Source organism: Cyprinodon tularosa, unplaced genomic scaffold (genome assembly GCF_016077235.1).
Source record: "Cyprinodon tularosa strain WSP-4 unplaced genomic scaffold, ASM1607723v1 ctg287, whole genome shotgun sequence".
Taxonomy (NCBI): Eukaryota; Metazoa; Chordata; class Actinopteri; order Cyprinodontiformes; family Cyprinodontidae; genus Cyprinodon; species Cyprinodon tularosa.
The window spans coordinates 1,184,731-1,248,835 of NW_024038993.1; the positions used below are offsets into that span (position 1 = coordinate 1,184,731).

The following is a 64,105-nucleotide window of genomic DNA, read 5'->3' on the forward strand; positions in this document are numbered from 1 at the left end:
TATATACCCATGTTAAATCCTAAATAGGAGACTTCAGCACTGATATATACTGTATATATGTGGATGCACTGTATATGCTGTATATATCCCCATGCACCTTTTCCGTGTTTTGGCACCTTCTACTTTTTGACAATTGAGCTGATGTTGCGAGTAAATTTCTCCACTCTAAGATCAATAAAGTCAATCAATCGAAAAACAACTGTGCCACGCAGGCTTCAGAATCTCACTTTTACCACAGTTGCTTTAAAGAAGCAATGAGAATGGACAAAAATCAAACTATCTTTTAAACTTTCTCATTGTGCTTAATATTTTCAGGAAAAAAATAGTTTGATTTATTTAGGAAAAAAACCTAAATAACAAAATGGGGAAAAAGAGAACACCTTCCATATGTACTGCTTATCTGAGTTTGGGTTTCATTGTTGCATGAAAGCAGCTCTAGGCAACAGCATTGCTTTGAGAGTCTGGTATTCCCCCTTGAAAACAACAACTTAGTCATCCCAATGGTTACAAAACTAGGTTCAGAGCAAAATTAAAGTTATGTAACATTGTTTTAAAAAGCCAACTAAATTATGGTTTGGTGGTAGCCCTCTGGAAAAGGCAAGATGTCTCATAAAGTAAAACCAAAAACAGAAAGTGTTGTTTAGATTTAACTCACCAAGACCCTTTTAACTCCACCTATCTTTTTTTTTCCCTTCAAAGATCTTGTATATCCTTCATACCAGATGACAGAGATTTCAATTCTGTCTTTGCATTTTTACCCATCCTCTCCTGTGTAAAAAAAAATAAAAAATCGCATGTAAGTCTCCTATGTTCCCAGACATTGGAGTATCTTTTTCCCATTTTTTTTTTTTTTTCAAAAATAACAGTCAACATAATCAGATGGACAATTGTACACAGCTCTATTTAGTCAGACCCCCTGAACATAATTTAATTCAACAAGTTGGCCCCATGTATTTTTATAGATATATAATATCCTGAAAGGTAGGTTTGCAGTTGTGAATCTACATTCAACCTTTTTATGGTGGTGTTTTGTTTTTTTTAAATAACCCTTCTTTTACATTAGATATATTTTAACTTTTATTCTCATTGTAAATTCCCTTCTAGCGACAAGCATTACAAATTATCATTACAATGGAGCCAAAAAATGTTAAGGTTTAAAACAATTTCTCAAAAATTTCAGTAAGTCTTTTTCTAACAGCTCATGGTTTAAGAGTAAAGGAGATAGATGAGAAGATTAAATCCATGTCATGTCAAAATTTATTTATTTAAGGATCTGACCCAAAATGCAGAGAACCACTCAGAGAACAAGGCAAAGGTTTTGCAGGTTTATTGTGGTAAGGGTTCAGGGGTTGGATCTGGTACTCAGAGGGCTGGTGAACCGGAACTGGAAGGGAGGAGGGAAGTTCAGGTACCGTGGGAATCTTGGATGCCATAAGGATAATGCTAGTGAGGGACTCGTGTTTGGGGGCGTTCTTCTCTCGCTTCGAATCCAGTCAGTGTGGGTTGATCTAGTGAAGAGGGGACTCGTTGGAGAGCGGACAGGTAGACATATGTAGCATCCAGAGGAGCAATGGAGCGGACTGTCACTTGGAAATCCTTCCAGGGGAAGAAACCCAAACATCCAGCTTGAAGGATAACTTCCTGCCGAAAGGGCAAAGACAAAAACAAGGTTAGGCTCAGTGAAACAAAGACTCAGTTAGACTCAGCTAAACTCGGCTTGGCTAAAGTACCCAAAATTGGCCAAAAATCTGGCACCGAGGTAGTGGCAGTCAGCAGCTTAAGTAATCCTCCAGATAATGATCCAACGAGCCGCAGGTGTGCAGGGAAGACCAATATGGACAGTTTCTCCCTCCACCACCAGACCACACAAACTGGATTCCTGACAAAAATTTCTTCCTCAAAAGATGAAAAAACAGGTTATTCTCTCTAAGACAGTCTGAGGAGGCTGACGGTTAAAATATATACTCAGAGTTGTCAAGTAACAAAGTACAAATACTTTGTTACCTTACTTAAGTAGAAATAATGGCTGTCTATATTTTACTGAAGTTGTGGCGGACCACTAGGGGGCTCCACTCTCACTCAGTGGAGAGGTTGTAGTTATGTTTGTACGGATGTGTATATATATATGGGTTTACTGTACAGTTGCTCTCAGTTGGAGTCGAGTAAAGAACTGTTTAAACCTGCCTGCTTTGTGTCGTCATCTTCACTCCTCCACAAAGTAATAAATAAGTAATTTTCTTTTAGACAACTTTTTAATTCTACTCCTTACTTTTTTTTTTATAGACTTGTCAGTTTTGCTTCATATAAGCTCTTTTGGTATGGCCCGGTAAGAAAAGAAAAAAAACATAAAAATAATTACTTTCATCCAATCAATTTCTTTGTGGTTAGACTCAGTACTGCACCAGCTTCTGGTTCGCCAAATACCAAAATAGATAGTTTTTCGAGATGATGCAAAGTTAATTTTGACACTGTAACCATTAGTCATAGACAGACAGACTGCCACTCTGGGTGTCTGTGCACGACCCTTATATCCCTGATTGCTCCCCAGGAGCCCAATTATCCCCAAGGGGATGGGTTAAATGCAGAGGTGAATTTCTCCAATAAATTATTCAATTAATATTATTATCATTATTATTAGGTTATCTCTACCTCTTTCAGTATACCCATCCTCTCTGTTGTTTTGTTCTTTCAGGATTATTCTTATGGATTTAGGATTTTCTGAATTTTTTTATCACTGCCTGTGATTTGGACTGTCCTCATAATCATTCCTTTCTAGATTTTAAACTTCACCTCATTCTTTCCTAGCCTTCTTAATTATGGACTTTGTGTTTGTGGACTTGTTTGAGCTAAAAATAGCTCCAGTGTAGTATTTTACTTTGATTTTTGTCATCAGGTTAAATGAAATAAACATTTGATGTTTTCAGACACCCAGACATTTTGGAAAATGTGATGCTCCGGTTACGTATGAACAATTTGTTGATGGTTCCTTCCTGTCCTAACATTACTGCTACAACAGCACATATAGCGCAGTCTACAAAGACATGGATGAGAGTTGAATTCAGGCGCGCTGGAAGCTGTTTCAAGCGAGGGGGGCTGATGGCTGGGTTGGAAAACACATGACATCATTATGTTGAGGGCTGTGGCTGACGTTTTTAACATAATATTGTAGGCCTACATTTGTCGCCAAAAACTGCCATTTAAAATGCATCGGAACAAATCATGAACATTTTAAACTTTATTTCTTCTCTTTTAATCATTCAAAACAAACAACAGCTCCCAATCAACAGGATCAGAAATACTTGAATAAAATATGGCCTAAATATAGCCTAAACTGAGCATTAAACGTCTTGAAAGTCCATTCGACTATGGATATGGGGAATGATTTCATATCTGAAACAAAAAACCCACACGCACAAAAAAAAAAATTAACTAATTTCATATTTTATCACTAAATAGCTTAATACAGACATAATATTTAGTGATATGCAGCCTTATTCTAGCGTAGACTTCTTCAGCCACAGGACTCCGACAAATAGGCACATAAGTAACACTAAATGCGGCAGTATAGGGGAATTAAAACCATTTCTTACCTCGAAATAGTCAGAAATACGTTTCTGCTGCCTATTGCTAGCCATGCCTAAACTAATGTGAGGTGGCGGAAGCTTCTGGGGAAGTAGCCTAGATTTTTATGAAATATTAAAATAATGAATCATTAGTTTATATCTCATACACAGCCCATCATTTTAATCCCATATCAAACACAGTCTTTTAAGAAATAAATACATAAATAATTTCATGTTTTTAAGTACAATATTATGTTACTCCACAGCCCCCCACCATGGGGGGCTGATGCTATGACGAGGGAGGCTGCAGCCCCCGCAGCACCCCCCTTCCCGTGCCACTGGTTGAATTACAGTGAAATTGGCCTACCCTCGTAAGCCAGTATAATTTTTTGGCCTCCAGAGATATAAGAAATCCCCATAAACACACCTCATATTCAATTATATTCAATTAATTGACCCTCAATTTCATTTATGTATGAAGACAAACAGAATAAGGCAGTATAGTGTTAAAAGCCGTTATTGGATTCAGAGTTATTAAGAAAAAGTGATTCCTATAATATCTACAACATATGTTGATATTCATGTAGAAAACATAAAAAATCATTATCTAATGTTTACCTTAAAGATATTGTGGAGGATATTTGCCAATTTTTAAAAGACCTGCCCTCTCCACTTTAAAAAAATTGCGCGTGTGAGAGCATGCACGACCCCATTTCTCCTCGTGCACGCTCTGTTGAAAAGTTGCTGTTCTCATAGCCCATACAATCTTACTCTGCCCAAACGTCCACACTAACCTCTAAATCTCTCAATCACTGTATAGAGCGGGGACTATATAGTGGACTTTATAGAAGATGCAAAGCATTGTGGGATATATATCTGCCTCTTCTGAGGCTTTTCTTTTCTTCTTATACACTTCGCAGACACTTTTTCTCTTACGGCCCTTGGCAATTTTAAAATTTCCGCAGTGAGAAACGTGAGCTTCAATAACTGCCTGAAACTGTAGCTCACCACACATGTACGCCTGAAAGTTTGCTTGCACAGAAAATATATAGCTAACTGGGGGGGAGCATGTACTGTACAGTAGCAGCCATTTAAAATTGCCCTTCCTAGTCAAACGCCAGCCGCATGGCAGCCCACTTCCATGCAAATTCCAAGCAAAATCCCCTCCAACTTCCCTGCATATTTCTTTACTCTTACTCCACCCTTTCACTGAATTACAGGGTCTTACCAGGATATGACGCTTCTCTTTAGATTTTAATGTCCAAAAATCATAACAGAAAGAATATTTCAGTGCAAAGACTGATGTTTCTTATAAGGAACTTTAGGAGACCAGCCAAGTGCTTTAGGAATCCAGTTTGTGTGGGTTGTTTGTGTGTTTTTCTCTCCCTCCACCACCAGGTGGTGTCCTGTTCTCGTTGGCCTTCCTGCACACCTGCGGCTTGTTGGTTCATCACTGAAGAGTATTTGAGCGGCGGACTGTCACTACCTCGACACCAGAGTGTTTGCCAGTTTTGGGTACTCTAGCCAAGCTGAGTTTAGCTGAGTCTAATCTGAGCCTTTGTTTCTCTGAGTCTAACTTCGTTTTTGTCTTTGCCTCTTCGGCAGGAAGCCTCCCTGTGTAACTGGATTCCTGGCCTTCTCCCCCTGGAAGGGTTAAATGAGTTCACACTGAGTAGGGGAAAACTTCAAGTTCCCATCAGAAATCCAAGTGACAGTCCGCTCCATTGCTCCTCAGGGTCCAACGAATGTCTACTCTCGAGCGAGTTCCCTCTTCTCTGGATAAACCCACACCAACTGGATCAAGGAAAGACAAGAACCCCCTCAAACGTGAGTCCCGCTTCCACTTTGCTAAAGACTTAATCCGTTTTTCCTACGGCCCATGAACTTATCACTGTGATCTCCTCTCCAGACTTTCCAGTTCCGGTTCACCAGTTCTCTGAGTTCCTGATTCAACTCCTGTACAGTCTCCTCAATAAACCTGTTAAACTTCCATCAGCAGCTCTCCTCGAGTGATTAGTGCCTCTCAGGTGAGGGCGGAAGCACCATTTCGTTAATGAAAGCTCTGCGCTTACACCTTGAAGCTTTCTCTCTGCAGTTCTTTTTCCTGAAAAGAGATAACTCGGGACAAACTCTTTAAATAACACTTCATAATGTATATGTATTAAATAACCAGGAGACATGACAACCAATTTTGACAGAAATTGTAATTTTACTTAGTCCAGAGAAGTTGCCTAGTGTTAAAGAAGGCAGCGCTTAGCAACCGGGCTCGCTTCTCCACGAAGTCGGCCCCGGATCACAGTTAAAGAAGCATTTTATAAAATTCCAGTATGCCACATCATCATATCATTACATCATACCCAATTGCAGATGAGGAGAAATCCATGGCTCCAGTCTTATCACAATATTACTCTTTGTTCTTAGATCAAGGACACTGCTCTCATTCCAATTACCAAATTTTTGCAAAATAATAAATGAAGATGACTTTCTATCCTGACAGAATAACTGTCCTAATTATATAAACTGCTTAGGAAAGCATCAGTTTTGACATGTTACAGGCAGGTAATATTAGGGTTTAACTGACTCGCACATCATCAATGACAATAATCCAGACATAGCTGAAACAAAAAAACTGAAATACTTTTTACAGATTTTTAAATCACCATTATTTCTAAAACATGTCACCTGTCATTTAAACAGCATTTCCTGTTTTCATTTTGATGTATGTCATTTCACCCCACCAGCCCAGCCCTTGTTGTTCTATATGGTTTTTCCCGGAAGTCTGTCATTTTTCCACTCTCAGATTTACAGAGTGAAAAGTGCAGGCTTCCCATGTTTGAGTACATACTGCAACAAATGGCTCTGCAATAAGAAGCTGAGTAATGCATCCTTTGTGAAAGTTCTTTGATTTACTGTATGTTGCTTTTTTCCCAGTACTTCCATAACTGAAGCCAGCTCTCTGGAGATAAATGGAGTTACTGATTCATGCTGTGAATGTATTGCATTAAATATTATTGCAAGATTGAGCTGTTTTAGAAAGACCTCTGCACAACATGTTAGAGATATTGAGGTATGTTAGCTGTTTTATATTCAATGCATGTAAATTATGACTCAGTGTTGGCAGCATTCCACATGTTGTAGAATTTGAGACCAATGCGATTTAAACCAAGCCTGCAGCAAATTTCTGTGGTAATGTTTGTGTTATGTGGTATATTATATATACAATAACAGCAAGTGGTAAAAATTTTGCTGGTAAACGCAACATATTTTTACCACATTGTACTCAACCCATTTGTTTTCCACCCTGAAAATGGCTGTTTTTACAGCCCTTAGGGAGTGGATGATTCCCTAATAAATGCTGCAACCACAATTCCAGCCTCCCCCTCAGTTTTCCTCTGTGATATTTTTAGAGGGGATCTGTCCTCAATCTTCAAGGGCAAAGCAGAGGAATTGTTGTTGCTGCTCGTCTTACCGCTCTCTGCGGTCACTTGCTCTGAGCTGTCTCTGTACGTCACAAGGACCCTGCGTGAGTGGGAGCTGGGCTCCAGGATCTATTAAAGTGGGAGCCAAGAGTCCAGCATTTTGGGAAAGCAGTGACGAAGGACTATGCCATGGATTTCCATTTGATGCTATTTTTGGCCCATAAAACGTTTGTTTTACATTTGGAGAAAAGCCACAATATCCTGTGGCTTTCAGCATTAAACAAGCTGAATTCCTACCTGCAGAGGCAAGCTGTGGGTGGATGGATGGATGGATGGATGGATGGATGGATGGATGGATGGATGGATGGATGGATGGATGGATGGATGGATGGAAATATTCCCACTATCATCCTGAAATAATCAACATTTTTTCCTCAAAAAAGGTTGTCTGGAAATAAAGAAATAATAAACTAGTCAAAATTTGAATATATGCATCCTCTGCAAGGCAGGGAACGGCAAAATCCCAATATGCCTTTTTTGTGATGTAAACAAAGGAAAACTATTTTTTTCTAAATAGCTGAATTGTGAACAGCAGATGTTGGACAGATTGCGGAGTACAGCAACTACCAATTATGCCAACGAGATTTCTACATTTCAAATGAACTATATTCTCCTTTATGATGTTTGGCCTTGTCTAAACATATTGGCAAATAAGAATATCCATCAATGTGGAAATACAGACACTATAAATTAACATTGTTTGTTTGGGAGATTATGCTCCAAACCAGTCCTGCGGTATCTCTGCCATTCCTCTGGCTGGCTGTCGTCCAGTGTGGTTTTTCCTCTAAAGAATAATCACAACACAGTCTCATTCAGACACCTTCTTGCTCCAGGACAGCTGAGAAAATGATGGCAGCCATCTGCTGTCTGAGAGAGAAAAAGAGCATCTTCACTATGTCTGAGGTTTGGAGATGTCAGGTTAAGATTAGAAAAACAAAAACTCAGCCTAACAATTATCTTTCTAATTCTGGATTCATTATGCAACTAAACTCTCTGTGTGTCATGCATTTCAAATAAGAATAAGAATAGATATTTGTTTATCTGAGAAAGAGGAAAAGTGAGTTTGATTTGGAAATCATTAGAAACAGATGGCTGGGTAAAAAAATATCTCAGCATTTTTTTTTTTTTTGTTACATAAGGAACTGTTCACAGCTCTTTGTTTAGAGTTATACCTGAAACACTTACTTGGCTAAAACCAGGTCCTAAAGTCATCAAGCTAAACTGATCATATTTTTTTTACCAGCAGAGCAGAATAAAAGTAGTCATTCTATGTATTAGTTTATTAGCAAAAAGGGAAAAAAAGATTATTTAGCTAGTAGTCATTTAAATCCTTAGAGGAAAAAAAATTGAGTGTGGTTACACAGCAAACGTTTTGGAATGCCTTAACATTGCTAGATTCAGGTTTCTATTGTTAATCACACCGGTGTAAACCCATCTGGAGACTGAAATGCACCAGAGGACTGTACCCTGGCACAGTTACACTTGCCTGTCTTGCACAATTTATCCTGACCTGGGAGCACTTCCCTTGCAGTGTCAATCTGTAAAAGGCCAGAATAGCAAAAAAGAAAGAGAGGATATGACACAAGAGCAGCATAGATAGGTCAAAGAAGAAAAAGAAAAATAATAGATGAAAGAATTCAAAAATGATTTGTGGGGGTACATGGAGTAGTGAGTAGAATTAGAATTAGTCATGAGACAGAACAACTTCTCGATCTGTACAATATGACCCATGAATCTATCCGGTAAAAAATTTGTTCTAAGAATCTCCATTTCAAAGCAAACCAGGCAAAGGAATTTTCTGTTATTTTAAGATACCTGGCCTTATCTTTGTACTTGACAGCACTGTAAGTTTGCCCTAAGAGTTCCAAACCACTTCGATCTTGGGCAGAGGTCCACCTTTCAGGCCTGCAATAAGCTTAAACACAGTTACGCACTACTCCATATATGGACTCATTACATTAAAAAAATGATAGGAATACTTTTGAAATACTCTACAAGGATCAATCTTTGAGTGTGTCTTGTGAATGGGGCCGAGAGGGGCTGGTGCCAGCAGGGTGTTAAATACTTGCAGGCTCATCTCACTCACATCTACATGTGAGACTGTGAGGGGTCTTCAGACTGAAGAAGCACATCTAATGCGTAAAGATCCAAAGATGACATTAGCCCCCCCCCCCCCCATCAGCTTCCACATTGCAGCTGTTAAACTGGAAAACAGGAAGTGAAAAGTCCCTGTCAAAGATCAACCAGGCTGAAAAGGTTATTACAGATTAGGATGTGCACGGCATGTTGGGGGGGTGGGGGGGGGGAACGGAAGAAGCGGTTATAATTGCTTGCGTAGGCTGACACATCTGAATTTACAGGCTGCACTTGCACTGTGCCACTCATTTAAGGCTGCTAATTTAAGAGCTGTGAGAAGAGGAAAAAAACAGAGATATTTTGCTGGCTTGTCTCTGGCCCCTCCCTTTGCTTTGCTTCTTCTAAATTTGTCTCTCCCACCCCCCCGGTCCGTCTTGCTCAAACGTAAGAGGCCTTAATGACACCATTATTTTGACTAGACTGTTTTTCCTCCCAGAGAGAGGGAGGCCAAAGGAAGTGTAGGTGACCTAGACTGGTTAACCACCACGCAGTCATGGCCTGGCTGGGGCACTGGCACCCTCTCAGCACGCCTTCTTGCATCTATCCACCGCTTGCCAGGTCCACATTACTACTACTACACGCCATGACCGCATGTGGGCTCGCTCCAGCGCCAGTCTCCCTTTTAAGTCCACGCTATGTGCCTTCTCTTTTCTACCCTGGTGAAAACAGTCGGGCCGTCTCGCCACCGGGTGTAACAAAGCCCCTTTAGGTACACTATACATGCCATTTTCTGCACATGGTTATGTTTGTGCTCCTGCTTGCAGCTTGCACACTTCTTGATTGTCACTGCACATGCACAATAGTGCATGTGGGCTGTTTTTGTGCTACTTTCTTTTCCACGAATTGCTCCACCTCCAACCTCAAGCTCATATCTGGGAACGATCAGCTGAGGAGTCTTAGCTCGTAGTCTTTAAATTTTCTTTTTCTTTCTCTGAACCCAACAGGGAAGGAATTAGTCCGTCTCCAGTCAGGAAGCCCATAAAATATATGTGTACATTTTTACTAACAAGCCTTTATAGGCAGCATTTAGAAACCGACCACAGGGTAGACTGTGTTACCATGATAGGGTGAAAACTTTTCAGAGCCCTTTAATATCACCTGGTCAGAGCTGATGAGAAAACAAAAACATATAAAAAAAAAATAAAGAAACCACACTTTACCTCTCAGCTACTGAACCACTGAATTTATGGGATTCAGAGCAGTGCACTGTAAACTTTTCATGTTGTGCTATATTCACAGAAGTACACCACTCACAGCTCAGTGGCTGTGGTGTTTCAGACCATTTCTCTGTAACTGAACCACTAATCCAGATTTAATAATAGATGGTCAGACTGGTCGTGTCTTAGTTGTTTTGATTCCTCTCAAAGATGTTGTTGCAGTAATGCATTCTTCTATCTTAACCCCCACAGGTTAGCAAAATCTACTTTTATTATTTAGAGTACCTAAATCAAATAACTTACCCTTCATCACCTTTATCCTTTTCATAACATGAGGACCGCACTCGCCCCAAGATGGTTTTTAGACCTGTAACATATTCTCTGTGGTCTTGCCTTTATTTCGATACCAAAACAATTAAAATAAACTGTTGAGTTCTTGAGATATATTCAATTCATTTTGGGCATGTTATTTTCAAGCATATTTCTCGAAAACAGGCCTAGTGTCCAAGAGGTTAAATACAGTATTCCCTTTATTTACAGTATATTTTTTGTGATGTACCAGCAACAAATACAGCATATGCAGGACAAGGATGCATGTCTTTGAAAATGTTTTACTTATAGGAATCTAAATAATAATCATACTAGTCGGTGAAAAATTTGGTGTTAAAATTCAGAATCAACCTTTTTTTTTAAACTCTAAATAGATTATTTTACAACTATACTGAGTGTAAATCTGCTCAAGTGTTGAAGTTATAAGTCAATGAAAAATTTGACAGCCATTCAGTGTAACCTTTACTCTATATGGTGTTGATTACCTGCCAGTCTCTGAGAGGTATTCTGGATTTTGACATTAAAATGAGTAAAATTAACTCTGCACAGGTTGACACTGGCTATAGAGTAAATTTTACACTACTTTGGAGTGGAACCAAATGTTATCTGAGACAGACTACTTATATTCAACTTTGTAGGTGTTAAAGTACCACTTGGTTTTTTACTCTAGATAAAGAGCCACTTAATTAGTCAAGAGAGTCCCACACTGATGACAGCAATCCTTCGAAGGTCTTAAAGATTTTCTGAACAGAGTTAGTTAGCACACAGCAATGTTCTGCATCTCAACAGCAAATGTGGGAGAGCTGCTGAAAAAAAAACTGAGTAACCAAACAAGGGGAACAGTTTAAGTTGTGCATTTCACAAGTCAGACATTTATGTAAGAGTGGCAAGAAGAAATACATTTTTAATCAAAAGGCTCGTGAAGTTCAGGTTGGAGATTGGCACAAGCCATGTAGACACAGCTAAAACCTAGATTTGTATTGCTCTCACAGAACATCACTTGATCCCTCATTACATTTACTTTAAAATGTTGCCTGTAATAAAAGCATGAAATCAGATCAAAATCCTGGTTTCTGTTGCATAACCTACTTCCTTTTGCTGCAGGAGCACAGCTGAATAGCAGAAATAAGGCTGGAGCAAAAACATAAAGTGATGAGTCATTTTTTTGAAGAATAATATTCTCATATTTGCACATGGCTAGACACCAGGCCCTGACGGTGGTCTGCCTCCTCGCCGAACTTTCCATGTTTCTTCTCTGCGGTGATGATGATGCTGCTGTCGGTACCAGTCCAAACACTGTCATATTTTCCTGCCCAGCTAAAGTTTTTTCCCCAACCCCTGACAGGATTGACCTGCCTCACACCATGTGACGATATATTTCTGCAGACAACAAAGAGCTTTGAAGACACTCACATATGTTTTCTTCTTTTATACAATACATAAAACCATAATTAAAGGAGGTGATTTTAATGTTCTTTTGTTTTGGTTGTTTTTTGTTGAACGACAAAGTTGTTCAATAATTTTCCAGGCAGTAATTATATTATGTGTGGCCCTATCATTCATGGTTCCCAGATTTTCCAAAAATAAGCTGGAATATGCTCTAAAATGTATTCTTTAATTGGACAAAATATCTTCACAGAAAGCCGTGGACTGACTTCACTTTTTCCACTTGGAGTGCAACTGGATGACTATTTAACCAATTTTAGTCTATATCCTGCTGTATCAGCAAGTTATGTAATACCTGGAAATGCATGTGATGGTTTGCATCACAGGGAAGACTCAACATCTGCCACTCCAAAAAAAGGTATAAACACATTTATCTAATAATAAATTATTCTTATATGTTGACCTAGCAGAGACCTATTTAATGAACTATACTGTAATTAAAAAGTGGATTTGTCTGTAACTCAATTCCTAACATAAACATTATATATTAGCTACAAAGACTAATGCTTTCAAGGCATTATTCCTGATAATTATGATTTCCCACTTACATCCTATGACAACAATAATTAGAAATATTTCATCAGAACAAAAAAAATGTTGTTATACAGAAATATTTGCTTTATAAAAAGTATTTTTTTATCACCTCTTTAGGGTCATTATTTAAAGAAAAGGGCAATTTTAAACCCAAAGACTAACCTACTGAATATTACTGTAAACCTTTTTTCTTATTGAAGACTAATATTTTCTTAGAAATAACAAAGCATTCAGTCTATGTTAGGCTTCCTAAACTCACTTGTGTCACAACACAACCCAGACCAAGTATTTATTGACATTTTATTTTAAAGCACAAACCGAAGTAGTCTATTCTAAAACAAGTACAATGAAAAGAAAATTGTAAAAGGGAAATATTAAGACATGAAGTTTAAGTTACTTGCACAGAAAAGCATGGCTTCTTATGCCCTGAGATCCAACAATCAGCTGTTGCTCACTGTTCCTTTTGCCCGTACAGAGCTAGGGAAGAAAGCCTTTAGCTACGCAGCTCTTTGTGCGTGGAATTTTTTTTACAAAGAAACTGCAAGTTGACTGAGTTTTTATCTTTAAATGCTTTTAAGTTAAAAGTGAAAGAATTTGAAGCAGGCTCGATGATCTGTAAGTGATTTACTTGATATGTTTTTTTTATGTCCCTGTCATTTTATTTAATGTATCTCTGTTTCTTATGTAACTTTGCTGCTTCTTGGCCAGGACACTCTTGAAAAAGTGGTTCTTCCTGGTTAAATAAAGGTTAAATAAAATAAAATAAAAAAGTTTATACTTTTCAAAATCCCCCTTTGACTGCGTGTCTTTGGGGTATTTCTCTAACAGTTTTGCACTTCTGGCAACTGGAGATTTTTCTTCATTGCTAAAAAACTTCTCAGTCCTAGTAGAGCAAGGACATTTTAAAACATCAGCTTATTAAGTCTTACTTTCTGAAACATAAATGTAATTAGCCTTAAGCATTTAAAAAAGTAAGCTTATTAGTTTTATATACTGCTACTATAAGGGCTTTTTAGGATGCATTGATAAAAGCAAAGAATGATGTATATTTCATTACAGGTGGTTTATTAGTTCTATCTATAAGATAAATTCTCATTGAAATACTTTGCAATCCCTCTTTGCAATATGACAGAATTTTGAAAAATCAAAGACATGTATTACTTTTCTAAAGCACTATAATATTTTATTTTCTGTTAGTGTAAAGGAAGAGGAAAAATATGTTTTACATTTGACCTTGAAAACTGAAACAGTGTGTTATAAATCTAAAACAGGAAAACAGTCTTTACTTGCCATTATCTTGGATTTATATAAAAAGCAAATCCTATAAGCATGGCGTTTATTGGAGTGTGTCTCGTCTTAGTTTAAAAGGTATTTCTGTGCAAAACCAGACGCTTTGTGGCCAGACAACTGGTCTGTTTGGGATGAGGGAAGAGTGGGCAGGAGAAGGAGCGAGAAAGGAGGTAGGGGGCAGAGAGTGAACCCGGGAGGAGTGTGTCTGGGTGTGGGACTGTCATCCCATTGAGGGAAGTGGTGTTTTGATCAAAATCCAGAAAAGAGGGGTGTGAGTAAGTAAGTGAGTGAGTGAGTAAGAAAGAGAGAGAGAGAGAGAGAGAGAGAAATATTTCCACCCACCCAGCAAGGAGACTCACTCATAAACGGCATTCAGGCTGACTGGGAGTCAGAAAGACACCGGATCTCAGGTCAGCAGCAGTTACAGTCAGGGTGGCAGGGAGAAAAAGTGCTTAGTTCAGATAGAAGATGTTTTATTAAAGGAAATCTAAAGAGCACACTAAGAAACACAGAAGCTTAACCCCTGAAAGTAACTTATAATAGAAAAAGAGTGCAATAATTGACCGAATTAGCCCAAATCAAATACACACACATATTGACACACTAGTGCTGTTGCGGAGAGAGAGCGTGTGAGTGTGTGAGCAAAGTCTGCTGAGTGGGGAGGAGGCCTGTTCAACTCCTACAAGCAGAGCGCCGGTGGAGGAAAAAACCAGAGAGTGGATGGATGCCTTTTGCAGACTGAGTGGCCTGGACCCTCTGTGGGTGAGTTTGTGATGTATTCCCTGACCTTGTAAACACATCTGTTTGCGTTTTTTGCGTGCTTTTCTTGTTTTTTTTTGTTTTGTTTTGTTTTGTTTTGCTTATACTGTTAGAAAAAACAAGCTTATGCAGCTCTGTTATTAATGTTTTACAACTTTTCTGTTTCTGACACAATCAAAGTTATTAAAAATATTAAGTGTTATTCTCCATCTTGTCTTCTTTGCATCAGTTTAACACTAATGTGGTAAACTGTTGCTCATAAAACCTTGTTTTACTTATCTTGTTTTTCCTCAAGATCTGTATGATTTTTTTTTTGCCTGCGACATTGATTTCTCTTAATTATTATCTGTCTGCTTACAATACCATGCTTCACAAACTGCCAATAACCACCAAGGACAATGGTGATAATAATGATGAATCTAGCAGCTTGTAGTATGGATTTCAAATCAAAATACTGCACAACTTATCTGCAAGGAAAGAAAAGCCCCTGGGCATGTTCTGGTCTTCCTAGGTTTAATTTATCTTACAGATGTGGTATCCATCACCGACATGCCTCACCAACATGCTGTGTATTGGTAATTGCAACAACATAGTCCTAGCTGTTGTGGTGAAAAGATAAAAAAAAAAGGTTAAATTAGTAAAGCCATATTTTGGATCTTAGTTAAAAAGTAGCAGAATGGCTGCAAGCCATCTAGAGGAGAAAACATTGCTTCCTAACATGTGTCCACCGCCCCTTTTTTGGTTGTGGATCTCATTTCAGCTAATGCTCTTGTTTCTGCTTCTGCAAAACCTCATAACAATGCTCGTCATGCTTTGTTGTGAGAGCAAATGTAAACTATGTTTTATGTACAGCTGCCTTTTCCACAAACCTTTAAAAATACACTTTCTCTTACATCTGCGTCAGTGTACTGGATGTTGTAACAAGTTTTTTGTGCCATGTTTGCTGCACAGTACCTTGAGTCATGAACTGAATCAGCATTTTACATACCTTTGAAATGCTGTCACAAAGTTTCTGCTAACAGACCCTGCAAATGGATAAAGATAAAAGAACTGTTTGTAAAAGGTAAACAGGCCCAAAATGAGGTTGAATGCCATCAAGTTCAGTCTGTTGCAAAGCATGCAACACGTGTGAGCACAAAAATAACATGACTAATCTGTACAGAGAGAGAGTGAGAGGTCAGTCACTGAACTTTAATCACGTGACCTCTGGAAAAAAGTAACATTACATACATTTGTTTTATAATGGCTTTGTGGTTTACATTATGGCATGAATGGATTTATCTCTATCTGCTAAGTGGTGAACAGCAAGATGTTCTTTGATGTTACTTCATCAGCTAAAAAAAAAGATTTTCCACAAAACCACCAAACCTGTGTTTCCATCATTTCTTACACGACAACCCACAATGAAAGGCTATACTAATTGAGGGTGATCCAAAGGAAACCTGAAAGCCAAGCTGTTGCTCTAGGATTTGTGGATTTCATTTTCTCAAGGTTCATCTGAGGCAAACCCAGATCAGCCTTATGGTAATGTGCTTGAATAGGGAGTTTCATAAAGAAAAGGTGCTCACATCAATTTGCAATATGCAACATATCTACTGTTAGAAACGGATCTTATTAGTTGAAAAAAAATATATATATATTACTTTATGATGAAGGAAGTCAAGTACCACACCTTTCAGTTCTGAACCAATGTTATACCAAAGCCTTGTTCCTACTGAAAATACGGGGTTAACGCATTTTTCAAACATGTGTCGAATCACGAACAATCGGCCTTTGGTTCCCTTGCCATTTGCACAAAAGCTGGGTCTAACCCCTTGCTCGCAAGCTGTGTGGCCTCTGTGGCTCTCGATGCGTGTCTAATGACATCATCACGCTGGGTTAGCATTGATTTCACCAGTATGACAGCAAACAGGAAAGTAAACAATGGAGAACAATTTTTAGGGAAGCCAGGGTATAATAGGCGTGCTATATTGTTTCGCTTTTTAATGTGTCTGAATCCCTCTTACTAGCACTGCTCCATGTTTATCAAATGTAGACAAAGTTGTTTTGGGCTTAATAGATCAGGCCTGGCTGGCTCGGTGTGTTGATGTCCATTCATTGCGCTTGATGATGTCACTTAACTTGGCAGGTCAACCGACTGGTGTTGCCAAAGCATGCCGATCATACCGAGTCATTTTGACCCGCTTAGACACATGTCTGTGAGGTGTCACCATTGCCACTAAAAGCCGATTCTTCTGGGTTTAAACTGGTTTTTCGGCCAGTGGGAAAGGGGTACAATATGCTGGTACTCAGGGAGCTATATGTTTCAGCTAAGAGAAAAAGATTCTTGGTCAAAAACTTTCAAGCAGCAACATTTCACCTTTCGGTAGCAAATTAATTGACATTATAGGGTCATAATTGTAAGTATTTCAAATATTCTTCTAAAAAATATGTTAGCCCCATATCATTTTAGTATTTTTATTGATAGATACTATGGCAAAATATGTGTTCTAATGCTACTGCAGGGTGCTTTACTGCAAGCTGTCCTTAGGCTTAGACATACAATATAGATATACAATCTGGCTTGCTACGCAGGAAATTGCAATTACTCTTTCCATCAAAACAGGGAATTCTTTGTATTTATCAGCTATTCACGTTGCCTTCTAAAGATTGAGTATAACTAGATTGTTTTTTAATCCATATATTCCACATGAGTTTTTGAACAATAAAAACAACACAACTAAAAATGCTAACACTACGTCAGACTGCTACTATGTCCTAAAAATCTCTGTCTTCACCTGGACAGCAGACTGCACTGGAGACAAAACTATGAAGTCGTCTACAGGAAGGGATAGAGCAGACTGTACTTCTTGAGGAAGTTTAGGTCCTTAGTGCTTGCAGCAAGATGGTACATATCTTCTGTCTATCAAGTATAGTGTGAGTTCTTCTGCCATTATCTGTTGAGGTTGCAGCAAAAGAGCAGTTGACATAAAGAAGCTGGAAGAGCTGAAAAAGAAGGTTGCTTCTGTTTTAGAAACTCTGGAGCCTCTGAAGATGGATTTTCAAAGAATCTTTCAAAAAATGATGAGCATTAAGGGAAACTCTGAGAATACTCTTCATCAGACCTTGGTACAATAACTGTGTCTTGTAAATGTATAAATCCCTTTATTGTCCCACAATGGGGAAATTTACTCATACACCTAAAGTAAACATAGTGTGTTGCATTTAACCCATTCCGTTGAGGAGCAGCGGGCTGCCATAGTGTGGCACCAAGTGAGCACTGTGGGGATATGGGTTTAGCTCAGGAACCCAAAGTGGAGGCTGTGGGGATCAAACCTTTGACTTGCAACCTTCTCAGAGCCCAAGCGCACTCCTCTAACCACTAGACCAACACTCCCTAGTCAGAGGCTTCTCTAGACCTGCTTCAGGACCAACACAGACTGCTACAGAAGATGCTTACTATCCACAGCTGTCACCATACACAAAAACATGTCAATGGTCCTTACATCCATCAACAACATTTTCTATCTCTTAAGAATAAAATAAAATCTATTTGAATTTAATTGATTTCTGTCCAACCATCAGCTATTCACAAGAGAATAACAGCTGATTTCAGAGAAAAAAAAACAATTCAGCAACTTCATTATTAAAAAGGGAGTTTTCCTCTCCACTGTCACTATGAGCATGCTTGTTGTGAGGGATTACTTTCGAGTCAATGAGTCAATGCAATGAGATGGTTTTCCTTAGAAAGAAAACTTTCTAATTTTACTGTATGATCTGTTTGAATTGTCTCTGTAAAGTGCCTTGAGATGAGATGTGTTGTGAATTGGCACCATCTAAATAAACTGAATTGAATCATCTGAGCTACAGTACAGCTAAGATTTGTGTGGGGGGGGGGGGGGGGGGGGGTTTGCTCATTTGAGAAGATTCAATCCACAAGAATAGCTGTATATTTAGTTTCTCCCACTTTGCTCAACCTGACCTATAATTTGAATGACAGGACAAGGCGATGCTGACAAGAGAGTTGACAGAGAGATTGACACTCACAGAAATTACAGGGTCCTTCTCCTTTCTACACTACATGCGCTCCCATCAGCCCACTTATACTGTTTTAAAAGCCTTTTCAAAGTGAAGATTGTGAAAGCCTTTGTCAGTTTCTGTAATCATCTGCACCCAAAGGTTAAAAAAATTGAATTCGTAAAAATAAATAAATAAATTTTGCACATTTGGCACATAAATCGTCTCTGCTCTCTACCTTCACATCATTGTGTTTTTCTGGTAAAAATAGACCCCTTGCAGTAGCTGCTGGCCCGGACAAGCTTACTGCAACCCTTCTGGCAAAGGATGAGCAAACTGCAGAAGAAAGTACAAGGAGGAGGTTTGACAGTTTAGACTTTTTCATGACGGGGCTATGAACATCTACCTGCCATTGACCACAGGAATCAGAAGGGACTGTGAAAATAGCCTCCCACTCGTTTAGATCACTTGAAGGATTTTGTACTTGTAGCTGCAAAAGAGATCCAATGCAAAAACATTAACCAGTTGAGATTCAGAGATTTACAAAAATGCACAGTGTGTGGTATTCCATGGGCAAAGATGTAAAATAATTCTGATTTCAGATCTTTTGGCATCGGGGACAAAAATTACAAATTTTTCAAATGTGTGTGCAAAGTCTAACTCATCTGCTCACCAGGCTGCAGAGGAATAGTTGTTACATATCGGCCTCTCAGCTGCCACCAATTTGGCCACTCCACTTTACCCTAGTTGGGGTTCTACCAGTGGTCCAGACTCCTCTACCATGCTCAGAGCCATAAACTGCTTCCTGCAGTGACTATGCAGGGCAGTCTCGTTAACACAGCCCTGTCCCTCATTAGGCAGAGGAGGTGATAAACAAGGGAACCAAAAGAACAACAAGCCACTTAGCCCACTATATTTTCTAAACAAAGACATCACAATGAAGCTCTGCCGCTGCTGTATAATCCCAAAACTTTTGTCCCAAATTCTTTGTTTGTTTCTTGTGCACCAGTTTGGCACTGGATCGTTCTACTTTTCTTTGGTGGCCAGACAGAAATGTCGGAACATTTCCTAAACTGACCTCATGTTAAAAGAATGTTTCTTGCAGCTAAGATTGTCATGAAATAGCCCAAGTTCCCAGTTGGCTGGCATACAGTGCTGCAAACCTGCAACAAAGTCTGGAACCTTAGGCACTTTTGAATGTTTTACTTTAAGTGTTTTTGCAACTACAGGTCAGTGGGTAGAGTAGTCGGAAAATTGCCGGTTTGATTCAAACTTCTTTTTGTTTACATGTGCTGCAATGCTAAGCCCTTAACCCTTTGTGTGAGGCAATTGTAAGTGCAAATAAATAAATAAATGCTTTGAGTAGTTTTTTATGAATAGAGAGTTCTATAAATTTGGTTTGTTTAACTATAAAAGTAATAACCCAAGTGACTTTCTGATATCTGATCAAACGATTAGCAATTCTTATTTTTATGTCATTATTTCAGGACTGGAACCGAACATGGTACACCGCTAACCCAGACCTGACCCAGTGTTTCCAGAACACAGTTCTAGTGTGGGTCCCCTGTGTCTACCTATGGTTGTTGGTCCCTTTCTACTGTGTTCACCTCTACTGTCATGACCGTGGACGGATTCAGATGTCCTGGCTCTGCATCGCCAAAATGGTGAGATTACATTTATTAATTTTCTATACCAACTTTTGACTCGACGCTTTGTGGAAGATTAAAGGAACTGATGCATATCTTCAGAGGTCAATAATCAAGAGACAGGTAATAGCTTTAGTAATATACCAGTCCTTTACCGGGCCAACACAGGCATACAGAAAAATCAACCATGCATGGGCACTCTTACACAAGGACTTGTTGCACTGTGAAATCATTGTTTGCAACATCCATGTACTCATTTTCTATAGTTGCTAAATCGATGCAGGGTTCAGATGGGGCCTGTGCCTATCTCCAGCAGACAACAACCTAGTTGTGGAGTAAAACCCTATATAGGTTCACATGCAAACACAGATACACTGTATACACAATCATGAGCACATGTATATGTTGGAGCAATTTGGAGAGGCAGATTACTCTAACATGCATTTTTGGAAAGTAAAAGGTAGTAAGTCTAATGAGGAGCAGACGCAAAATCAACATATGCAAACACAGGATATGTTTTACTGTGAATATTTCACCGCTCTGCCACCCCTAAAAGAAGAACCTATTTTCAGAGATTGATGGTCTAGAGGTGGGGTACAGTCAGAACAAGTTGAAGTCATTCAGAAGACCAACTTTTACAGTAGTTAAATATGAAACGTCGTGACACGTGGAAACAAAGTCCAGTAGATTGTTTTTTTACTTTTTTGGAAAGTAGTTAAAATATGTAATAACACGTTCTCTTCCAGGAGTGAAAAAGAGTGGGCAATAACCATAATATTGAGCTTGTGGTAGAAAGACAGTGTCTCTACAAAAATGCCTCAATGGACAATAAGAAAAAAGTCTATGACCAGAATGGCAAAACAGAACCTTTCTTGCTGTGATGCTAACAGCTGTACCATTATGCAACACTTGTATGAAATATCCATCCACCCACACATTTTCTACACCTGGTTAATACCTGCAGATTCACAGGGCAACACAGGACTAACATCAATGCACACACACTTGGCAGGACATATCCCCAAAGCAGGTTTTGCAGGCCTTAATGATAACAGAAACTTACTAGCCATTTTGACTATATCTATAGATGTTTTCAAATCTATAGTTTGAAGATTGTTTTTGGTTTGTTTTTTTCAGGTGTTGGGTTTTCTGCTCGCCTCTTTTGGTTTTGTTGAGTTCTTCTACATCCTACTAGAAAGAAGTCAAGACATCCAGCATCACATGGTCTTTCTACTTAGCCCCATCATACGCAGCATGACAGTGGTAAGTTCTAGGAATCTTTCTACACAGATGCTGTATTACAATCCATTTTAGGTATAAATTAATAATATTTTTATAGAACTGTAGAAATACCTTAACTACTCAACTTGGCTTTATGAAAGAAGAAAAAAAATGCATCGACAGATTTGCCTTTTCACTCTCTTACTGATTTGCTCTGAGAAACAGAGAACTTTTGGGGAATATTTGACGCTATAACCTGCCGTTTCGCAGAACTGTGCAAAGATATGAGGGAATACACATAAAGTAAACATAGTGTGTTGGCCAGACACAAGGGTGCAAAGATATTTTACGGACTTATAGTGTCAAGGACAATGTAAATATAGCAGTTACCTGTAAACAGTGCACACACATATTGGACAATCAATCATCAGAGTTCAGAGTACAAATGTCATGGCATTCATTATTGTTTGATGTGGGGGTCAGCATAAAGTGCTGATGTGCAAAGATCCAAAGCATGAAAACCTGTGAGGTACGTTGTCAGAAACAGACCATGTGAAGCAAGAAAAAAACCCCGTGTGAAAAAAATATTTAAGACTTTAAAATAAAAACTAATACAGTTAAAAAGTAAACAGCATTAGGGTATTTTGGTTTCTCTGTAGCAGTTTAAAGCAGAAGGCAAATCTACTCATGAAGGTTCATCAAGACTAATTTTATGCTTTAAATGCACTTAGAGAAAACAACTATTTCCTTTATCATGAGGTTATCTGTTTTTGCCCCAAACATTTGTTTTTTTTATTCATAAGAAACACAAAACCCACTAAATATAAAGTTAAAGATATACAATTGTGGTTTATGTGAACCCTAATTACACAGACTGATTCTGTCTTTTTTTAGCTTCAGGTGTACGCTTGGACAGAAGGTGTTAAGTGCCATTGTGCTGACCAAAACTGTATTTAAGGTGTAATGTGGTTTATACTAAGCAAAAAGTAAAACAAATGAGATTTCTTCATGGCCATACTTCAAAATCCGTTTTACTCACTCTGGTGTCTGAAGAAAGTTCATACAGGTCAGATATGTAGTAGTAAATTACTCAGCAAAAGCTCAATGACAGAAAAAAAAATAAAAAATTCTGGTATGTTGAAACCACATTTCCCAATGTATTTTTTGAGACTTAATTTCAGAGACCAAAACAGAGAAGTGTGTGATTTTTAAGTGGAGAAAATGTGCCATGGATTTTATCACATATAAGCAGAAATATGACAAGAGCAGCCTGTCTTTGCATTTTGATTCAGTTTTAAAATTACATAAAGTTTTAGGCTTTGTCTGAACCAGCTTATTTTATTTTTTTTTTGTTTGGTTTTTTGAAAAATATCTTAAGCAAAGTTAGATTTAAATCAGAGTTTTCCCAGCACTACCACAGACATTCAAATGGACAAATGTCTAGACCCTGACTTGGCCATTCCACTTTAGGAATATGCTTTTTTTATATACCAGTCAGCCTCTATTCTCTGCAAAGGTTTGGCCTGTGTTTAGCTTCATCTGTCTTCCATCTTATGTGCCCTGTCATAATGCTGAACAAACCTGGGAAGCTTTCACTGGACAGCTGGATTTCCACTGAGATTGAATGTCTCCTAGGCTTATTATGTATACGAAGATGACTTCTGAAGGCAGTCAGTTGCACCATATTTAGAAAGCGGTATTGAGTAAAAGGGATTGAATACAAAGTTAGCAAATTTTGCAGATTGTTTTGAAAGCCATGGATCAAATTTTTTAAATTTTTGCATTCTGCTTCAGCATTATATAATTTTCAGGGTTAGTTCTACGTATCCATGCGGCTGTCCACCTGTCTGTCCGTCCGCCCGTCTACCGACCCATCCATCCATCACTTCACACATCCATCCACCATCCACCTGTTCTTCCATCCATCCACCCATCCATATGTTCATCCGTCCATCCATCCATCGACCACTCAGTCATCCATCCATCAATCTCTCCATCTGTCCTTCCTTCCTTCCGTCCGTCCATCCATCCATCCATCCATCCATTCGTCTGTCCTTCCGTCCATCCAACCTTCCGTCCATCCATCGACCACTCATTCATTCATCCATCTACCCATCCATCCATCCATCCATTTATCCATCCATCTGTCTATCCTTACATCCATCCATCCATCCAGCCATCCATCCATCCAGGGTCACAAGGGGCTGGTGTCTATCACCATGCACAGATGACCAGTCCATCACATGGGGTTTAACTAGCCTCCGTAAGTCAGTCCTCTCTCTGAGGAGCTTTTGAAAAAGTATTTACTTTCAACAGATGTTGTTTATGTTCTACCTCAGTAAATCATGAATTAAACCACCATGCCCTTTATGACCTTTATCGTGGTGGCATGTGGGCTGGCCAGGATACAGAAAAATATATATAAGAAATAAGGGATGGTATGCAATCAGAGAACGGTTCTAGTTGTGGTTGTTTCTCAAAACGGGGAACTTACTCATTTCCAACAGTTGTTAAATTATACCTAAGCAGTACATGTAGGCACAATGAAGGAGGTGTGGTGCTGCCTTACATGGGTGGCATGACAATTTAAAATGCTGTTTATGTTTTCACAAAAGTGGATGCTACAGTTACACAGCCATAAAGCGGTGCTAAATGCCTGCAAAGAGTCCTAAAACAGACCCAGGAAGCTGCAGAGTTATACCTGCAAGGCTTTCTCTCGCTGCAGACAGATACAGGTCCTTCTTAGTCTCCCTCTCTAAAGGTCAGACAGGTTTACCGTCCTGTGGTCTTTAAAGATGCCTGAGTAAACACACGCACATGTTTAGACAAAAATATACTGAACCGTCTCTTGTATTTAGGGATGCACCCCAAAAAAGATGATCTATTTTGAGGATATAATCATTCACAGCTGAAGGCTTAACGACAGGCAACCACAAAATCCTGTCAAAAGCCTCTTGCCAATCGTTCAATTTACTTACCAAATTTATCTTTATTAAAAGATAACATTTTCTGCATGGTGCTTGAAATAACATCTTGATTTCTTCATGCAGACATACAGCAGACCAACTTTTTTCTGCCCCTTCTTGCTTAAAGTATAGACTAAACCATGGTTACTATAGATGATAAGTAGACACATCAGCAGCTAAATCAGTAACCCAATGACGTAAACATCTTATTCCTCTCCATAGCACTACACACTTGCCATTTAATTAAAAGGTAGGGATTGGTTCTCAGACCAAAGTGATGGAGTTAACTCCACCCTTTGTTGTTGTACAAACAAACAGAGATGATGTCTGCAGCAACAGGCAACTCAGAGCAGGAACCTGCTAGAAAATAGATCCATGCTTTCTGGTGGCCTTAAAAATGAAGTTTCAAGTTATTGCAACAGAAAATGAAGGTGCAAATAAATATATGAGAATCTTAAAAATGCTGATCTCTTGAGTTATGTGATCTGCAGTAGATGAAGTGACATGTGTTTTTAAAAAAAGTAGTCAAAGTGTGTTTGGCCAACAGACTGTTTTTATAAGTAACACTGAAAACCTCATAAGGCTTTTAATTTCATAGGCAGAAATGCTTACCTTCATATCTTGTTCCCAAATTTTACTTCTACTTTGTTGTTGTTTATTTTTTTGTGCCTCTATAAAAAAAAAACTTTTTACACTGACAACTTTATCTGAAGAAAAAAACTCCCTTCCTGAAACTGGTATACAGAGCTGACTGACAGCAGGCCAAAAAAGTGGGAAATTTCTAGCAACTTAATCAAAACATTTCAAAATGCAGGAAAAGTATGTTTGAACAATTCTGCGGTTTCTGAACTATATTTTTAATATACTTAAAAACTTAAAACTTAATATTTTTCATTGAAACCTTAGAATTAGACTTAGACAAACTTTGTTGTAGGAGTATGGAAGCTGAGAGCGTTGGTACTCGACTTATTTTTTTCTTCCTTTGTCTTCTCAAGAAAATGACATAACTATCTTGTTATTACGGTTAAACAATTAATTGTTTTCTTGAGATAACAAGATAATTATCTTGTTATCACGAGAAAACAGTTATTGATTTCTCGAGATAACGAGATGATTAACCTGTAGGAGTAATGAAATAAGGCTGGCCCACAGCCCTGGATTCCCAGTCCATCCCTGCCTGTGGTGCCCGTGGTTATGCAGTCACGGTATCACGTGTGCCCAAATAATCAGTTTTTTTTGTTTCCTTTTTCCTTTCACTCATTGTCAGGTTGTGGTTTATGAATGGATTGCATGGGATAGAACAGTTTTTTAATGGAAATCTTTAATTGGGACTCAGGTTAATTGCATCTTATACCTGTTACAGCCTTAACACCAGGGCTGTTCAGAAAACACCCTGCGCTAAGGCGCCGGAAGCATAGGTCTAATTGCTTATGTATCAGAAGTGGAAGTAAATCATCAAACCAACAACATCGTCTTGTTACCTAAAAGTTAAATACAGGATTTTTTACAGAATTACACATAGGCTGCCATGACTTTTAAATCCTCTTGCGCTGTTTTGGTATTGAAGGATGTAATCCGTTTTAACACACCAATCATCTGGTTATGACGAGAAAACGGCTTTCGAATGAAAACATTATCATTTTTTATCAAGAGAAAAAGGCTTTACTTATCTTTAGATAATGAGAAAATGTACTTGTTTTCTCAAGAAAACCACAGTGAAAAAGTATCTAAGGGACACGACTGCTCTCGGCTTCCGTACACAGAGTGTATACAAAACAAAATTTGGACACATACAGTTTTTCTAGACTGAGTGAGCAGTAGCTTAGCAGTAAAATGCACATTTCCATTTATAAAGTGATGCATTGATCAAAATGTAAACAGTGTAGGAGAGACATGGTGCAAAAGGCATTGATGTGGAAGGTTCAGGGCAGTGCAAAAATAAATAAATAGATATGGTGCAAAATGCAGTAGAAACACTGAGTTGTTATATTTTGAAGATTCACCATGTAGTCCAAAATGATGTTATCAGTGTGATGCGGAGTCTAGATTTGTGACTTTACTAGAGTTTCAGTAGTTCAAAAGTCTTATGGCAGCAGGGAAAAAGATGTTCCAGAACCTGTTGGCTCTGCACCAAATGCTGCAAAGCCACTTCTCATAGGGTAGCAGGGAGAACAGTCCATGGTGGGGGTGTGAGGGGTGCCTGATGATATTACGGGCTCGAGACACACAGCGCTGGGATGAAATGTCTTTTACGGAGGTATTAAAGCAATACTGCATAACATCTGACTCAAGTATTAGCCTTTTTTGAGGTATATCAAATAATTATTCATTATTCAGCACTTGGCATCTATTGATGGTCTGTGTGGACTGCCCTTCTCAAGAAACGACTATATAACTGGAGATGATCGGATGCATCACTGAATGAGTCATGTGATCCTGAGGGCCACTTTACAGCAGTCTGAACAACCTTGAACACAAAAGCTAACTAAGCTAAATGTTGATTTTAATAAAAAAGAAAAAAAAAATAGACATGACAACTGCTCAGACATATTTCTGGTTCTCTGATTAATTTAAAGGGGAGACTGTTTTTGTGTTTTTATCATCACCTCTCAGTCTGCTGGTCCTGCAATCAGATTCCATAACATGGAGGGAGACTGTTTTATTTTGTGACAGTGCAGTGATGCTGGTTTCTTTCAGGGGTGCTAAACTTCAAAGTTACCTCCCTGGCTCCGCTATTGACCAAAAGTTACAAATTTTTACTTTAGGCCTGCCAAAATTTTGTCCAGATTAATGCCTATACTAAGCCAAATGAAAATAAATGCTAGTTTGATTGTGACAGACATAAAAGGATATCAGAGTTAACAATGAGACTGACAATTGTCTGTTGGATCAATTGATTCTGTGCATTTTTACAATTGTTTGAGATATGTTAAAAATATTCAGTTCAGAAAGATGTGCTGTTCCACCTTAAGTTGGAGAAAATTCGCTTTGTTTTGAGGGGCTCTGAAAAGAAATTTTATCAAGTCTGGAGACCTTTCTTAACCTTTTTCAGCCAACCATCTACAGTATTACAAGATTGAATCTGTATGGTATTCTGGTTATTATTTTTCAATTATCTGTCTACTACCTCCTTTTTGATGGTCTATGCTGTGTGTTGTTATGTTTTTGTCGATTTTATAAACGACAGTGGGGGGTGGGGGGGGGGGGGGGAGGGATTGTTTATATTTTTATTACCTGCTTTTTGTTATTCCTTTCTGTAATTCCTTTCATATTCTTATACTATGTGAATTGAATAAATATATATTAAACACTAAAAATATTCAGTTCAAAAGTCAATGAAATAATAATTTGCATGTTAAATATTGATAATATATGGTAGATATTCATTGAAATACAAAGAATGCTCCAATTAGGCCTGTTTGTCAGAGTAAAGTCACTTTTAAAAAGCCAACCTATCAGCAATTTTTAAACATAATTTTCACAAAGTTTTAGCTATAATGTAATTCTATTGATGCAGTGTTATATTTATGTTATTTTATTTTATTTTATCATCATTTTAATAACTGGAAAAAACGGCTTGAAAACGTGAGTCTGCTTGTAATTAATCTACATAATGCTATAATAGACATAAATTTATCTTTTGAATGATTTCATTTTGAATCATATCCCTTTGTTACATACATGTTGCCTTGCATGAAAAAAGGGACAGTAACAGTCATCAAATGTAAATGTTCATGCCTCCATGCTTAAAATGATCACAATGTTACATTTTTAAAAGCAACAAGTTGTCATGATAATTTGTCAAAACCTACTTTCTAATAGGAAAATGCTGTGGCTCATCCAAGAGTTTCCAAACAATGCACTTATTTGAAACCCTTTTCTTCCTGCACTCCGCAATACTGTCAAAAAAAACTAACTGAACAAACGGCTCTGCTAACCACTCAGTGGGGGGCCAGATTATAGCTATTCGCATGAAACTGCACGATTCCGTCAAGGGTGCACATATGGCTGTGTTCAAAAGCAGAATCTGTTTTATTTTAGAAAAAAACATGGAGGGCAAGATTTTTTAGGACTGTTTATAATACCACAGAAAAATGTGCGCAAGGCGCGCGGCCTACCAGGCATGCGTAAAAGGCAGCCAAATCAGGTTTCTGCCTCGAGCAAGGGAATTCCCAAAGATCTGTGTTATTTCTCTAAAACCATCATCATACGCATGCATACGACTGAAATAAGTCTACACTTTTCCCTATGCACAGCTAAAAACATCAGTAACAATGCTAGCTGCTTATATCAGAAGGTACTGGAAAGGAGTCAGCAACAAATGTTGAAAACTGTTTGCTGTTATAGATTCTCTCTGTGTTCCTCATTTCTCTGACTCTATGGATTAATCAGAATTTGTTGTCCTTATGTTTTCTGCAGATCCTGGCATTATGCATCATCCAGTTGGAAAGAATAAGAGGCTGTCGCTCCTCCGTTTTTCTCTTTTTGTTCTGGGTCTTGTCTGTTATTTGTTCCCTGGTACCTTTAAGGGCAAAGATCCAGCTGGCCATAGATGAGGTAGGTAGAAAGCCTCACAGCACCAATATTATCTCTTTCAAGCTAAGGATAGATATCTAATGCATAATTATTTCCTTTTGCTTCTTTAGGTATTGTCTATATTTCTGTCATTTTCTAATCTATCAAATGAAACAGTGTTGAAATCAATTTCCGCTTAATGAACTCAACAGCTCAAAGAAAAATTCATCGTAGGACAGAAATTGACTCAGTTTATACTAACTGAAATTAAAGCTGTTTAAAACTTAATATTTAATGCTAATAAAAAACACTGAAATATATTAATTCAGTTATAGAATAAATATCACGAAACACCAGAAGAATTAAAATTATCCTCCTTAACTGGAAATAAGGACCTGATGATGAATCTGTTTGTGTGTTTGGTTTGAACTCAGTGAACCGATGTTGTTAAAAGTGCTGGAATATCTAATCAGCTCTATTCTTACCAAAAGTCTAGACACAAGACTCCTGGAGCACAGTTTGAGATATACCCTGTGTCAGCAAAGAGTTTCTATTTCTCGCCCGAGATTTAACCAAGGTAACCTAAAGTTAACACAAAGTGTTGGAGGATGACAGTGCCAATTCTGGTCAAAGCAGTGAGTGTTTAAGTGCTCCCTTTCTTCCTGTGTCTCCTGTCAGACTTTGTAATCATTGTTGTATGAAGAGGTTAGCGCTCATACACACACGGAGCCATGGGACAGCAGCATTTGCATTTCTATAAAAAACACTCGCATGCATCTATATTTCTATTTTATCGTCCCCGGCGTGACATTCCCACACTGCTTGGGGGGAAAGTAATGATGGCCCTTGGATAACTGCTGGTGAGACATGGCAGTCCAAGGTCAGACCAGAGAAACGTCAGCGCTGTGTTTATTGGCCTACGCCACAGTAAACACAACTAGATGAAAATGTATGCATCCACACATAATGCAAAGCCATGTGCAGCTTAGATGCAGATGTTTATATTTTGCGAAACCACATTTGTGAACTTATTGGAGGTGCACCAACACCTCATACTGTTTATCCCTTATCTTAAAGTTCTGGGTCTCAAAGACTCCTTTGACAGCCGTATGGACAAAAGCTGCTTAGAGATTAAATCTTTAATGCTAACACATTAACTGGGCCATTGTTTCTTTAAAGAGTGGAATAAATAGAATGCTGTAGGTACATGTTCTAACTTAAAAAAAAGCTGCTGGTTTTACTCAAAGCTGAGACATAATGTAAGAATACCATGCAAAAGTATCTCCCCTCGATTGCTCTGGCAATGTCTCACTCTACAGCCACTAACATTTGTGTGTAACTAAAGATTTTGTTTCTGATTTTGATATGTCAACAATAAATACAATAATTGGAAGGAAGCCTATTAGCTGTTTTCAATGTATTGGTGAAATGCACTTGTATATATACCCTCCTTTACTCTAATACTCAAAAAGCAATCCGGAGGAACTAATTAGCCATCGATGGCAAAGCCTAACATTTTAAAAACATGGCTCACATGCCCAGTTATGTGTGGTGAATAATATGCACGTAACATCTCCCTGAACACAGCCTCCCTATGATGACCCATGGCGTGGGGGGTGCTTTAGCTTATCAACATTAGATCGGCTCCTACAATTCAACATTTCTATGCAGGAGCAGATAGCCTACATCAACACAATAAATAAAGAGTTCAGATTTTGAATGTAGGTTCTGTAAAATTAGACTGAGCCATCCGTGTGTTACATCAAAATGACAGCACTCAGTAGCATCAGTGGATAGATTCAGAATAAAACCAGAGAGGTTTTCTTAAACTGTTTTCTTTCAATAATGAGACAATTTTATTGTATTTCTTCATTTAATTATTTTTACCAAAAGTCTACATCTGACTTTAATGGGGACTTAGAAATGGCGCTAAACTTAAGTCGGCTAGATTGGATAATGTTTAACTGAAGTGCACCATAATATGATAAATCAAGTTATGATTGAGCTTTTACATAGAATTTGGACCTTTACTAACTTTTAAAAACAGCATCAGTTTAATATACATGAATGCAGTTGCAATGCTAGAATTCATTATTTTACATGTATAACTGTTTACACAAAGTAAAAGCTGAGGCGCAGTTCAGCCATTTTCTTCATTATCAACATCTAAGCTTGCATAATCCTGTTTTTTTTCTGACTAAAACATCTAATTCTCATTATATAATTGACCCTCCTAGTTGACAGGGTTCATGTTTGTGGACGTTTGGCCATTCTTAGCTGCCTGGCCTAAATTTTTCACACCCACAATCTGACCATACTGACTCTGTCACTGTGTGGCCATATCCATTGCGCCCCTTCATATCTGCTTTCTGGGCAAAACTCCATACTTCTCAGAGAAAAGAGTTGTACTGTTTGGAAGGGCTGCCACTTTCACATACACACAAATGCTGCAGCTGCTATGCAGGCTGGCTCTGGCAACTAAGTTTTCCCAGCGGTACACAACGCACACTGCCAGAAGCCACAAATCCTGTATGTCAAGAATAACATACACATCCTGCTTTTTATAAAGGTCTCTTAGTGGTTAATATTAAAGCTGCTCCCATGATTGAAAGTGAGGGTGCTGGCTTGTAAAACCACAGTTTCCCTATTTATAGATATGGGATCTATGCGTGACTGAGAGGCAACACCAGCTTTTGGTTCATTCACACAAAACACAGCAATAAAATCATTGGGTTTTCACTCTGATGTTGCTTATGTCAATGTTGAATATGTGATCTTGATACGTAAATCCTACGCTGCATGATGTCGGATAGCCAACGCTGTATAAACACACGTTGGGTTTTTGCAAAACTAAACTCAAACACAAGTTGCAACAAATCACCCAATAAACTAGTGGATGCTGTGCATTTCAATAAAGTAGAAGTTAGAAAAAAAAAACGTAACCACCTACTATATACGAGAAATATAATTTATTTTATTTTGATAGTCATGATTATAAACAGAACAATGCCAGGAGATGAAGCTCCATTCCCACTTTTTGCGGTTTTTGATGCATACAGTAGCTTATTTAATCTTCAAAAACAAAACAAAAAATAATTAATAATTAAAAGCTTATTTAGAAATAAAATAGATAAGCAATCCTGCTTCACTGAAGCACAGCTATTTAAATCAGGAAGCAACATATTGCCATGGTGCCATCATTTTTTATTTTATTTTTTACAGTAGTCAGTTTTCCATATAGTTTCTCAATCATGATTTTCCAGTAGTTTGTTTTCTGAGAGAATGTTCGGTAGTGCAGGCTAACAAAGAACCCAAACGTCACCCAATCCTAAGGGGCGAACCCGTTTGTTTGTCCAGGTCAATTTGCATATTTTCTAAGTCAAAACAAGACTTTTGTTTTGGTCCACCATAAAGTAAAATGTTTACTTTCTTGGAAAGTGTTGAACAGGATGAACCTTTCAAAATACAAGCAGCAAGAGACAGTGATTTTGGTGAAATCTAAGAATAAAAATTTTTTTGTTTGTTTTTCAGAAATAGGTCAGAGTAGCTAAGGGTTAAGCCTAAAATGTTTTCAACCTTGAATCAGGCATGAATTGTAGTCCAAATCTCCCTCCCAAAACTCACAGCAACACTAGCTGCTATTTTCTGACCAATATGTAGTATTTGCACTGTGTTTGTAAGTCAAACTCAGTGCAAAATGATATATATCTCTGACTTGGAAAGAGAAGATGATTGTCTTGTTGTTGTCTCTAAGCAGTCCAGTGGTTCTTTATAGACCTCTGACATCAATAAGGCACTGATCTCTGGATATTTTCTCTTTATCTGACTGTTCTATGTCAACCAACCAATATTTGTATTTGAAAACTAGAACTACCAACCCATCCCATCTGGCACTTATAACCAGGCAGCACTTTAGGTTGGTTATTTATTATTTATATATATTATTTCCATTCTAGTGCTCGTTTGGAACTTCAGTGAGTCCTTACCTAATTAAGATATTTAACTAGAGTTAGTTGCTGCCACATGATTGGTTGTTATGTAATTTCTTTGAAAAGGCAATTGAACAGATAAAGAGGTCAGTAGATATCTGGACATATTAGAATATGTTGAATATTTCAGATTTTCTTCCCTTAGTGATAGCAGATTAGCCTAATTTAAGAGTGACTTAATGCATTGTTTCCGTAATTGAATATATTTGCCTCTTTTAATTGTCCTCTTTTTCTTTAGGGCATTGCGTCTGATATCGTACGTTACCTCGCCTTCTTCTCCTACTTCTCGATCCAACTGGCCCAGCTCTTCCTGTGCTGTTTTGCGGACCAGGCTCCACAGGGAAAACCAATCTTGGAAAAGGTAGGCAGAAGCGAATATATTCCGTTTCCGGCGATTACATGTATGATGACATGATACCCAGGAAGCAAAAATGCCAAAGTGGCTATTTTGTGGTTGTTTGTTTTTGATTTGTTTTCAAGACATTTTTGCCTTTTGGAGGAAGTGATGCGAAACGCCACCCCCCTCATTCCTCTTATACTTAACAACTCCGGCTTCCTATGAGAAGGGTGTGAACCAGCGTATGCGTGTGTATGTGTGTGTGTTTGACAGGGGGCTCCTGCATATCTTTGCAACAACTCATTCAGTTTGTGACGACTAGATGTGTAATCTGTGGCTGCATAACAGGAAACTCATTACTTAACACAGATAACACAAAGCAATCAAACATTTGATATACATATAGTTTCCTGATATCTGGCAGCTGAGCAGTGACTGAAAATAAAGTCCTAATCAATCAAACTGGTACAGCTTGTGATGTTATATTTCCCCGGTGACGGAGCCATAAGAGCTAGAAAAGTCCCTAACCTACTGTTGGTTAGCGGTGAGGAGCTTAGGGGTGCAGCAGCCACAGTCTGGCGTGGTGGACACACCCAGTGGTGTGTCCTCCTCTTTTTACTCTTCCTCTTTTCTTCAATATCCTCCGGTTACTTACAGGAAGACAGGAAGTCCAGAGACAAAAAAGTAAAAGTGTCATAATGAGGAGTGAAAACACCCGGGTAAGGGGGCGGCAGGGTGGAGGCCATGCTATGAAGTCTGTGTCAGAAGAACACAATGTTTCTTCATAAAGTCTGTGTGTGTGTAGGAAAGTTTGCAATGACACAGTTTCCCTCTGCGTTAGACCTCATCAACGTCATCGTTGTCCTGTTTATTCTGCTCTCTGGGAGTTCACGGCCTCCACTCCACATAGCGGACCACCTGAGTTTACCGGGTTGTTTACAGACATTAGTGTTCCCAAACACACCCCTCACAGGCATAGCATTCAACCATCCGCCAGCTCTGCCTCGGTGAGGCTGCGTGTGTTTCTAAAAAGCCTCTTGGTGGTGAGCGTTTTTCTGCAAAAACAACTATTAAGTCTGGTCTTTAATCTGTTGCAGAACCCTTGTCCCGTGGAAGATGCCTCTTTCCTCTCGAAGATCCTCTTCTGGTGGTTCACTGGGTAAGATGGTTCTTTGAAAACCTCTAATTTTTTTACATACTGACTCACTTGCGGGCAGCATTTTGTACTTGTTTACAATAATGTGTGTTTTGATGATGGATTTGGTGTGAAGCATCTGCCATGCAACCTTCTTCAGGCTTGTTGTCAAAGGGTATCGCACCCCGCTGGAGGCAGAGGACCTGTGGACCCTTAGAGAGGAAGACACCTCACACAAGATCATCTCTGAGCTGCAACAGGACTGGAAAACTGAATGTGCCAAACTACAAAAGTGAGAACTTTATTAAGTGTACGCCTCTCTTAATGGACATTGACCGCTAGTTAAGGGATTGCTTCAGTCCTTAACCCAGATGCCAAAGCGCTGTTTTTATTTTCTCTGTCCAGCATCAAATACGGTGCTGTTTAAAGCATTTATATTTTACTTTTGTTTTGGTTGGTATTTTCTAATGTACAAATTTTAGTGTATCTCTTAGTCATTGCATGGTATTGACAAATAAATGGAATGATTAATGGTTTTAAGATTTTTCTATTTTATTTTATAAATTAATTGCAGTAACTCTTGGGTACTAATAGTCTTCAGTTCCTTACAATAGACAGCTCCTTAAGTAAATTAATTAGGTAACATGAGATGAATTAAAAAAAAAAAAGTTCTATATCTTTTTTTTTTTCTTCTGGCTCAACTTGCTTTTTGGTTTTGCTTGAGTTTAAACTCCACTGAATAGCTTGAAATATTGTCATAGCTCCACATCCAAAGATATAATTCAGTTTTATAATCTTGTTTTATATCCCTCCGGCATGTTGCCAGTCCAGTTAATGATCTGAGCAGAGCGCCGGTTGTAGTAGCTAAGTGAAAATCAGGATGTCTCAACTGCAAACAGTCAGGTTTAAATATAGGCAATAAGAAGTCACTTGAGGACAAAGGTAATATAATGTCATGACTGTAACACTGAGTCATTTTTAAAACGTCTTAATGTGATCCAGAGCATTGAAAAGCCTCAAGTATAATTATTATTTCTTTAAACCCTGATTTTCATACCAGTTGGTGCATTTTTCTAGTTAATCAGTGAAGGCAAGAAAAACTGATTATCTTTTTTGATCTGCATGCACCATGCCTATAACTCCTATATTTATTTATTTTTTATTTTTTTTTACCCCTCATGCAGGCAGCAGAAGGCCTTAGCGTCTGGTGCAGCTTTGGGCAGCAGGCTACCAGACCAGGCTCAGCTCCTCAGGAAGCTGCAGAAGGAGCAAAGCTCTGGGTTTTTCCTGCTCAGGACTCTGGCACGCAAGTTTGGTCCATATTTCCTGACTGGCACCTTGTGTATCATATTCCATGATGCCTTCATGTTCGCCATCCCTCAGGTCTTGAGGTAAAAACTATCAATTTTAAATTTTCACCTTAAACCTATAAAGTTTGTTTGAAATCTTTTTGTAAAAATCATCCCCTTAGAATGAAAGGAGTCACACTACTCAGGTTTAGGGATTCCTTTTTTATTAAGAATTCTTTGGCAGATCTACAGTTTAGTTGAGAACATTGAGTCAAAGCTGAAAATTTTTGTATAGTCATCAAACAGCCAGTGATATCACAATCTTATACAGATGGATAAATCCACACCCTGCCACTTTTGGTTGTTTATATTGCTAAGATGCAAAATCACACCCAGAAATGTTGGTAAATTTTTGAGTTTTAATGAGACACTGAAATAAAATATCAATTAGTTTCCAGACGTTTTGCTCATAATATCCAGGGGTTACCAGAACTGGTGTTTCCATGATTTACAACTAAAATAATAAAAAAAAAAAAAGAAAGCTGGCAGCAGTGAAAACAGGTTGCAACTGACCCGCCACCAGCCGCCTCGCCATCCCACCAATCAGACTGGAATGTTGTTGTTCATGCTGCGCGCCGAATCAGTGCAAGTGTTAATTACGGTCGTGGAGCTGAGAGTGAGAAGAGCAGACGAGACCACAGCCCTGTGTGCTCCAATAAAGGAAGGAAGAGGCAAAGAAAGGGAGAGAGGGCTCTAAATGGCAGAAATGCTGTCGGACCACAATAAGAGAGCCACAGGCTGAGTGTGTGAGTGTGGCCAGGCTGCGGACTAAGCTCTGTTGTGCAACATGAGCTTCTACCTGTCAGCCAGCCAGAAGCCACAGCGGTGCTCAATATCAGACTGAAAAGAAATTATGTTGACACATTTGAAGCCTTTCTTTCTCTGCCTTGCTTTTTGAATACAGGACAAATCTTTCATGCATATTTTTTTCAGTTATTATTTAAATATATTTTTTTTATTAAAAAGAATCACAAAAGCAAAATATTACATGAAAGTCTTTCATCTTTTTATACCCCCAGTCTTCTTCTGGGCTTCATGAGGGATGAGGACGCTCCTCTATGGAAGGGCTACTTCTACGCCACTCTCATGTTTCTCCTCTCCTGCCTTCAGTCCCTCTTCAACCATCAGTACATGTACACCTGCTTCACAGTTGGCATGAGGGTGAAGACAGCAGTCATGGGCTTGGTCTACAGGAAGGTGATTAAATCTGAATTATACATTAAGCCAAAACAAAAGATTTCTCTCTTCTCAGACTGATCTCAGTGTATGATTAACAGCTTTTAAAGAAGGTGGATAATGATGTTTGATCTTTACCAGGGTATGAATTTATGTTGAAAACTAAAAATGTTTGGCTGAAAAAAGTCTCTTGTCGTCAATCCAGTCTTTAGTGATAAACAGCTCTGCCAGGAGGACCTGCACCGTAGGTGAGATTGTGAATCTGGTCTCAGCAGATACTCAGAAACTCATGGATTTTGTGGTCTACTTCAACGCTGTCTGGCTGGCTCCTATCGAGATTGCTCTCTGTCTCTTCTTCCTCTGGCAGGTTAGTTGAAATGTCATGTTTTTTCGTTGGCTTCCATGCATGCACCATAATTTAGCTCAGAATTGTCTTCTTTTTTTTTTCATCAGCATTTAGGCCCATCTGCTTTGGCAGGAATTGCCACCGTCATCCTCATTTTCCCACTCAACGGATTCATTGCAAAGAAAAGGAGCAAGCTGCAGGTAAAGGCAGGATTCCTTTTCACAGCAGACCAGACATCTGGCACGTCACGTCATGATGTGGGGATGCCACAGCTGGTTTAGATAGTGGCTGAGGAGCAGTGTGGGTGTTTGGCCTGGGTGCTACATTCTCTCTTGTCCTTTTGATGTCTGGCCCATATAATGTGCTTGAAAAACAATGACAGGAAAGGGTGGGCAGTGGCAAGACATAATTTTTCATTTCTCTGGCAAAAACAACAGACGGTTTCTGTGAACTTAGGTGCCAGTTTAATCAAAAAATTGTCTTCAGTACGGTGACTGCTGCTGTATTGCTGTTTTCATATAATAAAAGAAAATAACTATAATGTAACAAGCAACAAATTCCTACTGAATTAGACAATTTGTGTGGTGGTCAGAGAATGCTACTGCTGCTGTAATGAGGGCGGACACTCTTATGCATACGAAGGACTGCTCTAGCTTTGGTGTGGTACTTGTTAACTTGATGTTTGATGGTAGTTTAATGGAAGTAAATTGTATCTGTCTGATCAACAGGAGATTCAAATGAAGTTCATGGATGGCCGCATAAGACTGATGAACGAAATCTTGAATGGAATAAAGATCTTGAAGTTTTACGCCTGGGAGAAGGCTTTCCTGGAGCAGGTTTTGGGCTACAGAGAGAAGGAGCTCAGGGCCCTGAAAAAGTCTCAGATTCTTTACTCCATCTCCATTGCCTCATTCAATTCTTCATCTTTTTTGGTAAGAAAACCAAGTGAAAAAACCTACAATTTAGGCATTAACTAAATTATCCTGACTTGGGTAGCTTTACGTTTTGGCGTCTTCTTTATTATGATTGCAAAGGTTTGAAACAGAACTGATTCTGAGACTAGGAAAATTCTTCTCAAACTGCAAGATGAATCAGAATTATAGCTTTTTTTCATGCATGTTTGAACTAGCGTCTACTTAAAGTTGAAGCTTTGTTGACTGAGATTCTGTGCTGTTCAAAAGTGTTGACTCATCTTTTCATTTACCTTACAGCTGGAGGTTATGTTTATCTATGAATTTAGTCTTAATCGATGTTCCCAGGTTTTTGCAATAGTCTTTTAAAAAAAAATTTCTTCTGAGCATTCCCTATGTAAAAAATATCATTTGTGAAGATATCAAGCTGTATAGCAGTTTCTAAGCTCAAACGAAATCCCACATATTATCTTTAATAGAAATATTGTTGTGCAAAATGCTATTATTATTATTATTATTATTATTACATTACACTGTCACAAGTACAGACCAATTAAATTAAATCTCTGCATTTAACCCATTCCCTTGTGGAGAAGTGGGCTGCCATTGTGCGGCACACGGGAGCAGTGTGGGGTTAAAGGTCTTGCTCAGGGAGCAAGAGTGGCAGTCGGGAGTAGGGCTTGAACCCAGAACCTCAGGATTTGAAGCACAATGCCCTAACCACTATGAAGCCACATTTCCCCCCCCAGCTGGTATACAAACCCTGGCTTCCTGTTTGCAGGACGGGTGACTTACCACTTGACCTAGCCAGCTGCTAAATGTTCTGCTAATGTGGTGAACAGTACACATACATATTAATTCCAATGCTCTGTTAGATGAAAACCTGAAATGTAGTGGTTGATTCCCTGAGGGATGGCATACCTTTAAGGCCCTTTCTCAGGTTCTGCTGGGTTTGACCTGTGCATTAAATAATTGTATATATTATGCTGATGATGCAGCTCTTCTTATGTGCAATCTCCGTTCATTTCATTAATTCTAACATACTCAAAGACTAGATGGATGATATTAAGAACTTTAGAAACATAAATAGCAGAAGTGCAGAGTAGAGCCAGCCTCTGTTTGCCACATTTCAATTGGAAAGGTGGAATAATACACACATCCAGGAAACTTTCAGGAATACTTTTCTCCATTTTTCTTTTTTTGTTCTTTCTCAATTCATAAATATGTCACAGTCAGATACATGTATGAACTTGTTAAAGTCTTAAATGTAAACTTCAAAGATATTTGATAACACCCATTTTTGTGTTGTTTTTTTCTAAGATTGCCTTTGCCATGTTTGGAGTCTATGTAACGCTGGATGACAGAAATGTCCTGGATGCACAGAAGGTGTTTGTCTCCATGGCATTGATCAACATTTTGAAGACTCCACTCAGCCAGCTGCCGTTTGCAATTAGCACAACTATGCAGGTGGGTTTTTATTTTCTTTGATACTTGTGATTGTTTTTATCATGGGTTTTTTTTTTTTTTAGGCATTTGTCTAATATTTCATACATTTGGATATCAATATTTTCTTCAGGCTCTAGTTTCACTGAGACGTCTGGGAAAGTACCTATGCTCAGAGGAACTGAGGGTGGACAATGTCTCAAAGGCTCCATTGAGCTCTGGTAAGAGCTATACCCATTGAAACCAGTAAATCCCTGAATCTTCCTATGTGGTTTATTTCAGTGGATACACAAGGTGTTCCCACTCTGCCTGAAATCGTGAACTGTCGTAATCAATAAAAACATCCCGCAAGGACGTTGTTGTTTATAACTGTGGACTACCACAGCCTTGTATGGATCATATCCTCCTGACTACCAGGAAAAAAAATATTGTCCAATCACCATTTTTTTTTAATTCCAAAATCTTTGTAAGGTAATTGGAATACTGAAAACATTTTTTTGTGAAAGTAAGTTTTTATTTTTGAAATATTATGCGTCCTCTACAGTGGACATCAGAACGCCATACATTCGAAATTGAACCTTGATGGCAACCAGTTAGTCCCAAAGAAAATAACCAAACATCAACATAAGAATAAATTTTTCATTGACAACACTGTCCATCATCACAGTTGTTTTTCTTTTATGTGCTTAATTGCTATGATACTTCAAAAAGCAATTCCCCTTCTTGGAAACGCAAAGGAACACATTGCACTTTGTGCACATCACATATGTTTTGCTTGTGCAGCCTGATCTTTGACACCTTGACGCATGTGTTTCGTTCACCATCTCTGGAAGATGGATGGCACCGTAGTGTCTCAGGGCTGCATTTGTCTGTGGTTTCCACTTTTGACGTGGAGGAGTGAAGTCATCTTAACTGTCACTTCCGATTCCTGCTTGGGCCTGAGTAATCAACTCCTCACCAAGGAGCAGTTTGAAGTTGAACAACTTCAAACTGCTCCTTTTTCCCCAAAAACTGGCAGTCACTCTTATACTGAAGCCATGAGTTGGTGATTGCCAGGTAAAAAAAGTGGACGCACTGTCCATTTCCAAGTGCGAGAAGCCATTCTGTAGAAACTCAACATTCGGTCAACCAAATCCACGCCACCCGTGTTGGTGTTGTACTCAGCAATTGCCAGTGGCCTTGACACCTGGACAAATCTTGTCTTTCTTGGACCATCTTCTGCGTGTGTCCTGAGGTTCAATGCCATAGGCAGAGGATGCCATGACAACTGGCTTGTTGTCCAACCATTTTATGACGACAACTTCAGGAGGGTTTCGTCTGACAACCATCTCTGATTCACCTCTTCCCTTATTTTTTAAGCTCTTATCCTCTATGATCTTACAATCCTTTGAAACCCTGTTACTCATGAGTGTTCCAGTTCCTGTTAACCCTTTTGTCGTGAGGGTATCAAGGAGATTGATTGTTGTAAAGAATCTATCAAAGAACAGGTGAGTTCCTCAAGGAACAAACTCTGCCAAATGAAGAACAGCTTGTTCTCCAATGCCATTTACTCCCGTAACTTGGAAGGTAGTCTTACCTTGGTAGACTACAAAGTCCAAGACCAGACCAGTTGGTGCAGCCAAGACAAACACCTTCAATCCAGTTGGATGTGGTTTGCCGGGTATGTACTGGCGCACTGGGCATCGACCAGTAAATGGAACCAATTTTTCATCAATGCACAATTTCCCTGTTTCTGAGCTCTCTGAATGAACTTCCTCTTCTTCTACCTGAAACAATGCATCTTCACTTTCTTTATCAGACAACTCTATATTTGAGTCTCCATCAATAATCCATAGTAAAATTCTCTCTGCATCTGAGAACGACTCCCGTTCTTGTCATTTAAAAAATCAACAGAAAAAAACAGAACAAAACAGAGGAAGTAAATACAAATGTCCACTGTAGAGGACAATTTTTCAACTTTTAAATTCTGCTATAAAATACAGTGAAAATACTTTAAAAAAATGTTTCAATGTGTTGCTAAGAGACTTATTTAGAATATGCCAACAAAATTTTAAACCCAAATTTGCACAATAAAAAGTATTAGGCACTTACTTTTTCTCTTCCCATAAAACCTGCTTGTAGTGATGGCTGCCATTTTCAGAATGAGGTAAAGAAAGGTATAAAAGCCCCACCCCCTCACATTTGGTATCATTGAAAAGCCCTAAATGTCCTCTGTAGATACCAAAAGGAATTAATTCAGTAGTATGCAGTGGGTGGGAGATATTCAAGTTTACAAATGTCCTCTGCAGAGGACAAATTTGAACTACTGGTAGTCAGGAGGATATGCACTGTCACTTCCTGGGTCCTGGGCTGCTGGGAGACGGGTTAATTATAGGATGTTCCCATTTAGTGGTTACACTTAAATCATAGCGTAAATTCAGACATATGATTCATAGAGGAATAAAAAAGGACAAATACTGTACTTCTCTGTCTAAGATCTGTCAACACTTCCTGAGACAGCTTGTGAAAGGCAAAGGTTCTCTGTAATTTGCCTGATTAGGAGAATCCACTTGTAATTACGCCCAGACAGCACTCTGATGAGAGATTTCAAGGGGTAGCTGCTTTTTTTAAAACATTAGTTGCAGAGTTTAAAAGAACATGCCCCTTTTATTCCATTTGTTTGTTAATTTCAGTCAATTCTGTTTCCTTGTATAGAGGGTGAAGATGTGAAAATAGAGAATGGCTCATTCAGCTGGACTCCCGAGGGTCCACCATGCCTCAAACGGTAAGTATAAAGGAATGAAAATAAAATCCTTGCGGTAAAATCATTGGAGTCTAAGAGAAATCCCCCTTTTATTGGCAGAATAAATGTTTGTGTGCCACGAGGCTCCCTTGTTGCTGTGGTTGGACATGTGGGCAGTGGAAAGTCCTCTTTGTTGTCTGCCATGCTTGGTGAAACAGAGAAAAGAAGCGGCCAAGTCACTGTTAAGGTACACAGCTAATGTTCCTTGGGAGAAAAATCTATTCATAGCCTGTGGTTTTAACAAATATTAACAGATTCTGCTTTTCTTTTTCTTTTTTTCCTGCAGGGCACATTAGCATATGTGCCACAGCAGGCCTGGATCCAGAACGCCACAGTCCAGGACAATATATTATTCGGTTGCGAGAAGTTAAAAACATGGTACCAACGTGTGCTGGAGGCCTGTGCCCTTCTACCTGACCTAGACATCTTACCAGCTGGAGATGCAACAGAAATTGGAGAAAAGGTATGAAATATATAAAGAAGGATGTATAGAATTGTTGGTACAAATTATTTGATAAATTATATTGGGATTACTAGAACATAAGATTCAGTATTCAGTATTAGTTTTTGTCAAAAACAAAACATTTAAACAGTTATTAAACAGGTATTATGTAGGATTTTTGGAATTTTTTAAAAGACCCGCCCTCTCCACTTTAAAACGGATATATACCCTATAAAACGCGTGTGAGAGCATGCACAAAGCCATTTTCCCCTTGTGCATGCTCTTTGTAAAAGATTCTGTTTTAATTGCTCATACAAGCTTACTGTGTCCGAACGTCCGCTCTAACCCTTAAATCCCTCAATCACTGTATACAGCAGGGACTACATAGTGGACTTTATAGCAAACTCAGTTAACTTACCATTCAGACAGATAATCAGTAGTTTTTGCTCCCCGTTGGTCACGTAAGTCTTTCTTCAGTGCGCGGTGCATACACCATTTTTGTTATTAGTCGCCACTGTCGGGTAGCAACAGCCGATAACGATAGCGTGCCACTGTGACAGCAAATCCCTTAGTGTTTTGCAAGGAGAGCTCTGCGCACAAATAATTCTGGGATATATCTGCCTTTTCTGAGGCCTTTCTTTTCTTCTGATACACTTCATAGACACTTTTTAGTTAAGCATCAAAGCAGAGTCTAACTTTAATATCAGTGGTGGCTCAGTATAAATCATCTAATCTGCTCCCACGTTCTCTTATCCTTTGTTATTTCAAACAATTACCCACACTTTTTAAAGTTATAGTGGAGGATTTTTGTGAACTTTAAAAAAAAGACACGCCCTTTCCACGTTATAAAAAAAATGCACATGCACAACCCTGCTGCTGAGAGGGAATGCCTATTAAATGTGTGTGAGAGCGTGCACAAGCCCATTTCTCCTCGTGCACACTGTTTAAAAGTTTGCATCGCTCATAAAGCTTACTTTCCAAAAGAAGATTTGCAATTTTTCCACTATATCATAAGTGCAAAATAGGGACCAGCCCGTAGGATGGCCTCACGTAAACATATCACCAGAGGATTGACAATTAGGAGGACCACTTATTCTGATGATTCACCTGAAAAAATAACATCCTCCACAATACTTTTAAATGCTTTTGTATTTTTCAGCCACCCCCTTTAATTGGTTACTTTGTGTTGTCTTTTTGAATTAATTGTACCTTGTATATGTAGTGCTGTGAAATTGAGCTAAATAAATAAACTGAATTAAATTGAATTTGAAAGATATCCCATTCACACAACATGGCATCTTTAAAACTGTTTTCTTTCTAACGAGGTCTAAATATTACACTGAATACAAGGGTGTTAGGCTTAAAGGACTCGCCATAATTTTTGGCACTAATGATAAAACTAACTTGCAGCTTCCAGTAAAAGACACCTGTTTTCAGGCACCAGATAGCACTTTAAAAGACAGATTACTTAGACAGGTAATATTTTAGATTTCTAACATTGTGAAACTTTATCACACAGGCTCATTTCAGAATATTAATATATGTTTGTTTTGTTTTTTATGCAGGGGCTTAACCTTTCGGGGGGGCAAAAGCAGAGGGTGAGCCTTGCCAGAGCTGTCTACAGAAAGGCAGACGTATATTTGATGGATGATCCACTTTCTGCTGTTGATGCGCACGTGGGTCAACATATCTTTGATAAAGTCATTGGGCCAAAAGGAGTCCTTAGAGACAAGGTAACACCAAATGTCTACAAAGAGCCAAGCAAAGTTTTGAACCTAAATCACAAACAATTGTATGCTATTGTTGCCACAAAATGGAAACCACTACTTTGCTAGGTCTTATTTTTTTTTAGGTTGGATAAAGACTTACATCTTTTTTTCCCCTGCTGTGGTTTACTTAACAGACCCGCATACTTGTGACCCATGGGATGAGCTTCCTCCCTCAAGCTGACCTCATCCTTGTTCTGGTAGATGGTGAAATCACAGAAAGCGGTTCATACCAGGAGCTACTCAGTCGTCACGGTGCTTTTGCAGACTTCATTCACACTTTTGCGAGCACAGAACGAAAAGAGAGTGTCATACAGAGAGGTGAAGATAAAATCTATGAGGAGCTATAATTTTCTTTTTGTTTTTTCTTTTTTTTTTTAAATAAGGTCATGTAAACATTCTTTAATTACAAGTTCTCTATTGCAGCTGGTTCTAGAAGATCCAATGCACGACTCAGCATGGTCGACTTCATGCCTTTTTCCAGAGACCTCTCGCAGGAGCAGCTCATTGGGTAAGCAAAAACTAAGCAGAAGTGCACCAAAATCCTGGGAATTTTCCTACTGAAACTGACCTCTGACCTTTCCTTACCACCCAGAGGTGATAGCACTAATACCAACTTGCAAAATATGGAGCCTGTTTCTGAAACTGACCAGGATCAGATCCCTGAGGACTTAGGGAAATTAACTCAGGTGGACAAAGCTCACACTGGACGAGTAAGTCAAAATACGGCCTGGGGAATTAATATTCCTTAGAAGCAAAGATTTTCAGTTCCTTGCACAATGTTAACATTATGGTACATTTTCATCTCTTTATCATTGGGGTGACTTATACAAGAAAGATTAGTATGACCTGGCCTTACTCATGTTTGTCTTTATCTTTCTCTATTGCAGGTGAAGTTGGAGTTGTACAAAAAGTACTTCAAGACCATTGGTTTGGCTATCATAATTCTCATCGTCTTCCTTTACGGCTTCCAGCAAGGAGCCTCTCTGGCCTACAACTACTGGCTCAGTATGTGGGCTGATGATCCGGTTATTAACGGCACACAGATTAATACCGATCTCAAACTGTCTGTTTTTGGAGCTCTTGGATTTGTACAAGGTCAGTGAGTTGATTCTGTGATTTGACAAAAATTCAAGCTGCACATTTCTATAGTTTTGATCACACATATTTCACAATATTCTAGGAGTTGCCATCTTTGGTACAACTGTTGCCATCTCCATCTGTGGCATCATTGCTTCCCGGCAGCTGCACATGGACCTGCTGGTCAATGTTCTTCATTCTCCAATGTCATTTTTCGAGTCCACGCCCAGCGGAAACCTCCTGAACCGCTTTGCTAAAGAGATCGATGCCATTGACTGCATGGTCCCTGAAGGGTTGAAAATGATGCTGAGCTATGTCTTTAAACTTCTGGAAGTCTGCATCATTGTGCTCATGGCAACACCTTTTGCAGCTGTGATCATCTTGCCTCTTGCTTTCCTTTACGCCTTTGTCCAGGTACGTGCTACAAAAAATCCCTCGAATATGCTGATATAAGCAAAATCTTGAATTTTTTTTTTACCATATGTTTTTGGAATGCTTTGGGCTCCAAAATCAACTCCACTGACGTAAATTAACCCACATTCATTTAGAATTATGGGAAAGCCCTCTGTGCTCCCTGTTGTAGCGCCTGTTAAAGCTGCCGTTTTACTTTTCCACTCTCTTGCCCACAGAGCTTCTATGTTGCCACATCCTGTCAGCTGCGGCGACTGGAAGCTGTTAGCCGCTCACCCATCTACACCCACTTCAATGAGACGGTGCAGGGTGCCAGCGTGATCCGAGCTTTCGGAGAGCAGCCCAGGTTCATTATGCAGGCTAACGAAAAGGTCGACTTCAATCAAACCTCCTATTTTCCCCGCTTTGTTGCCACACGGTGAGCAGAAAGATGATCTTTTTTAATAGGATGTGTTTGTTGGGTTAAAAGTTTCTAGGGAAGGAAGATTCCTGCATTTTATGTGAAATTAATATACTGTTGATGGAAATACAAAGAGTTTTTAATATCATATTACCTTCTGTAACATTGGAAAGTACCTAAACCTTCCCGCCCCAGTGCTAAATGACTGTGACGTTTATAGGTGGTTGGCGGTCAATCTGGAGTTTGTCGGTAACGTTGTGGTCCTAGCTGCTGCCATTCTTTCAGTGATGGGGAGAAGCACCCTGAGTCCAGGCATTGTTGGTCTAGCAGTGTCACATTCTCTCCAGGTAAGATATTATGACACCACACCCATATGCTACTGGGAAATATTTCTAAGACATCTTTAATGACCACTTCTACACCTGCTAATCAATCAATCCCTAATAAGGAAACCGCAAACCTTAACAGGAATTTAAAAAAATCTGGAATATTAAAATTATCTTTGGAAGCAAAATCTAAAGACCTAAGAAGAATTTTCATGTTTAGCTAGCTAACATTCATACAGTACTGCCCATCTGCACATCAAACATACAACAAAAATAAGTCCTTTTTATGCAAATATTAAAAAAAACCTACCGATTTCCTCACCATATTGTGTTGCAGGTGACTGGAATTCTCAGCTGGATCGTACGGTCTTGGACTGATGTGGAAAATAACATTGTTTCTGTGGAGAGAGTCAACGAATATGCCGAAACACCCAAGGAGGTCAGTGCTCCTACTGTATGCATACAATCAGCAAAGCCCCACATTGATTATTTCTGTTCTTGACTCACTGTTTCCTACTCTTGGTGCAGGCCAGCTGGAGTACAGAGGGCAGCCCTCTGCCAACAGCTTGGCCCCAGAGTGGCACCATGGAGTTCCAGGATTATGGGCTGCAGTACAGGAAAGGCCTTGAGCTTGCTCTTAAAGACATTACACTGCATATCAACCAAAGAGAGAAGGTAATTTATCTCTTACCTTTAACACTTGGATTGCAAAATGTTCCTGTTTAATATCAGAAATCTCTCTGTTTATTAGGTTGGAATTGTGGGTAGAACAGGAGCTGGTAAGTCCTCACTTGCACTGGGAATCTTCCGGATCCTGGAGGCTGCAAAGGGAAAAATCTTTATTGATGGAGTGAATATTGCAGACATTGGACTCCACGACCTCAGATCCCGCATAACAATTATTCCTCAGGTGCAGTAGAAAAGTTGGAGACAGTTCTGCCTTTTTTCATGTGAACTGCCACAGTCACACATCTATCTTTAGGGCCATATTAACAGTTTCCAACTGTAATTTCTTCTGTTCCCCTTTACAGGATCCTGTGCTGTTCTCGGGCTCCCTCAGGATGAACCTGGACCCCTTTGACACTTACACAGATGAGGAAATATGGAGCTCCCTGGAGCTTGCACACCTCAAAACATTTGTGTCAAATCTGCCTGACAAACTCAACTATGAATGCTCAGAGGGAGGGGAAAACCTCAGGTACACATTTCCACATGCTAGTCCTTTGTTTTTCTTGTGAATCATGTAAGAACTCTTATAAAGACATTTTAAACATAATTGTACCTCTCAACTTTTTGTGTGCAGTTTGGGTCAGCGCCAGCTAGTCTGCTTGGCCAGAGCTTTGTTGCGGAAAACCAAGATCCTGGTTTTGGATGAAGCTACAGCTGCTGTGGACCTGGAAACGGACACTCTCATTCAGTCGACAATCCGCACACAGTTTGAGCACTGCACCGTGCTCACTATTGCTCATCGACTTAACACTATCATGGACTACACAAGGTACGCTACATCAGTATTCCTCATAGAGTCAGTGAAAACTAATTGATTTACAATAAAAGGTTCAATCTAGTACTCAATAGGTTTTCTATCCATGAAGGGACTGTGAGCTGAATTGCTTGGGGCTCTCAGACCTTTGATCAGTTTTAATGGATTCCACCCTAAACCTCTCAAAATCAATAAATCTTTCAAAAACATGGTAAAACCATCTAATACCTCATTACCTAATTATTACCTGCATCCATATTGGTGGTGCTATAGTCAGAGTCAATGTGTGACTCCTAAATGGTTGATAAGTCAAAGGCTTTAATCCAATTAAATTTATGAATGATTATTTTTCTCTTACATCTAATGACCATATCTTAAACATAGTAAAAGGTTGAAGTAAATTCATATCCTGAGCAGAAGTTATCTTGACTCTCTAACTATCTAACATCTTGGGGCACTTGGGGTAGAGAGGTTTGTAGGCCATGTAAATTGTCCTTACATTGAAAGAAAAATCCTCTGGCTGTTATGTACATATCGAAATAATTGGCCAAAGTGCCTTATGGATGAATTATTAAATACATTAGTGTTGCACCAATACCAGTGTTTGGCCCTGATACCGATAACTGGCTTTGCAGTATTGGCCGATACCAATACCATACCGATACCATCTGTTTGAAATTGATGTGTCTTTGTATATATGAAGAACTGCATACTACTTGGATGTAAAGTAATTGCCATCATGGCTTTGTCAAGCTATTGCCTACCTTTTGTGAAGCAGGAAAAAATACTAATACAAAGTGAATCCAGTAGAACGTTTTATTGCCTACCTGGAATGGGCGACAATAGTTAGTAAACTTTTGGCTCTCAAAATGGTGTCGGTGCCCTATTTGTTGGTACTCGCCGATACCGATACCACCATTTTAGAGCTGAATCAGTGCCCCGCCCGATACTGGTATCTATATTGTTGCAACACTAATATATATACACATATTACCATCTCAGTGGAAATCCAGCACCAGCTCTTAGGACTTGTAAATGGAAAGACCTAAACTAAATCTGCATTTCTATGTTTTTGCTGTTTTGCAGAGTGATCGTTATGGATAGAGGCCACATTTCTGAGATGGACTCTCCAGCCAACCTTATCTCAAAGCGGGGCCAGTTTTACAGAATGTGCTTGGAAGCTGGGCTGGTTTAGGTCTCTCTGTACAAATGAACTGATAGCTTCCATGCACAAATGTGGGAATTTTTCTGTGCAACCGTATGGAAAATATTAAATTGGGCCCTTTAAAACTTTGTGGCAACTCCAAACTATTACAACAAGGGCATTGTCAATGAATCTCATGAGCAGCTGCTGACACAGTCCTTGTAGCAAACACAAAGGCACTCTGTCTTTTTTTCAGAACAAGACAGTTGTTAATCTCAGAGGAGTAATATTAAATCAATGCTATAAATGATTGTTGGGTCTTAAAGCTTAAAGAATAATGTACATAGAGCAGTGAAGGTTCAGAAGACAAAGGCTTGAAGAGTTCCACAAATCTTTATGATTAATTTTTATTCTCTTTAGGGATAGGAGATGTGTTATGTGTGTTGTTTTTTTGTGTGTCTATAAAGCACAAGATGTTTGTTGACATTTTCTCAGGCATAGACATTGATGTTTACTCACATTTTAGCCTTTTATACTAAAAAAGAGGCACTTTTGTACTTGCAAACTGACAGAAGTCTACATTTGTGTCTTCTCCTCCCATAAATTGGGTCAGGAAATATTTTGACACACTAACCTTTGCAGGGTTCATGCTGGCAAATGTGATGGCAGTGAGGTTTTCACAGCCTTCAAAATGTAAAACTTAAGGCCATTTCTATTTTCATATGTCAGTACGACGGAGGAAAAAAAACAGTGAAGTAGACCGAAGCATTAACAGTGGTCCAACTATGTTGTGGCTGTTGGTTTATTTTAGACAAAGTAAACACATAAAAAAGGCAAGAGCGACCCTGTCGGTTAGGTTTAACCTGAAACCAACAGTGAAAACCACCATGCATGAAGAGAATGCCTCTCTAAAACAATGGTGATACATCTCTATTGGATCCTCGCTCTGCTTAAGCCACACCATACACAAAGAGGGAGAAGAAAAACACCTCTTAAGGTGCTGACATTACAGACTGTAAATAGTCCACTCAAGTCTTGATTCAAGGAAAGAACCCCATGAACTTTCCAAAGAGAAGAAGTATTTACTGTTTTTGTCTTACTGGTTTAGACAATGTGTTTAAAGAGAAGCCCAGTGTTTATTTATGTTGTTGGTCAAAAATGTTTAAAGTGTCCTTAAAATTCTGAGGAATATATTATATTTATACTTTTTATAAGAGGCTTGTTTATTTTCACTGACCTTTTAAGTACTGTCTTGTTCTATATAATGCTGGATAATAAATTTTATTTGAATCTGTGGTTATGTCTGACTCAGTTTTTTTTTTTATTCTTGTTTTTTGATAAGTGAACTAACTTACAGCGCTTTAAAAAATTATTCATTGCCATCTGATTTTTCCCCACTTTAACATGTTACATCAGTAAACTATTAAATATTTATATGATAATGACTTATATGCAGTGGTGGGTGGTGCATATGGTACCTAGGCCTTCAGTACCTGCAAATCCCCTGAGGTCCAAATGTATGTATATATTTGAGTATAAAATGTACAACACATTTTAAGGGGAATGCTATCTTTGCTATCTTTGGAATACAAATTGTTTGTGGTATATTTGCAACGATCGATGTTCAGGGGTTAATATCACCACTTTCATATTTTAATGAAGGAAACCATCAAATATTAAATTTAGCAAGTGCACATATAACTGAGAGCAAGATTAGTGTGAGGGTGAATACAGAGATCAATTAGGCAAAAAGCCCAGTAAGGGAAACGGTAATCCTCTCCTCTATAACCACAGCTCCACCATATTTGCATCACCAATAGCTGTTTAGATTCAAAATGCATCTAATAGATAATATATTGTATAAAGCATGAAGATAAAATATATCACACTCACAAGAGATGCTGATTATTTATAATCTAATTCCATCCCTCTGTGTGTGGGAAGTCTTAGTATCTCCATTTAATATCAGTCATTAACATTTTGCTCTAACTGACCATTCAGAGGACAGAAAATGCTGATGTTCAGGCTGCCTCAGTAGCTGGTCCTATGGGGCAAATCTGATATCTGATTGCTTGAAGAAAACTTTCTTCACTATTATTAAGGTAACATCAGCCAGCACTGCTTTTTTTCAGTGTCCTGTCTGGCATTGTGGTTTAAGAATTATTGTCTTGATGCCAAAAGAGAGCCCAACCGATTTTGCTTTTACAAGTGAAGCAGTACTTCTATTGCCATAGTGTTCCGCTTGATTTATGCATGTAAAAAGCTTTATTATAATTCATGCAGAGAGTATCACAGATTATATTGACGCTGCAATGTAAGTAGAACAGAAAAACTGGAAAAAGAAGAAAAGATGAAAGAAAGAGGAGATAAAAGGGAGACAACAATAAAAGGCGTTCTGTCTGCTTCATCACCTGCAAAGAGATGTAAAAAGTACAGCACAACCAACGGATATAGCACTGCTGATTCTGAAGGCCTTGGGCAGATTTGACTGACATAGCAACACACTAAGGCAGAAATCTGATTGGACAAAAAATATAGCGACCACATAAATGTAATAGAAGCAGCACAGCCAAGAAAAATTAAGAGAATGGATTGTTTGAAATAGATGAGTAGCATGCATTGTAATATAAGAAAATTAAAGTTTAGGTCGTGAATGTAGGTTAGTATTTCTGATTGATATAAGCAGTGGTGAGCGGTCAGGGTGTAGGCCCTGACCGCTCACCACTGCTTATATGATAATAACTGATTTATATATGTGTCACCTTTGACTGGGTCATTCTCACACATCAACGCGCTTCAGTATGCAAAAGTCAAACACTGAAATTTCAAAATTCCATTTAAAAAAGGAAACACTGGTGATGAAACAGTTATTTTCAGATGAGGCATTTTATTTATTCAGTGTCACTGCAAAGTTCCTGCAGCTATGATGTCCCTACAAGCTGATAATAAGGAGTACCGGAAAAACTGAAGGACTCTGAAGGGGCCTTCAGTAGGTACAGGAACCCCGTAGTGATGCTGAAATAATCTCTAATTGAAAAGATATTGAAGCTGAGGGTGTCAGTATCATCAGATTTTACCTTTTTAGAGGGATTTGGGGAATCTTCAGGGTTTGAATTTTCAATGTTTGAATTTTCAATTCCAGATCTCAGGATTGATGTCAGAGCAAGCTGTCACTGATTAATCTTCATCCAGATGAAGTGACAGCTTCTTTTTCAAAGACTTTGGTCCAAAGACAATGAGATTGGCTTTGTTTGCATTCAGAGGCAGATATTTAAGAATCATTCAGCTTTTTCCAGGTGTTTCATCAGGATTTAAAGCATAAAAATATGATAAACGAATGGTGTGCAATAAAAGAGAATTGCAGCCTCTCTTTAATGGCCAGACACAATGACCAATATGAGACACATATTTAATAAATAATGGTGAATTACTATGAAGAGATAAGAAAACACCAATAAAGAGATAATCAAAATACATTAAATAAATCTTAAAGTTAAAACTGTAGGGACTCTAAGTCTCTAAGAAAGAATGGATTTGTTTTTCCTTTTTGTAATTATAGCTTTAAAGTGTGTTGAATGATCAAGCTATAATTTACTATAGTTTACTTTGTTGCTGCTTGTTTTAGGATACAGTACACAGTGTGTAACATCCCTCTTTAGAGCCAAAGGGCAGGAGGAAAAGCTCAAAGTCTAAAGTAACTCAAAATTAACATAGATTTAGGCTTAACTATTTTTATAAGTTCATTTTTTTCTTTTCTTTTGGTTCTTTAAGATTCGAGCATTCATATGTTAGCGTATTGAAGTAAAAATGTGTTGTCATTTTTCAACCATAATTGCAGATACAATATTTGGCCACTAGATGGCAGACAATTATAAAGCGAACGGCTATTCATGAGGTTGCTTATAATAAGTGGAGTCTTTAAAATAACCACTAGAGAAATAAAAGAAAATGTAAATAGAACCATTATAAAGGAAAATAGGGCGTTTGAAAAAAAATGATGAGAGCTGTTGATGTGAGTGCTGATAAAATTAGTTTTTACTAAGGAAGTAAATACATTACTGTTTGTCAAAGTAACAAGCAGAGTAAACTCAGAAGGAAAAAACTGAACAACGGATCACCTATGCTGGGGCTGCAAGAAGTATCCCAAATCATTTAAAAGAAAAAAGTGCCATAAGGGAATGAAAGCTGTGAGAAAGCTTTTAAAGAAAGCAATAAAGCATTTAAACAAGTTGAAATTTAGCACACAATACATAATTAAAATGAATTTTAAGAAAACAATTAGGACAGCAAAAAGAGAACATTGAAGAAAATGTTTTCCAACAATAAAGAGATAAGAATAAATATTAATATGATTATTAATATTATTTATGATGATACATTTGATAAAGTAGATTCAGGAATTGGTCAATCTTTAAATGCAGATGAAAGAGCTGTATGCATTCCAAGTTTTAACCTAGTATTTTGTAAGTATAAAATGCAATAGGCAAAAGCTGAAGCAATCCAATAGATGGGGTTTTAAAATGTCAATAGCAAAGTCTCAGATTATCCTTTTTTCACAAAAAAAAAACTATTTTATCAAAACTATATAAACAAACAAAAATCTCGAACAGTTTAAAACTATAAGATTTCTAGGTGTGCAAATGTAAAAATATAAATAAGTTATTACCTTGTTTAGTAGGGATGGAATGGGTTCAAACAGAGGATCATCAAATATATATATATTATTTTTATTTAATTTTATTTATTTATTTTTTGTCGAGGGGGGGGGGGGGGGGTGTCTTATTTCCCGTTTCCTCGTTTAACTTCTTACCAGCTGGCGGCGCTAATGCACTTAACTAGTTTGCCAACCGCCATAAAACCCTACAGGAAGAAGAAGAATTTTGTTTACATTCGTTACAATGGCGACCATCTCTGAGTTGAAAAAGTGTAAGTGCTCTTTCAGTATAAATTCTTTAACTTCAGACCTAAAATGTTGAGAGGAGTGACAGGACGCGTGTTTCTAGGTGGCTTTGAGAAATGTCCTGGATCCTGAGTTGTGAGGAAACAGGAATTGATTCTTGTTGAATGGAAGAAGAAAATAGTGAAAACGAAGAAGATTGGAAGAGAGTACAGTCAAAAAATTACAAATAGCAGGAAAAGCTGAACAATATCAAGTGAGGAACAATCTAGAAATTCCACAGAAAAAAAATTTATTACAAAGTCCTAAACTAGTTAATCAGGAAGGATCTTTACAGATTGGAATCTGGTGCAGTTATCGAAAACAATAATCAAACTTTTAGAAGTCAAAGGTGCCAAAATATTGTATAGTGGAGACTCAACAAGGCAAAGCTATATGGATGAACAAGACTGAGGGGAAAAGTTTTCAGTGCAGCTTGGTGGAGAAAAAAAGGATTAGCAGGGGAGTCATTGGATGAGTTACTCTAACACTAACTGACCAAGAGATTCTAGAAAATATAAGTGGTCCCTCAGTGAGTTCTAGAAGCACTAGATCTATATCCAACCATTCAGCAAAGTTACTGCTACATGGCTGTACATCTTATCTTGGCATTTGACCAATTAGATGAGCCCTTGAATGATATATTACTTACTGGAAATTAAGTTAAAAACCAAAAGATAACAATTCAAGAAAAAAAAAAAGGTAAAAGGCTAATTGAAAAGTTAAAAAGTAAAGTTAAAAAAATTAATAAGCCAAGTTAGCCATTATATTTAGGTTTATAAACTAAAAAAATGTAAGTGCCAGTATCAGCATTAATACCTCTAAGGTTATGTTGGACCCCCCAAAAAAAAATGTGTTCCTTTCACTCTCAGGGTGTTTTTCATGAATTTCTTATAGAAGAACTTTTGTTATTTTTCTTAATATATTGGGGCAAGTATGCGTTTCCTGTTATAACATTGACATTCATTTTTGTCATCAAAATATCCGTATTTTTTGAATGTAACAAAGGTAATAAGGTCTGGTCCTGGATTCTAATAACACTATTGGCTGGAAATTTTGATTTTCAAAGTATTTCACTCAGTGCACTATAAAGGGTTATACACAGTATAACAGTATTGATCAAATTTGAAGAACAGGAGACAGCAAGTAAGGTTTTCCTTGGATATAGGAGCTACAAAGGTGAAAATGTACAATCCTCCACATATGAGATGCTTCAAATGCCAAAAATGTGGTCATATAGGGAAAACAATGACGTGGAAGGTGTGTTGCACGTATATGGAAAGGTGTGGTAAAGAAGTTCTAATTAAATGCCGTAACTGTGGTGGAGAACATACAGCTGCATATTGGGGTTGTGAAAGAAGCAAAAGATCTGAAGTGATCAGGAAAGTGAAATTGGAGCTCGGGATAATTTATGCTTGGCTTATCATCAACATTTTGGGATTAAGGGATTGGTAAATAATAGACACTTTTTTTATTTTTACATTTTCAATATTGCTCCTTTGGTTTGAATTGAATGGAATTTTCACAAGTTTACCAAGGTTATTCTACTATGACTAAATATTAGTGTACACAGTTTTGGGGTTATATACAGTATTAGCAGTTGGCATTTGAACAGAAAAGGAATATTTGTTGCATTGTTAAGACAAATCCTCTACATGTTTCAGCTGTGAGGGAAACACTTGAGTCCCGAGGGGTTCTGACTCAGCTAAAGGCTCGAATCAGAGCGGAGGTGTTCAGCGCCCTAGATGAACAGCGAGACGCACCTCCATCTCTGTCCCATGAAAACCTGCTCATAAACGAGCTCATCCGGGAGTACCTGCTTTTTAACAAATACAGAAACACAGCATCAGTGCTTACAGCAGGTAAGTCCCTCATTGTGATGTTGTCAGATAAAAGATTTTACCGTGTTTCTTTTTGTTTATTTAAGTGTAGTGTATCATGATCAAACACTAATTGCTAACTCAGTAGATATATTTTTTTAACATCTTCAGCTTTTTTATGTAAGGAAAAGCTTCTGTCAATGTTATTTGCTCTTATTTCACAGCGTTGTTCCCTTCTCTGCAATGTTTGCTTTCACAGAATCGGGCCAACCTGAAACTCCCTTAGACAGGCAGTTTCTGGCCACTGAGCTGAGAGTCTCAGAGGATGCAAGCTCCAAGTCTGTGTAAGAGTTTAGTCTTTATTTGAATAATCTCCCCACAGTATGTTGAAAACTTGGCAGAATAACATTGAAATAAAACACCACACTGTTAAAGTGTTGGACTAACGTTTTAATTTGGATGTAATGCATCAGGGCATCTAATAACTTTTGTTTACCCATCTGGCTTTGTTTACCATAGATGATTACTATGTTTCAGTGCATTGTGGGAAATTCTGACTCCACTACTTTTTCAACCACTAGATGTTCGGACACTCATCCAAAATGGCATAACCACAATATAGTGCCCTATATAGGGCGGATGATCAGACACAGCCATAGTTTCTGTCCATTCTTTTATTTTGTTCTAGTTTGCTAAAATTGTCAATGCTGGAGTCCAGTTTTACAACTGGATCCCTATTGAGTATGATAGCTAAAGATAAGGGTGTCCTAATACAACTTTTTCATTTCCAATATGATACCGATATTACAGCTTTGGGTATTTACCAATATTGACAATGATATTAGTATGAATCATGCTTGCTTTTAGTACTTATTTTTGTAGTATAGAATTTTTAAAAATGTTTGATCAAGTGATATTACCAAAATAGAGGAAGAAAATTAACAACAATAGATGTGAGAACAACTTTTTAGATGCAGGCTGATATAATTACCTATTAGATTTTAGGCTAATACTGATATTCAATATTAATATCAATATTAAGATCGAGATACCGCTAGCTAAAGAACTTATTAAGTTAAGAAACAAATCCAGACCCTCAGCAAATACCATGACATCTGCAGATACGCAGCTAAAACAGAAAAGTAAAGAAAGTGGAGTGGAAATAAAATGGCTGGAATAGAGAAGCAGGAGGGTTATGATTATTTCTTCTAAAGTAATGTAACTTAATTATTTTTATTGTTTTTTTATTGTTGTATTTCAATAAAAAGTTATTTTCTTTTTAATAGACAAAGTTTTAAAACCTCTTTTTTTTCAGCCAAATGGATGGCAGTTTATAGAAACTGTCTTTATGGAAAACTGGTTAAAAAGGATCTTTATAGTAGAATCGCTATCACCGACTTTCCTAACAGCTTTCAAATCTTAGAATTCCTATCATAGTTTGGCAGTATGTGCAACTAATATAATAGATAAATAATAGAAAAGTGGAATAATGGTTGTTGTTTTGTTTTTGTTGTTGTTTTTTTTGCAGACCTCTGCTCTATGGACTGGTTTCCCACTTCCTGAGCAGCAGTGATGACAGAGGGAACGTTTTGCTGCGAGGTGCTGCTATGAGTGTCTCAGCTCCTGGAAATGATTCATGAAACATTTCAACACGCAGAACCTGATGATCTGTAGTGCTCATGGACTAAAAAGGAGGCTTTGGCTCTCTAAGGAACTCTGCACTACTTCACTGAACATAAACAGCCTCTTTTTTTCACTTTGTATTTTAGGATTGTAGAATGAAATTTCCAAACCCAGGAAAAGTAAATGTTTTCGTACAGCATTTGTAAATTGTAAAAATGCATTTTTTTTTCTAAAGATTTATTTAGCATATAAACTTCAGATCAATAAAAGTTGTGTTTGATTTTGATATAAATGGTGGTTAGACTCTTTGATAACTTCTGTTTAATGTCAGTTTAATTCAACTGTTTGTTCTGAATAACTAATAGTCGTTTGTTTTTGTTTTATTACATGCTGATTTATATTCAGAGAATGCTGTTTTAATACCTCATTGCCACATGGTGGCGATACCACAGCAGAAAGTGCAAAAAGAAAAGGACTGTCTTTTCATCAGGATAACCTGATGCAATGGTGATCTGTCTCAGGACTGGTGTCATGCAGGACATCCCGCATGGAGTTAACTTGCTTTGCTAGGAGACAGAGGGGTCAAAACTCACATTCTTTACTTTAGTAACAAAAATCTGCCAAAAGTAAAAGCAATCCTCACTGAAGTAATAGTAAAAAATGCAGTTTCTTTAAAGCACCTGAGTTCAAAAGTAATTGAAGTTTTTACCTTAAGTGATACATAACCTATAAATCTATAGTCTTAAAAAGAACTTTTATGCACATAAAAAAGTTGATATTCCTATTTTACTCACATTGTTTGAAGAGAACATAAAAAATACTCACTTTGTTTGGTTTTAAATAACAATCCTAAACAAGATCATATACAGTAGACTGCAGAAGTCTTATATGGGCAGCTGATAGTTTTTAAGAACTCAGGCAATCACACCTTTAAAGTTGCAGAAAAGGGTAGAAACTGAAATAGAACCTGAGGCCAATGGTAGACGAAGTACTCAACAGTAGTACTTGAGTAAAAGTATTTATACTAATAGTCAAATCCTATTGAACTACTAGTAAAAGTGACTCTGTGAACCATCTACTCAAGTTAAAGAATTGAAGTATTCACTTAAAATACCTAAGTATTCAAAAGTACATGCATTTAAAAGCATGTAAGTATTCAAAAATACAAATAAGATTTTCTAAGAACTGTACATTTCTGTATAACTTTCAGAGCATTTTAAAGTACCATGTTACTTTCAGAAACTACCTGACGTATTGATGCATGTGATCACCTGCTACAGATACTACACCACCTGGAAAGAATGTCAGCACAAAAATGCCACAAAAAATGGGCGGCTATGGCGACTATAATTTTTCATTTTAAAACAAACCAGAAAGAAAACAGGAGTGTTTTGATTCTCCTCACATTTTTACTATGGAATAGAGGTTAAGGTTGAATCTATTTCTACAAAGACACTACAACTGATTGGAGAACTCATCCTACTGAACAACATGTCAACAAGTAACACCTTAATATAATGTTTGAACTACAAATAATATCTTCCCTGAGTTTCTTGATTATGATGCAAATGTCTAAGACAGTGGCGTCCAAATTCTAAGATAGATGCCCAAGGGCAGCTGTCTTAGACGTTGAAATTGCATTTCAGAAAGAAAAACGGCAATGGTGGATTAAAAAGCTAGGCTGAGCCTAAAGGAAACAGTAACTAGCAGCTTCCTCCAGTAGGAGAGTAGAAAGTACTATATTTTTGATAAGTTAGAAGTACCCCCAAAAAATGTCAGTAATCAAGTAAATATACTTTGTTACTTTCCACCACTCGCTGAGATATAATCACAAGGAAAATTTCGACTTTTGTTTTCACTAAGTTTTTCACCACAACAAAATTTCATCCCACTGAATCCCAAAAAATAAACTAAAAAGAAACACAATATAACTATAGTTCTTACTGAGTGAAAAAATAAACACGAGGTTATGAAGTGTGGAAAGATATAAATTATGTGGGAAAATGAAACATTATATTGTTAATATTTACAGTTTCGTTTATATATTGCACTTGGTGATGAAATTTACAAAAATAACATAGAGAAGCCGACTTACAGTAGGTCCATATTTTGCACTGTTTATGGATCCCACAGATGAGTTGGATATTTACTACTCACTGCTCAAAACGTTGTCCTTTATGATTTGTTGTGGAGGGTTGCAGAGTCAGAGGTTACAGAGTTCAGTCTGGCTGCTTGGGAGATGAGACCGCTGAAGAACCGGGTGGTTTCTCCTGGTGCTGCACCGATACCGGTATCGGGCGGGGCCCCGATACTGCACTAAAATGGTGGTATCGGCGAGTACGAACAAATAGGGCACCGATACCATTTTGAGAGCCAAAGGTTTATTCATCTATTGTCACCCATTCCGGGTAGGCAATAAAAAGTTCTACTGGATTCACTTTGTATTAGTCTTTTTCCTGCTTCAAAAAGGTAGGCAGCAGCTTGACAAAGCCATGATGGCAATTACTTTACATCCTAGTAATATGCAGTTCTTCATATATACAAACACACATAAATTTCATACAGATGGTATCGGTATTGTAATCGGTATCGACCAATACTGCACAGCCAGGTATCGGTATTGGGGCCAAAAAAAGGCATCAGCACAACATTAGTTTCTGCACCAGATGTTATAGAACCTTATTCCAGAACGCAGCAGGCTAAACTATGTTTTTTGTGGCTGTAATGGATACAGAGATTCTCAGCGCTTTGGTCACACAGCGATTCTCTGGAATCTCCTGAACCGTAGACATAAGTCTCAATAATCTGCTCCTCGCTGTTCACACCGCTCTTTGGAGGGCTTTACTGTCGGGGACTTTGCAGCCAGCTGCTCAAATGGAAATGCAGATTTTTAATGGTTCCTCTGTAGAATCTAAGAACGGTATGTGGGTACCTTCCCATTTTAGAATATGCTTCTTATTAGTTAAACCTTTATTAGTTAAAAGATTTACCTTGTAAATAATAAAATACATAATTCCCTCTAATTACCATAACAAGCAGCCGAAATACCTCCAGTGGTACTTTTACTATAGATTCAGAGCAATATAGATGTAAGGAAAGAAAAAAATATATTTATTAGTTGGTATTTTATGTACTATTTTTCTTCCATAATGTAGATTTATTTTGTTTTCATGATAAAACTGGAACGTTTGAATTGATGATCAACATACATTTTTAAGTGTCAAATTCTACTGAAGTCAAATCTATGTTTAATCTCAGGAAAATAAAAAAAAACATATTGGCCTATAAGGTTATACATTCACACATGATCATTAAATCTTATGTTCCTCCTTCCACACGTTACATTTTCTTCTCTGTTTTATGGAATTGTCAGCAAAGAGGAAGGCTTTATTAGTATTGACTCCGCTCATATTTTGCATGCAGCAAAGAAAAGAAATTATGTTTTCCTCCAGGCTCAAATTAGAATGTGATTGCATTCCAAGAGGGTCAAACATATCCATAAACATATTATTGCTCCAATGGACAGCCATCTATGGACATGAAGGATAAGGAAATGGAACTTTAACACTATGATTGAAAATGGGTTGTATGTGAAATACGTGGTATGTAGGTTTTGTCTTTATTTTTTTTTTATCACTAATTTGAAACCTCATCAATGACTTGGTGATTCAAAAGTGCACTTCAAAATACAAATTTTCTTTAAGCTTTGAAATCTTCCTAATTTTTACTCCACTTGGATGATCTCACTTCTATGAATCTTATTCTTCTTTTTTACTCCCAATGTTTCCCTCTGCTTTTTGTACTTTCTCCAGCTTTACTAGTTAATTTAAGGAGCTGGCCAGACACTTTTTCTTCTGTCTCATAACTGGAAAAGGGAGGGAGGGAGACTGTTTGTGGAAACTTTCTTCTTTAGAACACTCTGCTCTTTCTTCTGAAACTTTTTTTTTCTAGTAGTTTTTTTTTTTAATGCTCATTTTTAATTTTTTTTTTTTCATGATTTGTTGCAGAACCAGCCATAGATTGTCAGGGTGCCTGATCAGAATTGGATTGGGGGCCCTAATTCCACTTTAAATTACATTTAGCAGAAAATTTATTGCATGGAGTTTTCTTTGACTTGTTTATTTTTTTTCTAGGAATTCAACCTTTTGTTTAGAATTGGGAGAGAGATGTTAGTTTATTGGTTATCTATCAACCTGGAAAAAAAACTTTTTTCATTTCGCATGTAGGTGATACAAACAGCAGGCTTAAATAAAGTAAGAACTTTAAAAAATCCAGTGTTGTTTTTTCATTAATCTAACAAATGCAAACTGAGAATAAAAGTACTCCTGCATAAAGAAGTCTGTATTTTTCACCAATGACAAAGTTTTTAAGTAGTAGTCCAGAGAAGCACCCAGCAAACTTTGCTTTGAGTGTATTAGGGATAATTACATCACCTGCTGATCAGACAACGTTGTTGAGTAATACAGAGAAAATGAAAAATAAACCCCTTTTAAGGAAGAAATGTGTTACAATTAACAAAAAAATTGTATTATATAAATTAATTAAATAAAATCAACTCTGCTAAGTTTCCCAATGTCTTTTGTGATGTCACCAGAGGTATCTGCATTAATGGAAGATTGTTAGTTTATGCCACAAAAATTTTACGTTTTACTCCTAAATGCCAAAGAAAAATATTCATTACATATTCTATTGGTGAACCATAATACCTAAGGAATTTTATCAAAGCAGTGGTTATATAGCTTTAAATTATGCTATAAACAGTAAATATATTTTCCTTGTATATATTAAAGTAACTTTATCTAAAAAAATAAAAAATCTCCAAATTCTATACATTTAAAGAGAAAAGGGACATTTCTTACACAGTACCTTTAAAATTGGCTCACTATTGACATATTTCAATTAGAAGCCCCCCTGCTAGCTGCAGCAAGTGTGTGTGTGTTTTGTGGCGGGATCCACTGCAGTTATTTAAATACTGGACACAGACACGTTAATGGAAGATCAATTTGTTTGTTAATATTTACTGCAAATAATAAAAGAAAACAACATTTAACATTCTTCTTTTGAATTACAGTCACCTGTTACCTTTACATACCAACGACAGCTAAATTTACCTGCTGAGGACTGCAGGGAAACAATCTGAGCAGAGGCATTTTTGGTTGAGCAATGCTGATGGTGTTGGACCATATTTAGTCACCAGGACTTGCTGTTGTTGCTCATATGAGACTTTAAAAGTAACACAGAAAGCTGCAGAGATTCCACTCTCCTTATATGGCACACACTACAGCCTCCCCGCTCCATGCATCTGCTTCCTTAATGTCTCCCTTCTTCTCATCTCCCAAGTTTGTTCCATCACTTCTAAGCTTTTCAGCCGGCGTACCTTCCCCATGAACACCTCCCCACCTTTATAATGTTGATCTATGATCAGGTTTTACACACGCAGGCAATGACACGCCACAGCATGGCGTCCTGCCTCTGGGACTAAACAGGCCAGAGCCATCAGAAAGGCTCTTGATTTATTGGAACAAACAGTTCGGTGTCCTTATATAGGAAGTTCCATTGGGGATAAGGAGGAGGGATGCAGCAAGATGGGGGGATTTGTTTTCCATAGTGGAATCTGGTGGGTGTACAAATGGAAAACTCATAAGTGAAAACTTGCATTCATTGCTTTAACTATGAATTGTGTACTGGAGGGGAACACTCTGGAGAAGTTACAGCTAAAGGGGAATCCTGAGCCGTAGACAGCTGGCTTTCCTTATGAGGACAGGGAACCCATGGTTGATCCACTGGACTGGATTCCACAGACATGCATTTCTGGTCCCATCCTCTCTGGATGACAAAGTTATTCAGTTTTTAACCATTGAAATTAATCATGTAGAGTTCTGATTTTTTCCAAATAAAACCCTTTTTTATTAAGGCTTTCTAAGTGCTTAGCAATGACATAAAGAGAGGAAAAATCACTTTTTTCATGTTTTGCAGTCTATAACAGCCTCCATATGCCTCATTGATCAGGTTTAATCTTCTTGGTGAGAAGATTTTCCTTTACCATGTTTTCAGTCCCCTTTGCTAAATAGTAGGAAACATGTCACCTGTTTAAGGATTCTTTATTCTTTATCGAAATTTATGCTGTTTTTATGTTACTTTTTATCAATTTATATTATTTTTCCCTAA

At 38.0% G+C, this 64,105-nt stretch overlaps 2 protein-coding genes across 2 annotated transcripts; both read left to right on the forward strand.

Moving 5' to 3' along the window:
• The first annotated feature begins 14,243 nt into the window (after positions 1 to 14,243).
• Positions 14,244 to 50,854, forward strand: abcc6a (ATP-binding cassette, sub-family C (CFTR/MRP), member 6a). Its single transcript, XM_038290722.1, has 31 exons — positions 14,244 to 14,697; positions 20,178 to 20,354; positions 21,474 to 21,599; positions 28,943 to 29,080; positions 33,266 to 33,388; positions 34,462 to 34,523; positions 34,660 to 34,791; positions 35,684 to 35,890; positions 36,868 to 37,045; positions 37,230 to 37,391; positions 37,478 to 37,570; positions 38,099 to 38,302; positions 39,602 to 39,748; positions 39,858 to 39,945; positions 42,419 to 42,488; positions 42,567 to 42,693; positions 42,793 to 42,969; positions 44,514 to 44,681; positions 44,852 to 45,035; positions 45,141 to 45,225; positions 45,310 to 45,427; positions 45,605 to 45,812; positions 45,898 to 46,208; positions 46,424 to 46,623; positions 46,826 to 46,952; positions 47,269 to 47,370; positions 47,460 to 47,606; positions 47,683 to 47,841; positions 47,963 to 48,129; positions 48,235 to 48,429; positions 49,501 to 50,854. Exons 1-31 carry the CDS (start codon positions 14,656 to 14,658, stop codon positions 49,607 to 49,609), a joined length of 4,533 nt encoding a protein of 1,510 aa, XP_038146650.1. The 5' UTR covers positions 14,244 to 14,655; the 3' UTR covers positions 49,610 to 50,854.
• A 3,537-nt stretch (positions 50,855 to 54,391) lies between these two features.
• On the forward strand, positions 54,392 to 58,229 carry cep20 (centrosomal protein 20). The gene is made up of 4 exons (XM_038290707.1): positions 54,392 to 54,484; positions 56,159 to 56,356; positions 56,574 to 56,658; positions 57,843 to 58,229. Exons 1-4 carry the CDS (start codon positions 54,457 to 54,459, stop codon positions 57,952 to 57,954), a joined length of 423 nt encoding a protein of 140 aa, XP_038146635.1. The 5' UTR covers positions 54,392 to 54,456; the 3' UTR covers positions 57,955 to 58,229.
• Positions 58,230 to 64,105: the final 5,876 nt, after the last annotated feature.

What these genes read in the sequence shown, in the direction of transcription:
- abcc6a (XM_038290722.1), top strand. Translation starts at nt 14,656, where the DNA reads ATGGATGCCTTTTGCAGACTGAGTGGCCTGGACCCTCTGTGG. An exon ending in AAGGAGTCCTTAGAGACAAG is followed by an intron (nt 44,682 to 44,851) that starts GTAACACCAAAT and finishes TTTACTTAACAG; the next exon opens with ACCCGCATACTTGTGACCCA. An exon ending in TCCTTTACGCCTTTGTCCAG is followed by an intron (nt 46,209 to 46,423) that starts GTACGTGCTACA and finishes TCTTGCCCACAG; the next exon opens with AGCTTCTATGTTGCCACATC.
- cep20 (XM_038290707.1), top strand. Translation starts at nt 54,457, where the DNA reads ATGGCGACCATCTCTGAGTTGAAAAAGT. An exon ending in CATCTCTGAGTTGAAAAAGT is followed by an intron (nt 54,485 to 56,158) that starts GTAAGTGCTCTT and finishes TACATGTTTCAG; the next exon opens with CTGTGAGGGAAACACTTGAG. An exon ending in AGCATCAGTGCTTACAGCAG is followed by an intron (nt 56,357 to 56,573) that starts GTAAGTCCCTCA and finishes TTGCTTTCACAG; the next exon opens with AATCGGGCCAACCTGAAACT.